Source organism: Epargyreus clarus, unplaced genomic scaffold (assembly GCF_041222505.1).
Source record: "Epargyreus clarus isolate Ecla_fem2 unplaced genomic scaffold, WU_Ecla_fem_2.2 ptg000026l, whole genome shotgun sequence".
Lineage (NCBI taxonomy): Eukaryota > Metazoa > Arthropoda > Insecta > Lepidoptera > Hesperiidae > Epargyreus > Epargyreus clarus.
Genome location: NW_027332233.1, coordinates 17644543 through 17716631, shown reverse-complemented (window position 1 = coordinate 17716631; position 72089 = coordinate 17644543). Strand labels below are relative to the sequence as shown.

The 72089-nt window shown below is 34.8% G+C and overlaps 2 protein-coding genes and 1 long non-coding RNA gene across 3 annotated transcripts; 2 read left to right on the top strand and 1 right to left on the bottom strand.

Annotated features, from left to right (window-relative positions):
• The first annotated feature begins 8049 nt into the window (after nt 1-8049).
• On the top strand, nt 8050-9665 carry LOC140752962 (uncharacterized). The gene is made up of 3 exons (XR_012103528.1): nt 8050-8295; nt 8554-8707; nt 9498-9665. It is a non-coding gene; the product is annotated as an uncharacterized LOC140752962 (long non-coding RNA).
• Nucleotides 9666-45251: 35586 nt separating this feature from the next.
• LOC140753093 (uncharacterized) lies at nt 45252-46590 on the bottom strand. Its single transcript, XM_073087470.1, has 2 exons — nt 45414-46590; nt 45252-45259 (listed from the first exon to the last, which is right to left on the bottom strand). Exons 1-2 carry the CDS (start codon nt 46588-46590, stop codon nt 45252-45254), a joined length of 1185 nt encoding a protein of 394 aa, XP_072943571.1.
• A 4007-nt stretch (nt 46591-50597) lies between these two features.
• UGT48C1 (UDP-glycosyltransferase UGT48C1) lies at nt 50598-71233 on the top strand. The gene is made up of 7 exons (XM_073087469.1): nt 50598-50776; nt 52339-52539; nt 52899-53121; nt 53448-53667; nt 54248-54467; nt 54871-55078; nt 71123-71233. Exons 1-7 carry the CDS (start codon nt 50598-50600, stop codon nt 71231-71233), a joined length of 1362 nt encoding a protein of 453 aa, XP_072943570.1.
• The last annotated feature ends 856 nt before the right edge of the window (nt 71234-72089 follow it).

Sequence of the window (72089 nt, the reverse complement as noted above, 5' to 3'; positions counted from 1 at the left end):
TTTCAGATTCAGCATTATGATAACTTTCTGCTGCGATCTACTATTTACCTTATTAACTATTCTTCTTGAGTCTACTTTTCTAGATTTGTAGATTTCTTGATAGTGTAGCGATAAATTGTACAAAATTGTTAATCTCAATTTTCAATGCAATATTAATGTATTTTATTGAGAATATGTATTTACTGAGGAACGAATGTACCTATTCGGAATCTAAAACTCGCTAATGTCTTGCTCGGCTCGGAATTGAATCAAAGACCCTTACGAAGATCAACGCGGGTAAGTATTATTCATTTTACTGACTAAATACCTAGTTCTCTATAATTTATGATCTGTACCTCGCTGCTCGATTTCCCTGAGCCATCGATCGTGAGTATTTCGGCTTCAACACTACAGCCTACACGTATTTACGCCTTTAAATATTTATATCACGCTACCCGACATTTATAATTAGGCACGTGTTCCTTTATACTTATCAACTGTACAGAGGACATGGCTTACAAATGCTCGAACATTTCCAATGTATGTTAATTGGAAATTATTAATATGCTATTAAACATCTTAGCAATGTTGTCTTAGTTAGAAATATTTTAGTAACTCTGAGTATGACATTTTCCGCTGAAAACTAAGTTTAGTTTTCTTCTAATCTCTTATTCAAACTTGTGGATATGGAACCTTTTTTCGTTTCTGTACGAAAAAAGGTTACGAAAAAAGGTATCCGTAATAACAGCGAGCCCAAAAATGATCTTGTTGTTTCATATGCACAAGCACGTATAGAAGAGGCTGCGGTGAGTCAATTCACGGGTGGGACACGGGTGTAAATTCGCGCTACGGGAAAATGGCCTAAAGTTGGTTAAACTCTTAGCGGTCCCACGGTGGCAGCAACACCGTGACACCTATTCCTGCATTAACAGTGTAATCTGCAGACTTCAAATACATATACATATATAAGACGTTTCCATTGAATGATCATTAGAACACTGTTATTTATAAGACATTCAAGGCGTATGGATATTATGATATTTTGTAAAAATCCCTATAAAATGAAAATCATGATAATTTGCTAATGAGCTCATAAATATTTCATACAAAATCAAACCTTACTTGTACGAGAATGAAGCGACAAAAATAAACAAAGAATTTCCGATTCATGAATGTGTATTTAAATGAGGTATACTGGAAAGGAGCTTTTCTTCCTATGGGAGGTATCTGAATGTGTAATGTTTTCAACTGATTGCCTCTCAATGAAACGAACCGGAAGCCCTTATATATGCTTCCTGCTCGCGTGTAACCCGCGGGTATAGGGCTGTCTAATAACCCCTTATCTTGTTATCATTGATATTTTCTCCCAAATTGATTGAAATTCCTCGCACATTAACAAAGTTTTTCTGTTAAAACAGAAAAATACGCTAAGTATTTTATTAAAACAACGCCTAAACTACGAAATTACTTGATGCGAAAGTCATAAATTCACTTTTTTGTCACTACCAAAGTAATTCTGAAAACAATGCTTTCAATTAATTATTATTCAACTCGTGTTAATCCTTACTTCCTTACTTATATTATAAATCCGAAAGTAACTCTGTCTGTCTGTCTGTCTGTCTGATTGTTTCTTCTTCACGCCTAAACCACTGAACGGATTTTAATGAAATTTTGTACAAAGATAAAGAAGGGCATAGGATAGTTTAAATCCCGGAAATCCCACGGGAACTAGGGATGGCGATCTAAGATTGATTAATCGGAGTATCGATCTTTTGGACCAAAAAAATCGATTATTTTAATCGATATTAGTAAGGATTGAATCGTAAACTATGCATTTGATCAAGTGATGATCTTTAGCAAAATTGTTGTCCATGAGCCCACGAAGGTTCTAGAGTTGGTACGACCAATTTTCGCCAGATGGCGCCACTGTCGTTCCAATGAAGGTACTTTCAGTTTTATGTATGTTAGTATGTCATATTATTTTCTTTTTAACGCGAGCGAAGCCGCGGGCAAAAACTAGTTTTAAATAATCTCCTTAAAAGATGAGACTTTTGAAGGCTAAAATGTCCTGTTATAAAGAACCAGTAGTAAAGTGTTTAATGGCAACCCTTCAAGTGCAAATCCGCTTCCTTCCTGTTCACAAAGTCAAAAGTACATATTTATTCAACAATGTTTGAAATAGATTGTGGGCGTAGCGTACATTTTCATCAGTAAAGATATTACAGTTCGTCCACTCGACGTTATCTATATAAGCCGTACTGATTTGTGTATTCAAATCAGTAGGATCATTAGGACAACATGATCGTCGACATATAAAAAATAACCCTTAACTTAACGTGTGTCATGAACATACACAAAGAATACACAAACAACTAGCACCAGATCAAAAACTTAAATTCATAATTTTGATATCTCAATGGTCGGGGGTTGAATAAGTAACTCACTGCGTGTTAGACATGGTTGCCACGCAGGTGCTTCGAACTGAAAACAATAAGTATCTATCTGTAACCTAGACACCTACGACAATGAATACGGTACGACAAAATTTTAGTTCTGCTATTTTCAATTCCATTTCAGTGCATATCCCAGTTTATTTGAGCAACGGTGATAGCCTAATAAATGGCCTAAACCCCGCACCTTCATTACATAAATCAAATCCATCACGCAATATTTATGGAACTAACCCTTGTCTAGTCATCACTCACAATATCGCTCCAAGAGATTGTTCTACGCAAGCCTCATAAATCAGGCAAATTATTTCCATTAGCTACAATGAAGCTTAGAATATATTTGTCTTTGAACGTAATTAATTTCAAATTTCTTTAGGTGGTAGAACTTACTGTGGTTTGACTCCGACGGCAACGTCGCTACACCTATGTATTTCTGCCTAATAACAGCAGTATCCAGCGCTGGTGTTCCGGTTTGAAATGAGTAGTAAGGTCTATTAATATTTTCAATAATTACTTTACAAGGAAAAGTTAAAGGATATTTGACGTATTACTATTTTTTGAATAATTACGTTATTTGAATAATTATGTTATTTAGCAATATCAAAAAACTAACCAATATCTTGTAATTTATTTACGTATTCCGCGCATCATTTAATTATAACGCGCTGTCAGGATTTATCTGAATACTAAAGAATGACTACATATAGATTATGTATTTATATGACGAAATGATAGATATCATTCCTGTTATAGTCCGCGTAAAACTGCTAGTCCGCTCTAAATATAGAAATGAATCGCGTCATAGCAAATTGTATGACTACACCTGCTTGCAATAACTTCAGAGTGGACTAGCAGATTGGCGCGAACTATACACGTCTTATCTGTAAGCTCTAATGATCGTTTAAAATGTAACGTACTCATACTTGTTACTTCTCTATCATAAAAAATAGTTGGAAATGTGATTACTAGTATAATTTACTGTATAAACAACCACTAGTCTCCCAGCATAAGTGCATACATGCATGCAGCATGCTAAGTGCCCTCAGTGCATGTGCTACTTCCGGCATGGGTTGCACTTGCGAGTTATTGATAAATGCAAACACCATCGTATATGCCAATAGCATGGTAATGGCCAGAGAGTTATTATGGAACAGAAATGCCTAATTGTGCGTATTTTTAGGATGGTACAATATTTAACAGTAAAGCCCGTCGTGGTTCGACGATGGCGACGCACCATCCATGGAGACACAAAACATAAAGCGCCATTTTGTCAATTTAGACATTTAATGTTACGTTACTGGCACTATAGTTCTGATACAATCCGCTAGGGGCGCCGATTGGAATTTGTATGGGCAAATACGTAAAGAAATATAAAAACAGTCATATTTGTCAAAACGTAAAAACTCATGGTGAGGGTACAGTGGTCGTAGAGGATCTCATAAGAATTTCAATGGACGGCAGTGACTTAGTGGGGTATTTAAATTTTATGAAAAAACAAAACATTACGGATTGATGGTGATCATGTTGTTATATTTTATTTCCGGTTAAACAATCATGATCAATGGTCCCTAGTAACATGATTAAGAAAAACCTTTTGAGTGAAATTTAAATGGTTTTGTAGATTTCATCAATCAGTTCTAGTTCTTATGTGTCATGTGGTAATAACACATTAAAATGCATTCGCTTCAGTATATTTAAATGATGCACCCAGTATAATACAAATGGCTCTTATATCGATACTTTGTATGGATCAGATGCGGTGTGCAAAGCTTTTTGCTTGTAAATAATCGCCTATCATGTATAATGAATGAAATAATGTCGCTCTTAAATGCTAATATACATTAATTATACAGTAAACAAACTGCTTTACATTTATGGTTTTTTATCTAATAATACTATTTTACATACTTCTTTAATAAGTACCTTTTACTAACGGGTAATCGACGTAGGTCTTTAGTAATAGTCAATTAACTTATTTTGACTACCAGAGTGTGAAACTTGATCATTTAGATAATATTGACAAATTTCCATCTTATGCCGACAAAGACTGGTAAAATTGATGATTTCTATATATTATCATTTATCATTCATTAGATAAAGTATATAATGAAATAATAGAATATGATACGTGTAGTTGTCGCACTAATTTACAGAATTTATGACCTTAAAGAAATATTAAAGATTTCTTATTAAAAAACGCCCTCAAAGGTCTCTCGAGTTATCAGTTACTTTTTTGAGATGGCAGTAATTTTGTGAGTACCGTGGGAACGCCACTTCTAATTTATCGGGTCTACCACAAAAAGTGTCATTAGTTATATGTAATAGCTTTTTTGTTTCGGCTTGTAAATGTAATAATACGTGAGTGTGTATTATTTACAAGAATAAAAAAAAACAATAAAAAAACGAAGCTTTTAATTTATGTTAATAATTGTATTTATTTCCTTAACAAATTTAACATTAATTAAGGGAATAAATTCATACGTATGCGTTACTCTGGTGCTGTAATGTGGTACACTGGAATTTGGCTTAACACACTCCGTGCTTCTAGATATCCCTCCGTGCTTATAGGCGAATTTAAGGGTGCAAAAAATAGCATAAGTACACACGGATAGCCAAATACTGAAACTTATATAATAATGTGTTGTCCATAAAACTGTATGCGTTTTTAGCATTACAGCGCCCCTAGCTGACTGTATTGGAACTGATTGGAACGGGTAAATACTAAAACAGTATTTTTTTTAAAAACATAAATTATTTTACTACACAGGATACTGTACAGAGTGTCGCGTTGTCATGGCAACACTGCGACCTTGTGTACAAAGCTCCATTAAATGAACGGATATCAAGTTTCCTATCCTATCCGTATTTAAGAGGACGATATATTTAGATATTGTCTAGTTAGTCTAGACGTAGTGACGTAATTGATAATATTATGAACTACAAATACTGATTGTGTCAGTCAATTACTTCCCTTATAATAGGCAAGAGATGTCATAGACGTGACTCAGACCCTTTATTAGATAAGACAATATATTACACAAATTCCCTACGTCTAAAACTATTTCATTATTTTATTAATTACGACATTTGCTGCAACTGTTTTTATATCTTACTGCTACTTATCAATCTCTTCCTGCAGGTGAGAGAGAACTGGAGCATCACACCACTGGAGCACCACACTGCTCCAACGGGGATGCGTAGAGGGTTATTTTTTGTACTTGAAATATACTTACGTCCGTTATCAATATTCAATCTATCCAAATTTTGCCTACGAATGATCGACAACTGACAACATCATACATTGTTAAATTCTGATGTGGTAGGTAAGAAATGGATAGATTGATTATTAATAACAGAAGATAACATAATCATTTATACATTCACGCGATTAGCGGAAACTGTTCCCGTATTATTCGCAGGTGTGTGGCAGCACGGGTTGCAATAAAGACCCGTTGTAGCAGCCTTGTAGCGTAATAATGTAGTGTTTGAGATGATGGTCGGCTTGCGATGCCCAGGGCTATCATTATGGTGCCCGTAAGAGTAACATCCGTATACCGTGACTGGTAACTGTATCGTAGAAATGCAACAATTCCTAATGCTAGCTCCTTATACGAGTAGGTATTAGTCATATTACAATGTTAGATTACATTGAAGAGCACATAAAACTAAAAAATAGATTGACATGTTTGCATGCCAGGCTAATAAGCATAATTGAGGTTTCTATTATAATAGAAAGTTATAACTTGGAATTCATTCAGAAATAAGGCAGACAAACACTTATATGTATTAATTATTTATGAAAACAATATATCAAAAAACTATTAAATTTATGCAATAAACATTGTAACTTATACGAACTTTATGATAAAATACTGCCATTTAAAATGTCAGTATTCATTATTAAGTTATAAATATTCCCTTCCGAAAACAATAACAGCTTATTTTAGCACTGACAGTTGGGCCCTTGATAAGGTTATGTATCGAGTCATAAATAATAATTATCTGTGGACATGTCGCTGACAGCCCTGCAAGAACCGGATGCGCAGTTGAAAGGGCAAGCTGCCGATAAGATGGTACTCCGCGGGTGAACGACCGGCTCGCACCTCGTTACATCTCTCATTACAGCTTCCTTATGTGATTGCATCTTCGACTTAAGAAGATAACGTGTTTTTATAATGTAAAAGAAAACGAGCATACGGTCGTGTGAGTGGGCTACTACCAATGAATATCTGTAATCAACCCGAGATAAGATTAGATCCCTACCTGAGATAAGTTGTAATGCCTCGGATAAGTAAGTGTATTGTAGCTTAGACAAACGCCGTTTTCGGAAATTTAGCTACAAGAATCAAATTGGCAAGATACTTTATATGTCTGCATACGAATTATAATAACAAAACTTGTTTAAAATTATCATTTTTATTTAAATATTGACTAAGTTATGCTTGTCAGTGATGTTAGAAGGTAGAAAAGAATGTGGCAATGTTGTGTCCCGAGTACTCTTACACAAGTTCGCTCCAGCAATATCATTATTATTTTCTATTCATCTCAGTTCTCAGCTGATGGAGCCACGTTCATAATGACGTGAGCTATTTTAGGAAGAAATATTGCCCCATATATTTTTTGTTATAAAAGGTTAGGGCTATTTATAGAGTTCCGCCTAAATTAATATTCGTTTAAGGAATAACTTCTTTAAGTACAAAACAAATGTGACGAAAGTTATGTGTTATTTTTTTTATTTTATGAAAAGTTGTACTGAAGGTGGTAGGACTCTTTATGGTTCGGCTCCGACAGCACCAATACCACACCTATTTCTGCCTCATAACAACAGTGTTAAGGAATCTTATCCTATCTGGGGTTGATTACAGATGTTCACGGGCGGCAGTAGCCACTTACCATTAAGTGGACTGCGTGCTCATCTACTACTCCTATATTATATAAAAAAAAATATAAATTTACATATGTTTCCTACGACAAATCAGCCGTGTCATGCGTGAGATATTGTGCTCCAAATTTTGAACAAGTCTCCCTTTAATTTGTTAGAAGTTTGACCTACAAACTCTTAATTACTCGTGTTAGTGGGTCACGGTGGAGATGGGAGTCTCACTGAAAATTATTTTAGCCGTCATGGAAAACTTTTTACGTTATACAGAGGAAATTGAGTTATTAAATATGTACAGTTCTTTTTAAGTTTCTTAACGCTTAAATATAATTAAAACAGATGATACTCTTCTTCTCATTAATAGTGATTTAAACATTATTTTGAACTATTTATTTCTAGCTTGATGACATAAATATAATTATGTACCTGTAAAGTTATTATCTGACCTGTACCCTTAGTATGAGTTTTCACGTTTTTACAAAAATGACTGTTTTTGTTTTTGTATACGTATTTTTCATATATTTCGAATCAGGTCTGATACAATCCGCTAGTAGCGCTGATTGGAAATATATGGGAAATACGTATACAAATACCAAAACAGTCATTTTTGTAAAAACGTAAAATATCATACACCCTTAGTATGAGTTTTTACGTTCAAACCAGGAAAAACATAGACAAAGTAAGAAAAAATGTTGAATCATAATACGACGTTATTAAGACGCTATGTCGTTGCATGTACGATGACAAATACTTGACAAAAAATGCCATCATGTATAATTACAGTTGTGATACAAATGTAATTCGCATAAAAAGTTCACCTTCGCAACATTATTTAAATGTACGATGGTGCTCAAACACACATAAGCACGATGCGTTTTAGTTCAATTATCCACAAGGTTATGTCTACGTTTTGTTTTGATCTCAGGAGTAAACAACATTTTCAGGGACTGACAACTTGGGAGTTTAGTATGAAAAGGACTTATGCATGTAATTTTGTTAAATTTATTTTTTACCTGACTGAAGAGAGTAATGTTATTCAAGCGTATGTATAACATATGTAATGTTTGTCTCATTCTTTAGTACGCTGTACACATCAAATGGATTGACTGATTTTAATACATGAGGTGTCGTTGGATTCGCCTTAATTGAAGTGATATAAGTTATACTTAAAGCAGTTGGATCTTTTGTTTATATAATAATTTTCTAGTTTAATTATATGACTGAACTATACTCACTTACTTACAGTTCTTTCAAGTGCAGTTCACAACTAATGATTACCGCCCGTAAGCACATGTGACACGGTGTAACTAAGTCCATTTGCGCAACGAAGCAACATAGGTTTTAGTTGAAACCGATCACAGATACAATGCCACTCCCGAGGACTAGGACAGACTCATATGTAAGTCTGTCAGCGTCTACAGTTTTTAATTAACAGCAATGGAGAGCTATTGAAATCTCCCCGGCACGTCGCGGAACTATTCTATTTTTAAGGCGTGCACAGGAATTTAATCGCAGGATCGAGGCGGATATTGCTGGAGCGCCCCATGAGATGGATTATTTTGTCAAAGGAATATGACGCTCAAAGGAATGCTCCCGTCATTTCTTTGTCAGGATATAAAGCGTGGATGCTTATTCTTAAATTATTATACAAATGCGCTTGTTTATGTTGAGCAATTATTTATGGAATCGTGTGTACCAAATTGCCGTATACCTAACTTTGAGGCTCCTTTTGTTACATAAATGTATGAGTATACGATGGCATTAAATATTTTCGTATTTACGAGTTTGAGTATTATTATTAAATAAACAAAAAAATATAAAAACACAGACATATTTTTTATTATTTGTATTTAGGCAAATTCGTATTATCCAAATTATTGTTTGGTTTCAACGATGCTAGCTGTGAACACAAGTCTTAATGACGAATCAATTTAACTCTTGTTATACAAATGACTGTATTGTTTATGATTTCAGTGAAGTTCATCAAAGCTGTAAATATTTGCGTTACAAATTAGACAGGAAACGTAAAGCTTTGTTTGCCAATAACATCGATAATAATAAGACGTTGAAAGTCTGGAGAGAGACGTTGCTTCATAAACATGAATTACTCATTATGTACTAACTACGTAGGTATCAGGCATGCTATGGAGCCTCGTTATTGTAACCGAATCTTTTTTTTTGTTTACGAGGGGGAAGCCTTCAAAATATACCGACGACGTGGTAGCGACGCCGGGTTATGTGGGATGTTTACCGCACTAAAACACCCCCGGTAGCCGTCTTCAACGCTTGTTGGAGAACTCCGGATCCAACGGATTACAACCGGAGTATCGTAACCGAACCTATGGGACATCCGAAATAAAAATACAACCGAAAGCGAATATTCTATAATCAATTAAAAAATAAAATTTTGACACTATTATGAATAGTTTATGCCCAGCGAAGTCATTTTAGTACAGTAACTAGCTAGTAATAGCCACTTTTTTGATAAATCGTTATATGTAGCTCAAAATTTTAAATCAATTCAATTCTAAAAAATCAAGAATGTAGTATTTAATATGAGTTATCAAAATGAAAAATGAAAACAATAATACTTTATAAATCATTTTCATGTTCATTTAATCACAATTTGTGTAAATCTTGACAAAACAGCAACGTAAGTAGGTGACGGTCAAAACCAACGTTATTCTGTTTGATACAATAACTGACAAAGAAATATTTGTAGATATATTTATTACTCGGCCGTGAGTGAGCACGATACTTAAAAACAAAAACAATACTTTAAAAATAAATCTTTTAAATCGGGGCAAATAAATATGTAACTAAATAAATAAATTTGTACAATTGTATAATTAGAAATTAAACGAACTTACCTAAGTGAAGTTCCATTTCAATTGTACGAACTGCATAGTCTCGAAATGATAATGTTGACATGTAGTACACCGCCAGTCGCTAGCCTTGTGTCACGTATATTCAGAGCTAAAAACCTCGAATTCAAATAATTTAAAACAATATCCAACCTACTTATAGCGCCCCCTACCGGTAAATGTCATTAAGTTTAGAGATCCTGGGGTCAAGATGTAAGTTCATTAGCTCGATTATTTTACAACATAGATGATATTATGGGTAATACTTATCGTATATAAGTATGGGTGGGTGGGTTATAATATCATTTCGAGACTATGCAGTTCGTACAATTGAAATGGAACTTCACTTAGGTAAGTTCGTTTAATTTCTAATTGTACTTCACTGCATAGTCTCTTCAATGATAATGTTGACATGTAGATGTTTAGAGATTTGTAAAATAACGAGCGTATTAAACAAAATACAAAAACATTTAAATCCTACCATTTTTAAAATTCCTAATTTAATATATCTATTTAAATATTAATTACAGTTATCAAGTATACGTTTGATGTAACGTCTCTACTACAAAATTGAACTTAGATCTGATCCATTCAGCTATCCTTCTAAGAGGGTCTTAACTGACACTCATATGTTTAGACGTCAGCGTAGCAGCGTGGTAATGCGTGCTCTCTAATGGTATGTATTGTAAAAAATGATATATCAATGCCATCATCTTCCGTGGTTGATAAAATCTAGAAACTGTCGTCTGGAAGGTCACTGTATTATGAGATTACATAAAAGACATAAACTTATTCTTGCAACTCTCAAGTGTTACTAGGCCTATCTAGGTAATTTTATTAAGGATGTGCTGGACAAATACTATGATTACTATGAAATAATGGTAATACTAGATTGTTTGAACACTGGTTATAGTAAGGTTTAAATTCATGTGGCAATTTAATATACAATATCTTCCGACAAGCAATTTGGTTAATATACAATAATATTATTATTATGTTTATGTATACTTTTTAGAAGTCTTGACTCAGATGTAGGCGAATCGGTAGTAATAATGGCATTCACGGGCTTACACCAAGTGAACGTCATAATATATACGATATCTATTGTTTTTATATATTACTTATATATTATTATTGTTTTTTTTTTCCTTTTACTATATGAGTAATTACAATAACCAAAAAAAGTAAATAGTATTTTTTCTTCATCTCCATTAAATAATATATAATATTTTACACTTAACTCGCTAAAAATATTTATACATTAGATGTAACTATCCCAAGTAATAGCATACATATATATATATATATATATATATATATATAATATATATATAATATATATATCATATATATATATCAAAATGAAAAGAATATTGTAACCAGTCTACAGATAGATCTAGTTATTTACACTATTTAGGCCAAAATATTATAAGCACCAGCATCATGTTTTCATTATTGCGTCTAACATTGATTTCCAGAGCAACAAAATCTTGAGATTCGTGTATAGAAAAGAAACGCTCCTCGAGGAAGCGAGTAACATACAGGGTAAAGCGTTGACGAAAAACAAATGGATTTAGAACTTTTTTTTTTTTTTTTTTTTTTAAATTCATATGAGACCCAAAATGCAACCCTTCCAAAATGAAAGGTTTATTTATTTATTATTATTATTATTTTTTTTTAATACTATTTTTTAGGACTGTCTGGACCAGTCTGGTACTACCACAAACTCCCCAACCGTTCAGAGATAATCTTTAACAACAATTATTTTATTAGAAATAAAATGAATATTTCCATTTAAATAGTATAACCTTAGTCATGACATGTAAGTCATACTTCTTGTAGGTTTCCTAGTAAATAAATCTATTTAAAAACCTTCAAAGTGTTAATTCGCAATGTATAATCTTGATTTAGTGATAGCAAATTCATTCTGAAATTATTGAATGTATTAGGGAAATAAAAACATTTTTTGGGTATTCAATAAATCCAATATGTGCCTTGATATTACGGTTAAATGTGGGTATTAAACACCATGCTGTTTCTATATGAAATAACTGTGGAGTTGCCTACACGTATTAGGGTTTCACCGTGTTGAAGATGATTATTGAAAAAATATCTTTAAGCACAAGTAACGCTGCATTTAACTTTAAATAGTTGATCAGATTTGTTATTTAAATCAAATAACAAAAATACCGAGAATAATGACCATATGTTACATAACTGATTGTGTCCCAATAATAAAAATAATATGACAACTACCACCTGTAATTATATCTATCTGTAAGAGGGATAGTATTTTGATAAACATTATTAAAATTGTTATATATATAAACATATCTTTGCATTTATTATAATTTTTATTTTTTAATATTATTGTTATATATATTTTTTTTTATTTTTTTTCTTTTTATTTCACCCTTGTGTTGATTTTTAATCTTTTATCTAATGGTAAAGCAATTTGATTTTTTATTTATTTATTGCTTGTATAATACAATGAACAACCTTAACAGTTGTATTATTTCCAATTATCGAACCATCTTTTAAGTAACCAATAAATCCTAAAGAATGATATAGCTTATTATGTCTATGATCCTAATTACTAAGTGTCGTTATTGTTCCTTGTCCATTATTATGACATTTCAAATAGGAACTATGTTATATAAATATATAACTGACACAATGTCCCTAGATCTTAATCAGTTATGTATGGTCTTGTATCTTTTAAAAGGTTAGTAAAAACATAAATATAGTGTTCTGCTCAAACCAAAGGAAAGAACTTGAAATGCATAGAATTTCCATTTAAAAATAGACACACTGTTTAAGGTAATCATGAATTAGTATCCAAATATGCATTCTTGAAAACAATAGTAAGTAGTGAGTGGAATGCCAGGCTTTATTTAAAGCTCAAGATTAAGACCAAGATATTCAATATAAACCAACATCACCATCATCAGGTGTTGGTAAAGTAAAAATATTGTAAAAAATTGGTTAAGAGTAAACAATATGTTACCACTGATGTGAGAAGTCTTTCTACACACATACCGAGTATATTTTGAAAAAAATCCTTAAGAATAATGAGTTTAAGTGTTTATACAAATAGACTCTTAAAGCTAACCACTTGCAAAGCTTGGGTCAATAGTTATTTGTTACAACTGGTCTTTAAAATTATAATTATAATCGACCACATTATTAACCACTCACCTTAAAATCTGTTGTGATTGAAGATTTATTCCAAAGGAAACTTCGATCAAGCCTTTCTGTGACACAGGTATTTGTGCATGAGGCTTGTTGTTAGTCAGATAATGACCCTATTTGGTATGAGTATCTCAAACCTTTGGATGAAGTTTATCATAGGATGAAGTGTAAATATCTTCGTTATACTTGTTATTATAAAATATTGTACTATATATATATGAATTGAACAATCATTGTTTCTTAAACCATTTTGCCGATCATTTGTTCCAGTACTTGTACTATGAAATTTCTTCTTATTATTTATTATACATAATAAATGACCAGCACCAGTAATAAGATAATTGATAGCAAATTATCTTTATAAAGGCAAATAATTTAAAATTATTAAGAAACAATCATGTCAAATGCTCGAGAGCAGTAAGCATTCGACTGATGTGGCATGGCTTTTGACTTTTTACAGCTACAATAGTAACTGCGACTTGTGCAACTTTTAAAGTCTAATCATGTGTTATCCATCCCACAGTTTCCTAGAGGTTCCTAGAGGTCCAGTTCTTCTTTTAAACTATTTTTTCCTTTAGTCTATCTATCACCATCTAGATAGATAGATAGTTCCTTTAGTAAATTACTCTTTAATATGCTGATCTACCTAGATACCAAATTCTTATGAATGCTTCAACCAAATTTAGGTTCTTGTAGAGTATTACAAAAGGATATAAATTGTCATCTCTATATCCTGTATCATGTACATTATTAATCTGAATGATTCTTCAATAAAATGTTCATTCATTAAAATCATTGCACCCACTCGATGGTAATAGTTGTGTCTATCTACTGATTATTAGTATTTTGTTATATGGGTTATTTACCCAATGTGAAGGACATAATACCCTATTAGAATGGGTGAATATCCGTTGTATCCGTCTACTTATTAGTAGTATCTTGTTATAGTTGTTATATAGGTAAATATCCAATATGTAAGGGTCCCTTATTTGAACGGATGAATATCCATTAGGTATATTCTACTCAATAGTAGATTATTTTATGTGAGTAAATACTCAATATAAACAGGTTAGTACCCATGAACGGGGCTAAATAGCACCCTATTTCTTGTAATGTAGGTAAATATCCAATATGTAAGGGTCATGACCTTATTTGAACGGGTGAATACCCATTAGGTATATTCTACTCAATAGTAGATTCTTTTATGTGAGTAAATACTCAGTATAAACGGGTTAGTACCCATGCACGGAGCTAAATAGCACCCTATTTCTATGTTCATAGCTTTATATAAGCGAGATTTATATAAGGATTTAAATAAGCGAGATCACCTAAATAGGTGACAAGCTTAGTTAATGAACATAAGACGTCAAATTCCTTGCTACAGAACAATATGGTAATCTAAAAATCCTTTGCTTGGAAAAATATATATGTAAAAATTTACCTTGTCATTCCTCATTAATATATAAGATTATCATCTTATCTTTAATAAATGAAAATAATACATTTTCAATTTGCGACGGCATTCGTAATGGCCGCCTAGTACAAGTCTTCAGAATAATTTCGTCAAAATTCTTTATTTTCCATTGTATCTTTTCTGCACAATATATCACACCTACATCTTTTATAAATTATTAATTGAAATACTTGTTATAAATTAACAATTTTTACTATAAATTACTTATTTTATTTCTTATTTTGAAAAATCATAAATGTACACAGGCTGCACGAAAAACGATAATGACATTTACCGGTAGGGGGCGCTATAAGTAGGTTGGATATTGTTTTAAATTATTTGAATTCGAGGTTTTTAGCTCTGAATATACGTGACACAAGGCTGGCGACTGGCGGTGTACTACATGTCAACATTATCATTGAAGAGACTATGCAGTGAAGTACAATGAATTATACTCTAAAACGATACTCACATGAAAATGGTTCTGGATTCGATTTCGGATAGACAGACAGATATCAAATGAGTATCGAGTGAATATTTTTTATTCAATCGATATTGTGAGTATACAGAATATACACTCAATAAAATACATATACAACCAAGGAAAAAGGGTCAACCCTTTCAAAGTAAGATAGACACGGACGGACAAGCAGATCCGTCTGCCAAAATAATGGACTCAAATTCTGTCCAGTCTATAAGTAACCCTTAAAAGATCCACAGCACGTATATCGTTCTGTCTTATGCTCAATTTTATTTTTACCCACAAACAAAATATCACAATGAATTTGTGTGTATCACGCAACAGGCATATGAATCCTTCATCCCGTCGGGTTTATTAAGGCTGTCGTCGATCATGTTCCTTTGTCCCTCCCGAGACAAATATACCTACTTACCGAAGGATGGACACAATTTACGTTTTTCCTCATTATCACACCTATATATGTATATTCTTATATTAAAAGCTTAGTTTACCTATTTATCACGTTAACAGGTTTTTTTACTCTCATTTTCTGCTTATATGATATCTTGGGTTAGGACTTCTTTCACTAATATATATAATAATATGAGCACTAACAAGTGTAGAAATTACTGCTACGGTATTATAAATGTTAATTTTAATTTGCATAGGAAAATATGACTAACAAATTAGTTTAATTTACTACCGGATTAAATCATGACTTCAAGTTAAAGATTCTGGAACAGACAGGAAGCTTATCTGTCCCTCTGTTACTTACTTAGTAGTAAATAAATCAAAATAAGCAAAATAAAAATATAAGGAAAAAGCTGAAAGAATCATAACAAATTAGTTGTAACGATAAATGAATAAGTCAAAAGTTTCTGCAATGTTTTACGTCGGCCTGTCAGGTAGGCCATCGCAAGGCCAGGTAGGCCGTTTGATATCCAGTTTATTGGACAAAAAATATCTCGACGTGGACCGGACACGATTTATCGAGATGTACCCATTTGACATGCTGCATCTATTTTACGCTTGGACGACGAGACACTAATTTATTGTACTTATATAATTCGCGTGTGGTTATCAAATTATATTCTGTTCGACCACATAACTCCCAATTTATTATTCTCTGAAATAAAAGTTCCACGTATTTGTTACAAACTTTCGCTTGCGGCACCGCCTGTGTATTTTTAGTTCACATGTTTCATTTTGACATTATTTTTCTTATAAAATTAAAGTAAAATGTGACCATGTAACTTTCCTTATTTTAACACTTTTTCATTATTTAAGCTATGCTTGTCAGTGATGTTAGAAGGTAGAAAAGAATGTGGCAATGTTGTCTCCCGAGTACTCTTACACAAGTTCGCTCCAGCAATATCATTATTATTTTCTATTTATCTCAGTTCTCAGCTTATGGAGCCACGTTCATAATGACGTGAGCTATTTTAGGAAGAAATATTGCCCCAAATATTTTTTGTAATAAAGGATTAGGGCTATTTATAGAGTTCTTTAAGTACAATACAAATGTGACGAAAGTTATGTGTTATTTTTTCAATGTTATGAAAAGTTGTACTGAAGGTGGTAGGACTCTTTATGGTTCGGCTCCGACAGCACCGATACCACACCTATTTCTGCCTCATAACAACAGTGATAAGGAATCTTATCCTATCTGGGGTTGATTACAAATGTTCACGGGCGGCAGTAGCCATTTACCATTAGGTGGACTGCGTGCTCATCTACTACTCCTATATTATATAAAAAAATATAAATTTACATATGTTTCCTACGACAAATCAGCCGTGTCATGCGTGAGATATTGTGCTCCAAATTTTGAACAAGTCTCCCTTTAATTTGTTAGAAGTTTGACCTACAAACTCTTAATTACTCGTGTTAGTGGGTCACGGTGGAGATGGGAGTCTCACTGAAAATTATTTTAGCCGTCATGGAAAACTTTTTACGTTATACAGAGGAAATTGAGTTATTAAATATGTACAGTTCTTTTTAAGTTTCTTAACGCTTAAATATAATTAAAACAGATGATACTCTTCTTCTCATTAATAGTGATTTAAACATTATTTTGAACTATTTATTTCTAGCTTGATGACATAAATATAATTATGTACCTGTAAAGTTATTATCTGACCTGTACCCTTAGTATGAGTTTTCACGTTTTTACAAAAATGACTGTTTTTGTTTTTGTATACGTATTTTTCATATATTTCGAATCAGGTCTGATACAATCCGCTAGTAGCGCTGATTGGAAATATATGGGAAATACGTATACAAATACCAAAACAGTCATTTTTGTAAAAACGTAAAAGCTCATACACCCTTAGTATGAGTTTTTACGTTCAAACCAGGAAAAACATAGACAAAGTAAGAAAAAATGTTGAATCATAATACGACGTTATTAAGACGCTATGTCGTTGCATGTACGATGACAAATACTTGACAAAAAATGCCATCATGTATAATTACAGTTGTGATACAAATGTAATTCGCATAAAAAGTTCACCTTCGCAACATTATTTAAATGTACGATGGTGCTCAAACACACATAAGCACGATGCGTTTTAGTTCAATTATCCACAAGGTTATGTCTACGTTTTGTTTTGATCTCAGGAGTAAACAACATTTTCAGGGACTGACAACTTGGGAGTTTAGTATGAAAAGGACTTATGCATGTAATTTTGTTAAATTTATTTTTTACCTGACTGAAGAGAGTAATGTTATTCAAGCGTATGTATAACATATGTAATGTTTGTCTCATTCTTTAGTACGCTGTACACATCAAATGGATTGACTGATTTTAATACATGAGGTGTCGTTGGATTCGCCTTAATTGAAGTGATATAAGTTATACTTAAAGCAGTTGGATCTTTTGTTTATATAATAATTTTCTAGTTTAATTATATGACTGAACTATACTCACTTACTTACAGTTCTTTCAAGTGCAGTTCACAACTAATGATTACCGCCCGTAAGCACATGTGACACGGTGTAACTAAGTCCATTTGCGCAACGAAGCAACATAGGTTTTAGTTGAAACCGATCACAGATACAATGCCACTCCCGAGGACTAGGACAGACTCATATGTAAGTCTGTCAGCGTCTACAGTTTTTAATTAACAGCAATGGAGAGCTATTGAAATCTCCCCGGCACGTCGCGGAACTATTCTATTTTTAAGGCGTGCACAGGAATTTAATCGCAGGATCGAGGCGGATATTGCTGGAGCGCCCCATGAGATGGATTATTTTGTCAAAGGAATATGACGCTCAAAGGAATGCTCCCGTCATTTCTTTGTCAGGATATAAAGCGTGGATGCTTATTCTTAAATTATTATACAAATGCGCTTGTTTATGTTGAGCAATTATTTATGGAATCGTGTGTACCAAATTGCCGTATACCTAACTTTGAGGCTCCTTTTGTTACATAAATGTATGAGTATAAGATGGCATTAAATATTTTCGAATTTACGAGTTTGAGTATTATTATTAAATAAACAAAAAAATATAAAAACACAGACATATTTTTTATTATTTGTATTTAGGCAAATTCGTATTATCCAAATTATTGTTTGGTTTCAACGATGCTAGCTGTGAACACAAGTCTTAATGACGAATCAATTTAACTCTTGTTATACAAATGACTGTATTGTTTATGATTTCAGTGAAGTTCATCAAAGCTGTAAATATTTGCGTTACAAATTAGACAGGAAACGTAAAGCTTTGTTTGCCAATAACATCGATAATAATAAGACGTTGAAAGTCTGGAGAGAGACGTTGCTTCATAAACATGAATTACTCATTATGTACTAACTACGTAGGTATCAGGCATGCTATGGAGCCAAATATGCATTCTTGAAAACAATAGTAAGTAGTGAGTGGAATGCCAGGCTTTATTTAAAGCTCAAGATTAAGACCAAGATATTCAATATAAACCAACATCACCATCATCAGGTGTTGGTAAAGTAAAAATATTGTAAAAAATTGGTTAAGAGTAAACAATATGTTACCACTGATGTGAGAAGTCTTTCTACACACATACCGAGTATATTTTGAAAAAAATCCTTAAGAATAATGAGTTTAAGTGTTTATACAAATAGACTCTTAAAGCTAACCACTTGCAAAGCTTGGGTCAATAGTTATTTGTTACAACTGGTCTTTAAAATTATAATTATAATCGACCACATTATTAACCACTCACCTTAAAATCTGTTGTGATTGAAGATTTATTCCAAAGGAAACTTCGATCAAGCCTTTCTGTGACACAGGTATTTGTGCATGAGGCTTGTTGTTAGTCAGATAATGACCCTATTTGGTATGAGTATCTCAAACCTTTGGATGAAGTTTATCATAGGATGAAGTGTAAATATCTTCGTTATACTTGTTATTATAAAATATTGTACTATATATATATGAATTGAACAATCATTGTTTCTTAAACCATTTTGCCGATCATTTGTTCCAGTACTTGTACTATGAAATTTCTTCTTATTATTTATTATACATAATAAATGACCAGCACCAGTAATAAGATAATTGATAGCAAATTATCTTTATAAAGGCAAATAATTTAAAATTATTAAGAAACAATCATGTCAAATGCTCGAGAGCAGTAAGCATTCGACTGATGTGGCATGGCTTTTGACTTTTTACAGCTACAATAGTAACTGCGACTTGTGCAACTTTTAAAGTCTAATCATGTGTTATCCATCCCACAGTTTCCTAGAGGTTCCTAGAGGTCCAGTTCTTCTTTTAAACTATTTTTTCCTTTAGTCTATCTATCACCATCTAGATAGATAGATAGTTCCTTTAGTAAATTACTCTTTAATATGCTGATCTACCTAGATACCAAATTCTTATGAATGCTTCAACCAAATTTAGGTTCTTGTAGAGTATTACAAAAGGATATAAATTGTCATCTCTATATCCTGTATCATGTACATTATTAATCTGAATGATTCTTCAATAAAATGTTCATTCATTAAAATCATTGCACCCACTCGATGGTAATAGTTGTGTCTATCTACTGATTATTAGTATTTTGTTATATGGGTTATTTACCCAATGTGAAGGACATAATACCCTATTAGAATGGGTGAATATCCGTTGTATCCGTCTACTTATTAGTAGTATCTTGTTATAGTTGTTATATAGGTAAATATCCAATATGTAAGGGTCCCTTATTTGAACGGATGAATATCCATTAGGTATATTCTACTCAATAGTAGATTATTTTATGTGAGTAAATACTCAATATAAACAGGTTAGTACCCATGAACGGGGCTAAATAGCACCCTATTTCTTGTAATGTAGGTAAATATCCAATATGTAAGGGTCATGACCTTATTTGAACGGGTGAATACCCATTAGGTATATTCTACTCAATAGTAGATTCTTTTATGTGAGTAAATACTCAGTATAAACGGGTTAGTACCCATGCACGGGGCTAAATAGCACCCTATTTCTATGTTCATAGCTTTATATAAGCGAGATTTATATAAGGATTTAAATAAGCGAGATCACCTAAATAGGTGACAAGCTTAGTTAATGAACATAAGACGTCAAATTCCTTGCTACAGAACAATATGGTAATCTAAAAATCCTTTGCTTGGAAAAATATATATGTAAAAATTTACCTTGTCATTCCTCATTAATATATAAGATTATCATCTTATCTTTAATAAATGAAAATAATACATTTTCAATTTGCGACGGCATTCGTAATGGCCGCCTAGTACAAGTCTTCAGAATAATTTCGTCAAAATTCTTTATTTTCCATTGTATCTTTTCTGCACAATATATCACACCTACATCTTTTATAAATTATTAATTGAAATACTTGTTATAAATTAACAATTTTTACTATAAATTACTTATTTTATTTCTTATTTTGAAAAATCATAAATGTACACAGGCTGCACGAAAAACGATAATGACATTTACCGGTAGGGGGCGCTATAAGTAGGTTGGATATTGTTTTACATTATTTGAATTCGAGGTTTTTAGCTCTGAATATACGTGACACAAGGCTGGCGACTGGCGGTGTACTACATGTCAACATTATCATTGAAGAGACTATGCAGTGAAGTACAATGAATTATACTCTAAAACGATACTCACATGAAAATGGTTCTGGATTCGATTTCGGATAGACAGACAGATATCAAATGAGTATCGAGTGAATATTTTTTATTCAATCGATATTGTGAGTATACAGAATATACACTCAATAAAATACATATACAACCAAGGAAAAAGGGTCAACCCTTTCAAAGTAAGATAGACACGGACGGACAAGCAGATCCGTCTGCCAAAATAATGGACTCAAATTCTGTCCAGTCTATAAGTAACCCTTAAAAGATCCACAGCACGTATATCGTTCTGTCTTATGCTCAATTTTATTTTTACCCACAAACAAAATATCACAATGAATTTGTGTGTATCACGCAACAGGCATATGAATCCTTCATCCCGTCGGGTTTATTAAGGCTGTCGTCGATCATGTTCCTTTGTCCCTCCCGAGACAAATATACCTACTTACCGAAGGATGGACACAATTTACGTTTTTCCTCATTATCACACCTATATATGTATATTCTTATATTAAAAGCTTAGTTTACCTATTTATCACGTTAACAGGTTTTTTTACTCTCATTTTCTGCTTATATGATATCTTGGGTTAGGACTTCTTTCACTAATATATATAATAATATGAGCACTAACAAGTGTAGAAATTACTGCTACGGTATTATAAATGTTAATTTTAATTTGCATAGGAAAATATGACTAACAAATTAGTTTAATTTACTACCGGATTAAATCATGACTTCAAGTTAAAGATTCTGGAACAGACAGGAAGCTTATCTGTCCCTCTGTTACTTACTTAGTAGTAAATAAATCAAAATAAGCAAAATAAAAATATAAGGAAAAAGCTGAAAGAATCATAACAAATTAGTTGTAACGATAAATGAATAAGTCAAAAGTTTCTGCAATGTTTTACGTCGGCCTGTCAGGTAGGCCATCGCAAGGCCAGGTAGGCCGTTTGATATCCAGTTTATTGGACAAAAAATATCTCGACGTGGACCGGACACGATTTATCGAGATGTACCCATTTGACATGCTGCATCTATTTTACGCTTGGACGACGAGACACTAATTTATTGTACTTATATAATTCGCGTGTGGTTATCAAATTATATTCTGTTCGACCACATAACTCCCAATTTATTATTCTCTGAAATAAAAGTTCCACGTATTTGTTACAAACTTTCGCTTGCGGCACCGCCTGTGTATTTTTAGTTCACATGTTTCATTTTGACATTATTTTTCTTATAAAATTAAAGTAAAATGTGACCATGTAACTTTCCTTATTTTAACACTTTTTCATTATTTAACAACTTTAAATTTTACCAACCATTTTAAAGCTCCGAAAATGAGGAATACTAAAAAAACACTGATAGACATGCCAATATTATGTAGTATATGTATGTTGTATGTATAATAATTTCGCGAGTGGTCATCAAATTATATTTCTATTTTATCCACATAACGCTAAATTTATTTTATACTTCCAGCGATATAACTTCATGTTATTTATGATATCTATATCTCACATTATGGCTTTTCAGTTTCAAACAAATTTTATGTAATAATACGTAATTTGCGACAGAATTTATGATTTCAAAAAATATATTTCGCGCTTATAAATATATTTGCGGGCTGTGAAGATAAACTGCATTACAATAAAATGTTTTCTTTAACAAATACTATTGCATAAACATTTAGCTTTTGCACAGGCGTGGCGGCCTATTTGGGTGTCCCGGGCAGTACGTTTTTGCGACCGTCAAAATCGTACAAATTATATTTCTTCATACATGAGGGACATTTCCTTAGCTAACTTATTTCTACAGTTTCCTTCGGCCTGAACGACTCGAAGACACTCTGAGTAACTTTGGCCAATAACTATGGCTACGCCAGTAGTAATAGTAGTAGTTGAGAAAGTGTCAAGTAAGATATCTTTTTTTATGATTTTTATGATTACTGTTATTGTGTTAAACGAACCTACAAACAACTTATAGAGATACAGATTTTATTTCTAAATACCTTTCATTTTTCGAAGTAATACATGCACTTATTTTTACCATTCTTAAACGGTGAACTATTAGATAATCGATATATTACAATTTGGGTGCATCTTGTAGAAATAAGGATAAATGACAGAGATCATCGTTCACAGTTTATTCCTTCAACGTGAAACAAACTATTGGCTCTATATACGATAAATTTGTGTGAAAAATAAAAGGCGAATGAAAAGTCCATTTAAATTTTGATCCTCGGGATAAATCCTTGATTTAATGTTCATCGCATTTCAACTATTAATCGTATTAAAAGCTTTACAAAATATCCATCAAAGGGCTGACATACATCATTGCGATGAGATGCCGCAATGCAGAGACTAGTCATTATAAAACGAAAAGATCCGTCCGAAAATAATTAACTGAAAAAAGGGAGAATATAGCCATGCCATGTCACTTAATTTGACCGAATCCAAAGACACATGTTATTACGAATATGTTGTTACGAATTTGGAATGCAGTGGGTGACAAAGAATTATATACATGGGTACATACTTCGATAATAATAATCTCCGCATTTGGGGAAAAATAATTGGGAGTGTCTAAAGATTTTTTTTTATATAATATAGGAGTAGCAGACGAGCATGCAATCCACCTGATGGTAAGTGGCTACTACTGCCCATGAACATCTGTAATTAACTCCAGATAAGATTAAATATACCTACGTGAGGTCAGTCACAGATGCGCCGTTACCCTTGAGGACTAAGCTGGAAGGCCTCGGAAAAGTATATCTCCCTTGCCACACCCTTCAAAACGGAAGACAGCAGCGCCTAACACTGCTGTTATTGTGATTGTATGCAAAAACAAGAAATGTAAATGTCACGACTGTAGTTATACAGTTATATCTTGACTTCATTAAATATGTATTATTCCTGTCTAGTATAAACCGTTATGTCATAAAAACTTACTCCTTATTCCTGCTTATCCCGTGGCCGGTGCGGTTTGCGAGGAAATCACCACCTTATCGGATCCCGGTAATGATGGAGTTAATGGGCTCCGTTATGCCCCACACTTATAACTACATAGTTCCATTCCCTTCAAACAAATTCTAACTCTGTTAGAGAGCAATGGAGATTCTATTTGATTCCGAGTATTTCAAGTTCTCTATGTTTCAAAATAAGCAACTTAAGTCTAAGATGTTTGATATACGGTTCATCTTAGAATGTGTTAGTTACTAAGACTAGGTTTTACGTACAGATGCTGTGGGAATGAGTTTATCAACTGCTTCAACCACCTGTGGAAGTTGCTGAACCTTGTAGACTTTAGTATAAACAGTATAGGGTTGAAAATGTCTCCTTTGTAGTTAGAATTGTGGTCGGATAACGGATCAGTTATTACCGTGTGTAAGACATTTTCTTTAAACGTTTCGGATTTCGCTAATGATTTTGTTATTTATTGCTTAACTTTCAAAGGTTTTTTTCCTAAAACACTAATTTAATAAATTATAAGTAAGAGTTGTTATAGTTATTGATATTTTGTTGTTGGTATCGTCACTGATCGGTTATTTTAGCAGCCGTCGAATAATCCGGCTTGTCAATTAAATAATCGGTAGTCACCAACACATTACTATCCTACTGCTGGGCAAAGGTCTCTTAAAGTAAGAGGGATGTGATAATCCACTGGCCAAGTTTAAATTGTTAGAAAGAATAGCTCAATTAGGTCCGAATTGGAACACTTTTTGTATCAAGATCTGTCTGTAGATGCCTTTATGACTAAGAATACTTATAATTCCTGACGAAAGCAATTATAAAAGTAAAGCAAAGCAAAGCAATTATAAAATATGGGAAGTTAAAACCAAGAAAATACAATAATGTCAAAACCTATAATGTTGCTATATTGCTTAGTTTAAGCTAGGCTATGCAATGTTTATCGCATGTATGTATCGTCGTGTTTTGACACTTAATGCATAACACACCTATCCTAGTATCTAAAGTTCTTAATTATCGCCACATCCTTACAGTGCGTGGGCGGGCGCAGTTTCATCGCTTCCCAGAGAGCGCGAACACTTCTCATGGAACCGTAATGAGATTCTATTTTAAGCATACTTAAACGGCGAATGAATGAGATTCGAGTACAATACACGGGCTTCAAGACTTAATTTTATACGCTTATGACTAAATTTAGCATTTATTTTTTAAGAATTTTCTTTTTTAATAAGTTCGTATAGAAACGTGTGTCTATTTTAATGGATAACACTGACGCTCGTTAAAAACTACCAAAAATTACATTTATATTAAAATCACTTTGTGAAAAGAACCATAACAACGTCTTTTTAAAAACCTTGTTATATAGATAAGTACAGATATCTCACCGCCTTGTAATTGAAGGAAGCCATTAAATGGCTTAAACGGCTGTCAATTCCATCAGCCGTTTAATGGCTGTCATGGTGTAATTTACGCGGAACAATGCCGACATGCGCAGTCAAGTCGTGCAAAAACACTAAATCGAAGAAAAAGTGCGGTGAAATATCGTTTCATTCGTAAATGATGTAAAAACTACATTTTTTATATTTTTTAAACACGGAAATAGATGATAGTGACAGTTTCAATTGTCAAAACTGGTTACATTTTCTTGTTAGGAGTGATTAATCTTTACTAATCTATGCCTTGTAAAAAGAAAATCTAGTCTAGTAGAAATGGTCAGCGAATTACCCTCTTTATTAGTTAAGTTAATACATCGGTTTCCGCTTGACATTTCACCTTGTCACAGTTAATTAAGAATATCCGTAGTCAATAATACGTTGAAAGAGTTAATAATGTCATGCTAAATATAGAATAACTTTATTGTGCGTGGGGCGCTTTCGGAAATAGTTCATTATATATTTATGTCATTATATGTTTATTGTATTGTTTATGCTCGTTTGTTGCCAGCCGCATGAATGATTTATTTGCCGCGGTAAGGAGGTTGTAGTTTTTATATTAATGTAATAAAATTACGATCCTATAAGTTGAACTAAGGTTATACTTTGTCAATAAAATGAATAATTCTTAACATTATTATCAGTATTAATATGTTAAATATTGATAAAAAATATCATTAAAAATGTACCCTTTGGTAGTTTCGATAACCTGGAGATATTATGATGGCCATTGGCCCCCGTGCCCCACGCACAGAAAAGTTTGTCGGACTACGAGTATATGTATATCGCTGAACTATTTGTATTACATTCCACTTTACACCCCACATAAAAGCTCTAATAGCGCCACACAATAACGGCTTCTCATCTGTGCGTGCCAGCTGTGACACTTTAATTTCCTGCATAAATAAATGGATAAGGTTAATGGCGAATTGTTTTCCATCTGTGATCGACTTCAGATAGAACCTGGGGGCCTACCACCATCTTTTAAAAACCGTCATAGTTCAGGAAAGTTTTATTTCCTCCTTAAAACAGTAAAATATTCCGTCATACACAGTAGAACAAACTTAAAGCCTTATTAATGTTTCGCTTATCCATTGTATAAAACCAACTGAAATTGTCATATAAAGTCATATAAATAATATGAATTTGCTTAAAAAGTTAAATTTCCTGCAAAAAAGTAAAAGTATGATTAAAATAATATTGTGTTAAGAGATGGTAGTAACACAATATTATTTTGTGTTACTACCATGTTCTATATTGAGTTGGTCACGCATGCCCAATGGACCACTCACCATCAGGTGGACTATATGCTTGCTTCCTACTTCAATCTCACAAAAATACAGAAATTGATAATTAACATGTATGAGAAATAGCGCAATATTCATCTTCTCACGATTGAAATTATTAAAATACATATCAAAAACAGGTGTTGGAGCTGATGATCCCTAGAATCATTAATCACTGTAACGTTCAGCTCAATCAACTTCTAGGTTTTCTTAAACGTAATTAAGATTTTTTTTAAATAATCGATTGTTTTTGTGTAATAATCGAATTTTAAAATAGAAATAATCGTTTTTTAATACATCGATTATTTTTTTATAACTCAATTATTTTAAATGATCGGTCTGTAGAATCTCAGATCAAATTTCGTAACGACTTTTTATTGCCATTAAATTACCGATTTTGAAATCAGTTTCAAAAATCGATCATTATTCACTATTTATACAATAATCGTCTTTTTCTAATCCATTAATTTTGAAGAAAGAAAATCGATTATTAATTAAACGAGTTATCTGTCGTTCTCACATCCCTAACGTAATTACCAGGAAACGCCCTTAATCACTTCATAAATAACACTAATGGTCTAAGCTAAATTTGTACGATCTACTTTACTATTCATCTGGAAATCTGGAGTAACTGGATCAGGAATATAACTCGATTGAATTTCGGCTCGATTTTTGATTATAAGTAGTAAAGGAGACTTCGATAATTACTTTTATATAATATATAGACTGTTCAATCTACCGGTAATGAGATAGGAATCTTACCTAAGATCAGCTACAGATTAAACGTTATCCTTGTGGAATAAATCATGGTGCCTTTGTATTTAAGTGTGAGATTTCTTAATAACGGACTATTTCGAAACGCATATTAGTATTTTTATCCAAAATATAAAACTCATGATGCTTATTTTTTCTTTAATTTTGTTGGTCTGTCGTAGGATGTTGACGTGACGACGAAACCTTAACTAAGTTACCTTAACGTCATTACCTTATTAAAAAGAACCAGGTGTGGCGGTTGTGTCTCCGAAGTTGAACCCCAAAGTCGAACACCTTCAACATGCTATAACTTCTACCGATGTATAAACTTCCTGAAGTTGCGTTTGAAGACATATCGATGAATAATACCCACTGTATCGGTGTATCAAGATCGCCAGATGGTGAGCTTGCGGCGGAACCAAACGATGTTTCTGTAAACATTCGTGATGTTTTCTATTCAGTATGACGGAGGCCTGTTTTGGCAAACTACAATAAATAAAATATGTAAGTGAACGAAACAGGAAGCTTCTGGATTGTATTTTGGGAAACCGTTTAAGATGTTGTTTTAAATTACAATTGTTATCGGGAATTTGTGTTAGATTTTCGAAAACTAGAGAATTATTACAAAAACAGAGAACCAAACGGCTTGAAGTATTGAAGTATGTCGCTCACGCAATTTAGATGAATACAACGATCCCACCTATGTTAAAATCCGTCACGACGATTGTGCAGCAAAGCGTGCCCAAGTACAGACATACATAAGCTCAAAAAGGAATATTAAGAGTATTCTTCCTTATTATTATTTATTTCTCATACTTAGAAAATTTATGATTTTAGACTAAAATTATCGCGGAATTAAGACATTTTATTATGTAACGGGTACTCACGATATGCGTTTCTTAGCATGCATTATTTTATGCATTAGAAAATTAGTATTTAGTTCATAGTTCACAATTATCTTTGCAGTCTATCTATCGCATTGACTAAGCGCGTATTGATTAACAACATAACTTTCAGTAGATATTGACTCGCCAACACCAATATTGAGAATTCTTACAAATGTAAAACTTTCCCTCACGATGTTTTTCGCTTTTGGAACCGAGCCCTAATTACTTTCTCATTACCTAAGCATTATTTCGAAAACTCTAGATTAATGTCTAAGTTTGGAACCTGGAATTAATGTATGTATAATTAATGATCAAAATATGTAATTAGAAAGTCGTGTTTCAAGTTAAAACACATTGGCAGCTTTCACATTTAATATTAATGTCACTCGAATATTACTTAAACTAAATATAGCTTAAGTATTTAATTTATAAGTTTTCTCATTAAATAATCACTTAAACGACGAGAACCCCTTAAATTTAATAATTCATCCAACGGGGTTTGTTACAAAGTACGTCAAATTCCATAAATAAAAATTGGTTTGAGTTTATGTAAGATAAACACGATTTTGGGGAAATCGGGAAGTCCTTGAAAGTTTATGTTTTACTTTAAGGAGTTAGAGAGTTAGTAAATAAACAGTTTTTTTTTATAAGAAGCTTATCTTTTCCAAAATTAGTATTGGTCTGCAACTCGGTCTAGTCTACAACTTATAAATGTTAGTTCCTGTAACACACTAGAGTGTCTGAATAGTATTTTAATGGGTATTTGTGATAGATGGTATACCCAATTTCTGACAGGTGTTTCAACGTCATATTCATATGATTGAGCTTAGAGATAAGAAACTTGGTCTCTCAATTGGGTGATGTGAAAGTTCACAGTGCATCTATGATTTTTTAAGTTACGTGCGTATTAAAAATTAACTATCACTTGTTTAACGGCGAAGAAAAACATCATAAAGAAAACTGCCCATTTGAAAGCTCAAAAATGTATGTGTGTCATATCAATCCGCTCATATGATTAGAAAATGGAAGTTATTTAGATATCAGTCACAGACATCTGAAATGTTAAAAGTTTATGATATGAAGTTATTTCTATCTACCACAAAATTTCCACGATGACCTAAAATTACGGATTACGGATTCACAAGTAAAGATAAAGTTATCGCGAGTTTACCGATGAAACTGAATAAACAAGTCGTAAACGACGCTAAATATTTTATTTTTCCAATTAAACTCTGCAAATATTTGGCGAATGTTTGCGTGTAATGACTCCGTGCGCCACGTGTTCGGGCACGGGGCGGAGTAAATTGTTTTTGAAGTTTATCGGCTTTTCGCGAAAATTACTTCCATTGAAATAACACACGCTGACGGATTAATATTTTTACAATGATGACCTATTTATAATTCTAAATAAAGAATAGCCTGATCTCCCCTGTGGGCCAGTTGAAACATTTATACCGAGAAAATAGAGATAATGGGGAAAAGAAAGGCGATGTCATCAACAATATGACAAGAATCCCCCGGAGATGTTAAAGGCTTGTGTTTTTCATTGTTCGCGAGTGTGTCGAGGAATATTAGAATTATTTTACTTTTATCCGTCTACGTCCCGTAGGTATACACAAGATCACAAGCGAAATTTCATCTATCGAGATTTGAGTTTAAGTGATCTAATCAATCCGATATTGAAATTGTTTTTCAAGAATACAGAAAATCAGAAAAGCGTAGACGATGCCACCGATAATATTAAGATAATAGAAAGTAAAAAAAGAAAATTAATGAAAATGAAGATATTTTTAAATATACGCCCGAAGTTTTAACTTTGTATGAATAAAACTTACCGTTTTCCTCTTTATTTATTACATGGAACAAGGAAAGTCTCATTAGTCTTAAGTCATTAGCTACTAACAAAGTCAAATTATTATACCAAGTAAGTACAGTAAAACAACATAAAGCCAACAGATAGAAGATGGATGAATTTTGACTATTTATAGCAGAAATAATTCCATTTCAATATTATTCTAGCTCAGAACAATTTATTGTTGAGAGTAGGTTCTGAGCAAAAGTCAGTTGGTAATAAAATTGTGTTTCTAGCGATTCTATTGTAATCCAATTTTCTGTATGGCATTTTCATTCATGGCAATATGTTTTGCTCCTACGCGGTAATAAAAATCGCCTACAACATAAAAGTCAGGAATAAATACGCTGTCTACATTGATTTATTTTGCTTTTTGTATTAGGTACTTATGTTTTATCGTTATATGTATGCATGAGTGTTTTTATATAGACATTTTATAGATAAAGCAAACGAGCGTAAAGTCCACCTGATGGACCATGGTTTTTTTATAATATAAGAGTTGCAGACGAGCACGCAGTCCACCTGATGGTAAGTGGCTACTGCCGCCCATGTACATCTGTAATCAACCCCAGATAGGAGTAGATATTCCTACCTGAGGTCGGCCACAGATGCGCCGCTACCCCTGAAGACTAAGCTGGAACGCCTCGGAAAAGTCTTTCTCCCTTACCACACCCTTCAAACCGGAACACAGCAGCGCCTAACACTGCTGTTATTAGGTAGAAATTAAGGAGCTCGACGGAGCAACGCGCTAAGAGGACTCTGGTTGCCTTCCTTTGGAGATCTCGGAGTCCTCTACGCAGCGCCGAAGACGGCCACCAGGGCGGTTTTAGTGCGGTAAGAATCCCACATAACCTCGTGTCACTCCCACGGCATAGGGTACCTTTTGGTACACAGTAAAGGTAACATAAAGATTTCCCTAATAAACAAAAAAAGTAAAGGATACAACGCATTTCAACTTTGTCCTCAAGGGTAACAACCCTTCTGTAGTCGATCTCGGTGGTGTCTCCTGAGTTGAACTACAAAGGATTCTGCCTACTTTAAGCCTCATAATACTGAGTGATAACGCTTCATAGTACGTGTCTTTTTCCTTATTTTAATAAAAAAAAAACAGAACAGATCGCCTTCCGCTATGAGGCAGAAGTAGGTCAAATCTTCAAGCTAACGGCTGAATATCAATCGAAACCCGACTATGAATGAATATGTAAATGAAGATTTTAATATTTCACTAAAAAAAATCAATATTCAGCATTGTAGACAATTTGTTTAATATTCGTTTGTGGACATAAGAATCCTTTGACATAAAACCGAGACAGAATAAAATTAAACAAGTTTTCTTCATTCCTTCGTCTACTACTCGTATTACTGTCCCATTGTTGAGTCCCACTGTCCCGGGTTTAAGGCGAGAGTTCATGCTGGCCTAATGCACGTTGAAAGACTTCATATTCACACACCTTTCAGAACATTTTTTCAAAGAATTCTCAGGCGTGTATGTTTTTTAGTAATACACACATAACTTAGAAGTCAGAGGCGCGTGTCCGAAATTCGAACCTCTGAAATTCTGCTTAAGAGATCAAGTTTCAAACCACTACTTACAAGTAGTACATTTTAATCATTATTATCTTCAAAATGTCGTACACAATAACGTTCGTATCCGGGTACTTTGAATGAATGCACATAAACTACATTGCAGAAATATGCGTCTGCCCCATGACAAGTGGCTTGCAGGAAGAAATCACAGTTTAAAATGCATGCAGCGATCTCATTCATATGCAGAAAATGGCGTGGCTTTCCGCGATTTGTGGTGGCGCTTGACTGGAGCATGCTGGGAATATATTGCTTTATATTATGGCCTTACATTGAAATAGAACTTGGAAACGGTAGCGAACGTAAGAAAATTGGAGTGTTAAGGTTTCGTACTTTTAGTTATATAATTATCTGATAAGAATCGTGATAATATGGTAATTCGGGTATGTGGTATCTACTGGGTATGTGGGAGTTTGAATCCTACAGTGAGAAATGAAAAAAGTATTGTGGTCATCATTGCATTCAAATATAAGTTTAAAACTTAAATTAAAACTGAATTTTTAAGGGAAATGGCGCTTTATCCTTACGTGACGATCTCTACCATCTCTACCATTCGATTCCGGCAGCCGCATAATGGATCTTCGATCCAGAAACATTGTTGTTTGACTGTCGTGTATTCCTATTTCTGTAGTTTCAAAGTTTGATTGATAGAACAGTTAAATTTCATCTGGCGACCGTCTGGTGCACGGTAACAGTGAGGTCATGTTATGGAAATTTTGGTGGAAGCTGCAAGTTTCACATCCACATGTGCTGCCGGTTAATAAAATATCGGATTTATCGCCATTTTATGCCTCAATTCGCAATAACATGTTTATTTTGGGTTTAATTGGCTCATTGCGGAATCGAATGCTCTTGACCACTTTATGGATTATTTACGTGTACATTATATATGTGGTTTATTTCACCAATTTATATTTAGTTTTATCTCCGCTTCCTAATGGCTACTGATGTGGATTGCTTGAAATTTACATGATGTGATTTTCCGGGAATCAATTTTTAGGCAATAAAGTCTAGTAAATCTTACGTACGGATGGAAATTTTCTGTCTGTCGCCGCCCGCCCTTGATCCAATCCTTATGTTTAACGTTAATTCTATTTCTTTGAACTTACTAGCAATAAGTAAGTAGTAATTATTATTATAAACACTTTTAATTTCTTACTTCTGGGTAACAAATAAGCATGCAGTCCACCTGAGGCTATGCATACCTGATATCTATGAGAATGGCCACAGATGCAATACTACCCCTAACGATGAAACTTGAAAGCCTTGGATAAGTATGTATCAAACTTAAACCTAAAATATACTGTGGAAATTCAGATAACGGAATGGAATAAATATGGGTGTCCTTACTTTCCATAAATTCCAATACTGTAATTACGTTCTAAATTTTTTTATTCCGTTTCTTCGACATTTAGCATCTAGAATTTGGCATCTAAGTTACGAGCAAGCAGATTTGGTACTTGAGTAGTAGCACAATGCAACCCTTCTGTTTGGTATTGGTTGATCCGATCACGTCTTGACACAACCTAGAATAGAAGCCTTATCCTATTAAGCTTGAATCACAGTCTCAAATGAAAGTTATCTGAGAAGAATACGAAAAAGCTTGTTATTTATAATGTGTGTTTTATAAAGCTCATCAATGCCTACCATTCCAAAAAAGATAATAGCTTTACTAGCAAACAGATAAAAAATCAACGGGTTGCACTCCGGGAGTGCCGGCAGAAGTGAAAACTTTCGAAACCTAAACCTGAATAATAAAATATAATAAATACAAAATAAAACTGACACCCATTAACATATTTTTTTTGCTGACACCGGATGACATCTTGACTTTTGCAGATTGCTTTGCCGTCTTACGAATTTTCGATCAGGCCGCGTGTCCTGACGCGAGTTTAACATTTTTTTCTCATCAAAAAAAGTACACGACGCCGCTAAAAAAGTTTTTACTACAAATATTCCTAGCTGTTTTGTCTAAATTAATGACGATAAATTATATTGCGTTATTTAAGCATCTTACGCGTTAACTTTAACCGCAATTGCGCACTGATTTGCTATTTTAGAGCGCTAAAACGTGTTAAATATAATAATCGTGTAATCAGTAGTGTTGCCAAACGAGAAATGTAGCGTCGCATCAATCAGAGTAGATCAGAGGAAACTGAGTGCTCTTTACGAGTTATTTGGGCCGCCGTTAGATACATTATAATGTCAACCAATTAGCTTAATACGCACTTTCTACGTATATTATAATGTGGAAGTAGCATACGAGCATGGCGTCCTCCTGATGGTAAGTGGCTAATGCCACCGAAGGACATCTGTAATCAACCCCAGATAGGATTAGATATTTCTACCTGAGGTCGGCCACAGATGCGGTGCTACCTCTAAGAACTAATCTGGAACGCCTCGGAAAAGTATGTTTCCTTTACCACACCCTTTACCAAATTTGACAGCAATCGCGCGCTCATTTGCTATTTTAGAGCGCTAAAACGTGTTCAATATAATAATCGCGTACTCAGAAGTGTTGCCAAACGAGAAATGTAGCGTCGCATCAATCAGAGTAGATCAGAGGAAACTGAGTGCTCTTTACGAGTTATTTGGGCCGCCATTAGATACATTTTAATGTCAACCAATTAATTGCGTTAATATGTACTTACCTACTACATATAAATTCAAATGTGTAGATGACTTGAAATACTTAAAATAAAGTATTTTTTGGATGGTTATGATGATGGACTACATTTTATCGTTAGTTCGATATACTTGTGGGAGGGCCATTTTGTAATTTTATCTTGATCTAAAAACTTTAAAGAAATGAAATGTTATTTCCTAATATAGTGGTATTAAGGTATGACGTAATATAGTGGTATACACTGTTTTACAGTTTTCTAACTTATTTTATATTTTTATAAAACTATAATCTACCTGAAAATAGAACAGAAGCTCTGAAGAATTCCTAGAATTGGTACTATCTATTTCCGGTACGCCCTGAGGATCAAACTGAAACGCAAAACGCTAACTGTAACCTGAATCCTGCAAACCTGTAGGATCGAATTAAAAACAATAAGTATGATGACACTGATGGTAGGTCAATCCATCAAGTTAAGATTCTTACCTAAGGTCACCCCCTTCTCGTTAGCACTAAGTCGGAAAGCCTTGGATAAATTATTTTACGACACCTGGGAAACTATAACACATCAGTCCTTAACACTGATGTTATAAAGCAGAATTATTTATATGGCTATGGCAGTATGTATGGTTCGGTGGTGCCTCCGTCGAACCACAAAGGGTTCTACCACCTTCCTTAACTCTTGTCTTTCACCTATTACTTTCTTATAATCACAAAAAAGAGTAAAAGAGAAAATAAATTTCCCCTTATTCCTCTTATAAAGTGTTTTCTAGAACCCTGTACAGATTTAAGTCAAAAAATAGAATCCTAGCATGAATGTTTAAACGCTTAACTACTTTACGTGAACTTTGCGTTTGACGTTGAAATCTGGGCTTTTCCACTCTCCACTGCCTTTTTGTACTTAGAGCCTTTATACGGCAGAGCTTTTAAAAGATTACCGCTAATATTATACTCGTAGCTGGATGGTTGCTACTTAGAACTATATTGTTCTATTTTCTGATATCGGATTTCACTTTACGCAATATATGGATACCTTTATAATCCTAAAATGTATGTAGGACTGCAGTCTCCATAGGAGTTATATAAAATACACAAGAATACAATTATAAGGATACCGTCTTTTGCTATTTGTATAAAAAACTCTAAAAAAGCAATCTATCATTGATGTGTTCTGATTTAATTTAAAAGCATATAAAATGTTTTACTTATATTGTAGGTACTTATACCAAAGTAGGCAGCAGTATTGTTACCAAGTTCAAGTAGAAGTCTTTGTTTGATTTCGTGACTAGTGATTGTCTATTTTGGCATTAGCTCCATAACATTAAAAGGGATCTAATTGTATATATCGATGTTGTATACTTCTCTTATATATCCCGATTTTACTGAAGTGCTGTAGCTATCAGCCAGAACTGTATTAAATAATTAATTTACTAAGTTTACAGCTTAATTTATTTGTTATATCTAATACTTAATAATAAAGTAATAGCTAAAAATAAATTTACATATTACGTAACAGATACAATTTCTAAATTCTCGTATGTGTGTACGTGTATTTGAGTATGGTTTCATGTGTATGTGAGTGCGTTTAACTCTACTTCAATAAATATATTTTCACCTAGAGAAGCGAGGTGCCAAATATGATAATCGTTTAACCCATTTCGCGGCCCGGAAATTAGTTACCCCTGGAGTTTAGAAGGTGAAGGATGCTTACCGCTTGCGGCTACTGATTTTCAACAACAACTTTGCCAAAATATTATGATGGGTTTACCGACGGGTATTAATAGAGCCGGGTAAATTGAGGGTATAAAGAGAAACAAAAGTTAAATTGAGAGTAAAGAAAACAAGTTTGAAAACAATACTTTACTATTTAATATAAATAAATATTAAAACAGGTGTACCTCAGGGCTCCATCCTAGGTCCGTTTCTATTTTTAGTTTTATCTTCTAGATTTATCTGAGGTTCGAATTTATTTGTAATAACGACTTTAAATTCGGAAGCCTTGACACGTGGAACTTGGCGAACTTATATACTTTTCCTGTAATCTTATATTCTACCCATGTTCTTACAAATAAATATATTTGAGTTTGAGTTGTTTTGTTTGCTGATAACACTTCATTGGTGTTTACAGTAAAACGACAATCACAGGATACGAACGTCTTTAATGAAACTCTTTGCTTGATTCAGAACTGGTTTAATGCAAATAACCTAAATTCTAATAAAACTAAATGTATTTAATTTATGCTACCAAATGTAAGGAGTAGGAGAATGGTGCGACTGCAATTTGTCAATGAAACTGTTTTCTTGGGGTTTCTTCCATTGATCGTTTCTTCCGTTGATTCTAAACTCCAGTGGGGTCCCCCCATCTCTGCTTTGTCCAGCAGACTTAGTACTGCAGCTTTTGCAGTCAGAAGAATTAGACAGACACACAGACATTCCCACTACCAGGCTTGTCTATTTCAGTTACTTTCAGAGCATTATTTCTTATGGCATTCTACTGCGGGGTAGTGCTGCTGACATATACTCTATATTTACTATTCAAACAAGAGCAATAAGGTCAAAATACAGTCTGCGGCGTGGTGAGTCCCTGAGAGAACTATTTCCCACTATTAATATATTGAAAATATTATGTATGTAAGAAAACACATTGATATGTTTGAAAAAAATAGTAACCACCATAACTTTAATACTAGAAATAGAAATAAATTCCTAAACACATTTTATGTAATGTGGCTAGATCGTTCATGGGTAACTGTATTCGCTACTACAATAAAATACCCGACCACATTTTGAATCTCACAGAAAAAAGTTCAAACATGTCGTTAAACAAACGCTATGTAAAAAATCATACCATAAACTAAATAATTATTTGACTGACAAAACGGTGTGGTCTGATGTACCAGGTTAAATTTGACATTGTAAAAACATTTTTTTAAAGATGTGTGTATGGAGTTTCTTACGCCGCTTCTCCTCCACAACGAAACACCTTGTGAAGTGGTGATAGTTGTATTGTCATTCAAAAAGTGCTCTGTAAAGAATCTATTATGATAAAAATATGATTTGGTTTGATTTAAAGAAATATCTACCTAAAGATATCCACTTATAGAAATATTCAAGCTACAAGAATAACCAAAAGGGCATGGTATAATAGTTTTTTTGTTACTAACTATTAATAAATATTCTGAGATTATCTGAATGTGATTTTTATAAAATGCATTCTATAAATAGCCTTATAACAAAATTACAAGTCTTCCAAGATAAACAACCCTCTAAAAACATGTTGTTGAGCCATCGAAAATTAAATTTGATATAAACGATTTCCTGTTTGAACCTCACTGTTTACCCTCACAAATAAGGCTGCGCACACATCACAGACACTTAGATTTGAAATCGTCATTTTTAAAATGAAAACTTTTATAGCGACGTTGTGCACTTTTTCTGTTGGGCAAAAAATGTTAAACTCGCGTCAGGATACGTGGCCTGATCGAAAATTCGTAAGATGGCAAAACAAACTGCAAAAGTTAAGATGTCATCAGGTGTCACCGTAGAAAAAATATGTCAATGGGTGTCAGTTTCGTTTTTTACTTATTATATTTTGTAATTCAGGTTAGGTTTCAAAAGTTTTTATTTTACTACAATCCGTTGATATTTTTTTTGCAAAACTGTAAGCATCGAAAAAATATCTTTTAATAACGACGATAGCAGACTTCCTGCTTATACTTTTAACTTCTCTATCACATCGGTCATTAGTGTTTTGGTGACGCATGTTTTACCGACTGCATTTATGTGAATCGCGTTTATCGCGGTCAGCATCAATAATTGGCTGTGATCGGCGTTCAAAGGGTTCTGAAAAGCAGCAAAATCGTACCCTTGTTGGGAACTTTAGGAGGAGAACACGACGGTGGTTAACAACAGCGCCGCTGGGATCCAATATGATTATAGAAAATTGGCGAGTAACCTGCACATACTCGAGGGGAGAGTAATACTAGTTTCTCGTAAGGTAATTGACGAGCGTCTGATAACAAATTTTCACTTAAATTTCTGCATGCTAGACAGATTTATTCATCTATCGAACAGTTTTGTGCTGATTTTACGATGTAAGCCGACATATTTACACATGAGTTGATCATCAGGAGTGGCAACACGTCTGTAGGCTTCAGGTGAAACCTCTGTTCTCTTCTTATGAAGTTGGTTACACATATCTATAGCAGGTAGGTAGCGGTAGCAGTGATTAATTATCATCACGGCAAAATGAAAAGCAGTAATAACATAAATTGTTCCAACTTTCTTATTTCTGCCTAATAACAGCAGTGTTAGGCGCTGCTGCGGTTTGAAGGGTGTGGTAAGGGAGACAGACTTTTCCGAGGCGTTCCAGCTTAATCCTCAGGGGTAGCGGCGCATCTGTGGCCGACCTCAGGTAAGAATATCTAAACCTATCTGGGGTTGATTACAGATGTCCATGAGCGGCAGTAGCCATTTACAATCAGGTGGTACTGTATGCTCGTCTGCTACTCCAATATTATAAAAAAAAACTTAGTCCTTAAGGGAAGTGAAACATCTGTTCCTTGTATTTTGTATCATCAGCATCATGTATCTTATATCCTTGTATCATCTGTAGGATTAATAATTTATATAGAGAATGTAAGGTATATGAAATATTTGATATTACGTTCGTTAATAAGTGACAATTTACAAAGTAATTTTAGACGGCTGATTTAAACTTACAACTAGCTTTACAGCCGTTTGATTACTAGATAGGCAGCCATTAGTAAGTTTAAAAGTTTTAATTGGTCTTGAAATCTATTCGGCGCAAGCTACAGAGTGATATTTTGGAAAACGGAATAGGGTTATAATTTTGGAAATTGAATATCATTATAAAGTCTTTGCGGTACTGCTAGTCTTCTTGAGGAATTATGAATTTGAAACATTTATGAAATTAAAGTTGTATGAGATTTAAACTCCAGACTCTCAACATGGAAACTAAAAGTCATACCACTGCCGTTCCTTATTTAATTTCTCATCCTAATCTGAAACGGGATATTAAAATTGAAAAGTCATTCGAAAGCATGAAATCCCTATCTTGTAGGTATCGATTCAACGGAATCCAAGGTCTACCAATTATTAGTGTTGTGTAGTTCGTTCTCGAACTACATCAGAAGAGCGCTCGCACAGACGAGCTACGCGAACTAGATCCCCGATTCCCCGCTCCATAGTTCGTTATCTCCTAACTGAAGTAGTGAAAAAATGGCGGTAACCGAACTAATGTTGTAACTAATTAGTTCACCTGTTCTTAAGTTTTCCCTACTTTTCGATACGCAGCTGGGAGCAGATGAACTAAAAGAGCGAACTAGTTCGTTTAGGAGCCGCGAACTAGATTGAGCGATCCCAGTTACGAACTACGAGTATTACGCCCAAGACTACCAATTGTTGTTTAAACATAACAATCGGAACACACTTTTTCGAATTAAATACAGATTAGATTTAATTCGTAAATTGTCACTTATTACTAGTACTGCCATCGTTGGTAAAATACCATTAAGGTAGATACTGTTAAAATTACCCGTCACAAACCTTTCTGAAGTTTATACGTAAAAGCTTTCAATACTTCACGAACAACGCCTACACAGTTCCAACACTCGCTGTCAAACTTACAGAACAAAGAAACAATTTGAAACTACTATTAAATTTAACTTCGACGGTAATAGTTACATGGTATTTTAATTAGTTTCTCACATCGATATAACTTTCAACGTTTTGGTTTCTAATTCACCCATCATCATTGATTTTCATTTTCTATAATATATGTTTTTCATATTCTTCCTCCTTCGTTCAATTTCATGAATGCAATAAAATTGTATATAAAAGAATAAAAAGGATATTAAATGATAATACATTGAAGATTAAAAAATAAATCTATGTATATGTATATACAAATCAATTTCTGTTCGTTAGTCTCGCTAAAACTCGAGTATCGCTGGACTGCTTTGGCCAATTTTGGTTTTAAAATATAAGTGGAAGTCCAGGGAAGGTTTAAAAGTTGAGTAAATATGAAATATATTTCATATATAGGTTCTAGGGCGGTACGAAGTTTGCCGGGTCAACAAGTAACAAATAAATTCATGATGTCTCTACGGAGTTTTCGGTTCAAATCTAGGAAAATCTGTAAATTTTCAAGTCCTTATATTTCAGACATTAGTGTGTCTAGGACTTTTCCTTAGGGAGCTGTTACCCAAAACTTTTGGAAGGTTCATTTACAAATTTGAAACTTTCGTGTTTCTAGAATGTGAGATGTCTGCGGTAAATTGGTAAATCCTTAATGAAGTTTTAGTTGACGATCGACATACCACTATATTGCACCATTTATTCTTCTTAAAATGTTGGTGTACCTACGCCCAGTTGCGTGGTCATATGTGCTTGCCTAGCATAGCATTTAAAGAATTACACATAAACTTCAATTTATAAATATATTCTGAGATTTGAACTGAACAGGGTATACTGATATACTCAAACTTAAGAAATTTATCTTTTGCTCTGCTCTACAAAGATATGATTTCGTAAAAGTCACGAAATGAGTTTTATATTGGGTGAAGCGACGAGGCAGAGTTAGTCAATAGTATAAGGAACCAATAACTTTATTTGTGAGCAAAACATCTCGAAAATTAATCATAGTTCATTACAAAAAAGAAAAATGTTTGGCGCGACCTCCATGAAAAGGTCTTTCAGTCGCTATACCAGAATCTGAATGAATATCAATCCACTTTCTCGAAGGCACTTGTTGATAAATGTACCGTATTTATTGAATGTATACTTGTATGTATGCATTATATTGCGGTCCTGTGTATTGAGGTCAATGTCGGGCTTAATAAATGGCTTAATTAAGGAGCCCCGTAATACACTGGAGGTTTCACGGCCTCTGTTTCTGGAAAACAATGACAGTCCTTCTATTTATCATGTATGTATAATGTATATATACTAAGTAAGTAAATGCATTAGCTTTACAGTATATCATTAAACTCCAAGCAGCCTACTCCTAAATCTAGGTGTCTGGAGGTCCCCTTACATAGGGGGATTTAACAATAACTTTCTGGGCATATAGATGATTGCAGTGAATGGAAGATGTTTCTGTCCATTCCTTGGAAAATAAAAGAGAAGCGCTATTTAGAGTCCGACAGTACGGAATACACTAAACTTAATTATAATTTACTCACTAACATCCTACCAATAAGATTTTTTGTTATGAGAGACCTATTCTAACAAAAGTTAACTAAACTAAACTTCTAACTAAAGCATAACCCCTAAACTTCTGTCCAAGGTTTCAGCCCTATCTAAAGTTAGCTTGACCCCGAAACCCTCCGGTTGAGTTTGTCAGTGTGTTTGGCAAACACTAAAACTTTAGTAAACAACATAAGCACGGGTGTTGTATATTGAACAAACGCACACCTACATAAGTTTGGGTACTTCATTGTATATTAGTGTATAGAGCAGGAATATCAGATACTTGTTTTCGTCTTATATATGCCGTGATTGATGAAATTACATACACTTGTATGGAAGTTTCGAGGCACAGTACCATATCGCGATCCTGTATCAATTAACATGAAGTAAAGAAATACCATCTGCGCAGAAACGAGAAACACAATGTAAATAAAACGATATAGATTCATTTCAATAAAAAATGTCTAAAGCATTGGTATTTCGCCGGCCGAATCCATCTAAAGACTAAAATAAAGAAACAGCTAATTGAGTTATCACGTAGGATTGCAGCAGTGATAGCCTAGACATTAAGAAACTCGGCCTCTCGATCGATGGTTTCGAGGTTCAAATCCCAGGCACACACCTCCAATTTTTCAAAATGACGTGCGTGTCAAAGGTATGTGAAGTTCACCAATACGGACTTGGTCGGCGCGGTGGACTATGGCCAAATACTTCTCATTCTGAGACCCGTGCCCAGCAGTGGGACAGTAATGGGTTGATGATGATGTAGGATTTTAAGTTAATTTGGTTAACATTGGAAAGTGGTAGAGCCAGGGTTCCACCGGAGGATACCTCTACCACACCTATTTTAAGAATGAAGAAAATTGAGTTTCGGTAGAAGCCTTTTCTGAGAAGAAGTTCCGGTGTATGACGACTACTCTTAGTCCTCAAGTGTGGCAACGAATCAATGATAGGCTTTAACTAGAATCTATTGTATATGGAGTTGAATACAGATGACTATGGACAGCATCTTGGTACCATGGAGTACCATGTATACCATACATATTATAGCAATGGTAACATCTTGATGATTAGATGGCCTACTTGCTCGATTCCTTCTCATCTTATAAAAGTAAACATCGTTCGTAGGTATACATAGTTACGAAACATAAATTCTTTGTTCACTTTCAACGTCGATAAAGATTCAAATGAAAACCTAAAGCGCCGTGATGAAAGTAAATTGCAGATTTTTTCTAAGAAATGTATATTTTACCTGGAAATTAATCACGCTACCAAAAACTCGTCTAAAACATCGTGGGCGCCTCGTGATTAATTAAATATCTAGGCTTTCTTTTGAAACAAATATTTGGGATAAGGGAGGTATCGTACAAGCGACTGAAAGCTAATAGTCGTGCCACAGCCTGAGCTGGTGACCGTCGCTGATTGTCGCTGTCATTGTCGCTGACTGTCGGTAGCAGTCTCTCACGACAAGTGGCGACAGTGGGTGACAGCTGCCGGTACCACAGTCACCAACGCTATATCACGACCATCGGTGGTAATAGTCAAAGGCCGCCGGCGACTGATGCCAACTGACGCTGCACGTCGTAAGCGACTGTCGCACGAGCTTGACGACGTTCACCGAAGAAAGCTGTCGCTCATGTATTAGAGCCCTAAGGTATTATGACCTAACAAGGCGCTCGTTTAAATAAAAATACTTGCCGGTTTAATCTAAAAATAGCTGTTATTTCTAATAAATATCTCTTCGTAACACTTCGTTCTTGTGTAAACACTGAAATAATAACCGGTAGAGATATGATAGAGTTACGTATATATAGTCGTCATAAATTATGAAAAAAACTTTCCTACTGCTGCGTAGAAGGTAAGTACCCGGTTTGTTTTCAGTCCCATACACATGAAAAACCATAAACATCTTACAAATATGTATATAATATTCATAAAATACAAATATAAGTAAATAAAATAATGTCAAATGTAATGTAAACAACATAATGTATATGCGGTCTTCTTCTTTCTTTTTCGTCGTTTCTTCATTTCTGAAGGTCGTGCTCGTTCTGGTAAGCCTCTGTGGATGATCTGACGAGCTGCTTCCATGCTACCCTGTCTTCCGCTTGTCTGAGAGCAGTTGTAACTGGAAGTCTCATTATTTCTTTTATAGAATCCGACCATCGGCTAGGTGATCGGCCTCTAGGTCTTCTTCCATCTACCTTGCCCACCACAACCAGCTTTTCAAGGTTGTCTTGCTGTCTTCGTGCTATGTGGCCAAAGTAGGTCAGAATGCGTTGGTAGCATAGCGTGGATAACCTGGTTTTAATTTTAAGCTGTTGGAGAATCGACTTGTTGGTTCTTTTAGCCGTCCACGGTATTCGTAACATTCTCCTCCAGCACCACATTTCGAAGGCATCGATCTTCCTTCTGTCTATAGCTCGGATCGTCCAGGACTCAGATGCGTATAAGAACACCGAGAAGACCAAAGTCCGTACAATTCTTATTTTGGTGGCATTGGACACATTTCTGCTCCTCCAGATCTTTGTGAGCTTACTCATTGCATCTTTGGCCATTTGAGTTCGTCGGCGTATCTCCTTTTCACATCCTCCCTGGTTGCTGATCATGGATCCAAGGTAGACAAACTCCTTTACCGTCTGCAGGTTTGATAAAAGGCCAGTCTGTGAAAGCTGCCCAGCTCTATCGACGAACATGACTTTGGTCTTCGCCCTGTTAATCGACAGCCCCACCAGCTTGCTCTCGATCTCCACTTTCCGAAACAAATCGGCCATCTCATCCTCTGATGCCGCAAATAGTGCGGTGTCATCTGCATATCTCAGGTTGCTGATCTTTTTGCCACCAATTGTGATGCCTCCATCCCAGCCATCCAATGCTCTTCTCATGATGTACTCTCCGTAGATGTTAAAAAGGAGAGGAGATAGAATACATCCCTGGCGCACTCCTTTTTCTGGTTTCAGGGGTCCCGAGATCACATCATTAATCCTGATCATCGATTCACCATCTTCGTACAGGCTTGCGATCAATGCTGTCAGATGTGTGGGAACTCCCATTTCCTGCAGGATGCGCCATAGGCAGTCCCATCGTACACAATCAAAAGCCTTTGTGTAATCAATGAAACAGATAAGCATCGGCACGTTGAACTCTCGACTCTTCTCTATCATCTGTCGCACATTCACTATTTGCTCTCTTGTGCCGCGACCTTTGACAAAGCCAGCTTGTTCACATGGTATTTGCCATTGCAGATAAGATTGCAGTCGCCCATTGATTACATGAAGCATTACCTTGCTGGCGTGAGATATGAGAGCCACTGTTCGGTAATTTGCACACGATTTTGTAGATCCCTTCTTATGTATCGGAACTAATACGGACTGTTTCCAATCCGTTGGCCATTTGCCTGTACGCCACACTTGGTTACACAAATCTACCAGAAGTTTCTCACCTATATCACCGAGGCATTTTAGCTCTTCAGCGAATATTGTGTCGACGCCGGCTGATTTGTTGTTCCTAAGTTTCCTTAAAGCATTTTGTACCTCGGATTTCAATATATCAGGTTCCAAGTGGTTCTGCTCGATCAATATATTTGCGCGTTCCCAGCTCCTGTTGTCAGCGTATAAACCTTCGCAGTAAGATCTCCACCTCTCAGTAACCAGATCTATCTCCGATATAAGGTTCCCATCTGCGTCATCAATGGTCCAGGTTTTTGGCCTTACGTCCCGGATGATATTTTTCACTTTTAAAAACAAGTCCCTTGTGTGCAGGTGTTGTGCGTGATTCTCAATATCCTGACAGATGGAGTTCAGGTATTGATTATAGTCTCTTCGACACAAGCGTTGTATTCGAGCTGAAAGCAGTTTGTAATCTTCGTGTACGGCGTCAGTGTTGCCTGCAAGTAGTGCCTTTCTTTCTTTTATGGCCTTCCATGTTTCTTCTGTGATCCATGCATTCCTCGGTGTGTCCGAGTTTACAGTCCGTATTTCGTTTCGTGCTGAGAGAATTAGGTCTTTGACTGCTGTCCAGTTCGTGTCTATGTTATCGTTAAGATTCAGAGAAATCTCAGCTATCTTTCTCTCAAAGCACTCTCTAAAACTAGGCAGGTCTCTTGGGTTCGGCCTTCTCTGAGGCCTTATAATTGTTCTGTGACACCGTTTCAGTTTTACAATCATTTCTGCCATCAAGAGTTTGTGGTCACTTCCGCAATCAGCTCCCGGGTATGTTTTGGTGTTGCGAATACAGGATCTCCATCGCTTATCAATTGCAATGTAGTCGATTTGGTTTCTACATCGGTCACCGGGCATTATCCAAGTATATAGCCTCCTTGGGTGGTTTTCGAAGCATGTATTCATGATCGTGAGGGAGTTCTCAGTGCAGAATTGAAGCCACATCTCACCTCTGTCATTTCTCTCTCCTAAACCAAATTTTCCCACTACATCTCTTAAGTGGTCATCGAAACTTGTAGACCCAACCTTAGCATTTAAGTCACCCATCAGCACCGTTATTTCTCTCTTAGGAAAGCTTTTAAGTGTATCTTCGAGGTTTTGGTAGAACACGTCAATTTCATTTTCTGTCGATGCGGCTGTTGGTGCATATACTACTATTAGGTTCATGCGACATGGCATATGCGGTCTTATTAGTATGAAAATGAAATAATGGTATGTGATAAGATCAATGCATATCTTAAATAAGAAACCCTTTAGATTTATCCCTATGAGCACTTTAAAAAAAGTCTGTAAAATTTTCGCCTACTGTTACATTTTTCGTTTGACTCTAAAATAAAATATTAGGTTCAAATTCGATAACCAATTTACCCCGTCGGCAAAGCAGTCGATAATCGACAAAATGGCGTCCTCAATAATCGTTTTACACACATTTAATACAATAAAGTCCGTGTTGAGTAAGCTATAAAAACAATTTGAGACAAACATTAATAATTGTAATCGCTTTGTTTGTACGCAACCCATATTTAGTAAACAAAATGTTTGTTCAAACAATATGGCGCGCGGAGATAGGCTAATTCACGTTTGTTCCTTTATAACGGTTTAATTACTGCCATGGACATCAGAAGCAGTAGAGGCTCTGTTGTTTTGTTTTGTAACTCTTGTATAATTACTTACCTTCTACGAATTGCTGTAGCAATAACTATGTAATCATTTCATACAAATATAAGATGTCCATAATTTCAAAATAAGTTCGTTATATATGTACTGATTTCATCTTTAGATGTCCAAACGTAACTTAAATTTGTTCCTATCAGTCTTCTCAGACTACTCTAGAAACAGTTAAATAGTAATTAGTTTAAAGAATTTCGAGGAGGATTAGTTTTTATGGTGCTCTACTAAATTTTACAGATGTCGTGGGCGTGTTACCATTAAAAAATTACAGTAAAAATTAACATTACATTTTATAAGATAAACTTGTAGTGCATGCGGCTTCAACTGCGTTTTAGAAAATAACATGACATACATATAACGGAAAATTTGTACCGTCATTGGATTCGATTGCACAACAACTTTGCTAAAGATCATCACACGATCAAATGCAAAGTTCACGATTCAATAAAGGACATACAGATGCGCAATTTTATATATATATATATATATAATTAGATAATTCATAATTATGTGCTTAGCTACAACGCGTCTGTATTTCAGTTTCTCAGCGAACGACGAGAAATATGAAAAATTAATGTATAGTTTCATGATACACTTTGTACGATACGCCGGCCTTGGCCTCCGGGTGATGTTGGCCTTTACAGCATAATCTCGAATATTTCGTGACTGAAATTTGGATTACGTGAAACAAATATAGTACAAATTATTTTTACTTAGCAAGCAGAATTATAATCTAAACATGATTACAACATGACCCTGGATTAGTGCACAAACACAGATTCGAACCTAAGATTAAATTTATTTAAAATCACATTTTAATAGCTTTAACAAGCTTAAAACTTTCAGCACTCTACGTTTTAAATGAGAAAAAAACCAATTTGCTAAAATTCAAATATATTCAGATCCCTTTGATCCATTTCTTTATTTTCTGTTGTTCGGTTTCATTATAAATTTGAATTTAATTAATATTTATTTTTCGATCATATAAAATGTTGGACGTCAATTTATATTTAAATTTAAATGTGTTTATGTACCCATATTGGTTATTGCATACAAACATTTTGTTAAACATAAGAAGTTAATTACAGATGTCTATAGATTGATCCAAAATAATGTCCCAAAATATGTCTTGTCCGTAAAGACCCTTTTACTATCAGGTGAACTCCATGCTATGTTAGTACTTCAGACATGTAAAGAAAAAAATCCATCAACACTATAGCGTTGGTGTCTCTGATGTCAATTCTTAAAGTAGAGTTCAAAAACGAACAATTTAATCATTTCATCGATCGAGTTAAGCATTACTTATACCTATATTGTCCCATTCAAGCAGGAATTTACATGAATTTACATTAACTGTGAGTGTAGAAAGCGTTTAATTGATGAATCCCAAGGAGAATGTCTAGAATCGTCGTAATTAAAATCAATTTACCGGGTCACCAGGTGATTTATGATCAGTTGGAATTAATTACGAGAATTAGGTGATTTCCGACATGTCAATCTAAGGCTTTGTGTAAATTTCAGTACAGATGTCACAGCCTTATTACATGTCATCTATCTCCAACTGGCAATATCTCAATATCTACGACATTACAAGGAAATGTGATACTCGTATACAATAATTAAATATTGTAATCTAAAATTTACTAGAGATGTTACGTACCTACTGTCACTGTTCCGCAGGTAGTAGAACCCTTTGTGGTTCGACTCTGGGGGCACCACATCCACATCTATTTCTGCTTCATAACAGCAGTGTAAGCGCTGCTGTGTTCTGGTTTGAAGGGTGTGGTAAGGGAGACATACTTTTCCGACGCTTTCCAAAGCTGGAAACTACTACTACTACTAACCAGTCCTCAGGGGTAGCGGCGCATCTGTGGACGACCTCAAGTAGGAATATCTAATCCTATCTTTAGATTACAGATGTCCATTGGCGGCAATAGGCACTTACAATCAGGTGGATTGCAAACTCGTCTACTACTCCTACATAAAAAACAACTATAGTAACGATTCTATAAAAAAATAAGAAATGTGTTCTTCTGGTCTAATAATAAATAGTAATTGTTTGATTAACATTGAAATCAGAATAAACATAATTCGATCCTATTGTTTTAAATTTGGTCTTGGTAATTTGGTAATTAGTAACAATGTTTCTATTTCGTTGTAGTACCTTATCTCTAAACGAACATTAAGGTTTCTTAAACTATGTTAATATGTAGTCAACAATTACTACTTTCCATTCAGTTATCACTCTGCTATCGCTAGGTTTAGGTAATAAAACCGTAGAGTATATTAGTTGCTATATTTTCATTATTATTACTTTTAATATGTCTGCCTGCGTTCAATGTGTTAAGACATAGGTACAACATTGTAGTGACAATGTTGTATGATAAGAGAGACACATGATCGATATATCTGATAACACGAGAGTTTTGATGTTCAGACGAGGTTTATGTTTATCTCGAGAACATGTGAATCTGTGTAAATCGTTGGTTAAAATATGAAGAATTTATATTTACTGTTGGTATGCTGGTTAGGGGTGTGTGCAGGTGGCAAGGTGTTGTTAGTGTTCCCCATTCCTGGCAAGAGTCATGGCATTTTGGGGGAATCGGTGGCAAAGATACTCTTGGACGCTGGTCATGAGGTAACAATTAAGTATTTTCTTAGGCATTTTCATAAGTTACAGAAATTAAAGATGAGGAATCCATCTGTTTTTATATATTTGATAATATAGAAGTCGTAACGAGGATACAAATCACTTGATGGTAAATGGCGACTGCCGTCCATGGAAATCAGTAATCGACCCCAGATAAGTTTAGAGTTGGGCCACATATGGCTACCTCTAAGTGAAATGCCTTAAGAAGCATGTCTCCATTACCATAACCTGCAAACCACATTAGTAGATACTTAACACTCTTATTACAAAGCAGAATAATCTATGACGGTAGTGTCACCGGAATCAAAATTATCACAAGCATCTCCTAATTTTTTTGTAAAAACTGCCAAGTAGAAGTATTGTTCTGAAGTCGTCCACAGATACGTTATTGTCTCCATTCGTACGTGTTTTAAACGAAATCACATAAATGTCGATATATTAATTTAACGTTAACATCTCCAGGTAACGTACGTATCACCGTTTCCACCGGAGGCAGGTGCACCAAGATTGAAGTACGTGAACATCAGCTCCGTGGTCGCTGTGCTGTCAGGTACTGTTGTAATCACTTAGCAGTGAAAGAATAGTGGATAAATCTTAACCTCTCAATCGGGAATCTGAGATTCAAACTCCATCTTCTGATTTTTTGAAATTAATTTGCGTAAAGTAAATATTGTGAATATATGGAGACCTGAGAGTTTTTTAATAATAAAGATCTTAAAATGTATGTGAAACCTACCAATTCGCACTTGGTCAGTGCGGTAGACTGTGGCTTAAATCCCTCTCGTAGAAAAACAACCCAGCAGTGGGATAGTAATGGATTGACGACGACAATATCTCAATTGACCTTTTCTATTCAGGTCGAAAAATGCCAAATATCGCGGAGCTTTCCCGAAATCCGTACCCGATGCATCACATGCTGCACATGGGTCCGATGTTTGCGCAGAAGACGTTAGAACATCCAGAGATGCAGGAGTTGCTCCACGACTCCGAGGTGACCTTCGACCTTGTACTGGTCGAGTGGTTCTTCTCTGGGTTGCTTGCACCGTGAGTATGTTGCTCGTATAAGTCGTAATTTCGCAAAATATTATGTAAAAAAAGTAAATTTATTAAGTAAATGTCGCCACATTTACTTAATTTAAATTAAGTAAATGTGGCGACTTCCCACTATTCGTCTGAATCACGCTATTGAAGTTTTCTAAACATCTAACATAATAATATATACAAGCTCCGAACGGAGACTATTGGAACACGGCCGCTCCCCGGGTATGATCACCTAGCCCGGAGGGGGATCTTCCTTTGCTAAATAAGAAACTTAACAAAATCACGGAAAAAGCACAATATAGAAAAGTCTAAATACTTGTTATATCATTAAGTACCGGTATAAAAAAATCGGAAAATTGGGAATGGGTATAGAATGTGTAGAAATTTAATTTCTAGTATGACAAATAGCAATCAATCAGGACACCTGGTTCTTGGATGGATTTGCAAGCATAGTTCTAAAAGGGGTGAAGGTGATTATGACCGATACAAATATTTGTCAATATCTATAAACATACTATTGTTAGATACATTATGACTACAATCAATAAAATAAAAAAGTTAAGATGTAAAACAATGATTGGCGTAATACATTTCAGCGCCCGATCTGTTGAACACATCAAAAACGAATCCGGCAAAAAGTTCTTACATCATCACTGCTACCCAAATTCTCATGTGCAAACATTTCTCCTGTCGACAGATGTTTCTGCATAAAATTCCAATCTGAATTTTTTTTGAATGTAATGATTTAAAATTTCCTCCATTATTACGAAACGGCTGGAATTCTTGTCCGTCATCGTTTCCATCTAAGAGCGTTTGTCCACCGCCGCCGTCACCGGACCATCACTAAGAACGAGATGACGGCGCCAAAGTAGCGGTATAGTCCGCGCCAAACCTCTAGTCCGCTCTGAAGTTGTTGCGCGCAGGTTTGCTCATTTGCTCCCTAACGTAAGGGCACACTAACGCAGCTATGTAACCGTGGACGAGAGCAGGTAGTGGGCGGGTGCCGGGCGCCGCACTGTCTTCGTCCCGCTAATATCTGCAATTTGATATTCGGAGTGGACTAGCAGTTTGGCGCGGACTATATATACGTTACTATAGCCCCGTGTCCACCGCACGTCAGTCATGTCATATTAAAGTCGGTCCGAAATAATCTCGTTCTCGGTGACAGTCCGGTGACGGCGGAGGTGGACAAACGCCCGTATACGTTTCGCGGACGGACGGCCGCCCACGTGCGTCGGCGAGACCTGTCTGTTCGGGCTTGCAGACATTTCCCCGTCATGAATCATCTGAATTACGCTGAATGCTCAATTTAGATCGTTTTATCTATCTTTTCTAATAAACTTGTCCAATCAGCTGTTTGCGGAAAACGAAATTCGTTTTTCTCCAACGGGTTTTTCTGAAAGTCTGGACAAATCCACTTACGTCATTACGTCACTTTAACACAGACATAGCAAACGAGCTTGCAGACTTCCATGGACATCTGCAGTAAACCCTAGATTAGACTACTGAATGATAATGAACTAATGATAATACATAATATGATAAGATTAACATAACAAATTCAGGTTGGCTGAAGTCTACAACTGCCCACTGATCTGGTACCGGTCAGGCGAAATGTGCTGGCAGTCACTGCGAATGATGCACGAGGCTAGCAGTCCTACTTACAGCACAGACCTGCACGTCACGGAAACTCCGACACCACCCTTCTCGGCAAAAGACCGGCTCTACCAGAGCTGGTTGCAGCTCTACATGACTAGCTATATGTAGTGGGTATACAATTTACTTTACCTCCCAATTGTTGTTTGGGGACTAGAATTAATACGAAAATAGTGGAAATAAGCAATATTGGTAAGAAATAATTTTTCAATTTATTCGACCGATCGGTCTTAATAAGTCACTGAAATTACCCATTCAAATGTTAAAAGAATGAATGAACTTTTATTCTCTTTCATATTTATGTTCCACTTTCGCTTGAATTAAAGCATTATTGACCGCCTAAACACGCAATTTTATTTGATTTCCGATTTCTCGTGAACGAATTGCTTTACTGATAATCTAAATACGAATCTTTTGTTTAATGTGGTTTAATATTTGCATGTCTAATTTGTGTACATTTTATTTCTAGTTTAATAAGAAACAGGGTGGAAATACCAGCATATGAGGCGTTGTACCGAGAACCAATGAGGATAAGAGGAAAATTTTTGGCGGATTTTGATTATCTTGTTTACAATGCTTCGTTGATGTTTTCCAATTCCCACCCACTGCTCAGTCAAAAACTCCCGTTACCATTAAATGTGAAATATGTTGGTGGTCACCACTTGGAACCAACAACGCCGCCACTTCCTCAAGTAAGATTTTTGCACTAGATATAAAAATAACGAGTAGATAGGTAAAGGTAGGTATCCAATGCCTTGACTGTAAATTTTACTTTGTAATTGTTTTATACATTTTTGATCGAGTACTAAAAGTGGTTTTGGAAATTCAGCGTAAGCAAAAACAATTTTGTGATTTTTTTTATTTCTTGTTAGTTTTGTACTCAGATCAAAATGTACATACGAGTATGTGAAGATTTTTTACAATAGTATAGTAGCACGGTACAAAGCAATGTAGCACGGTTACTTAAAATACATAAAATTACAAAATATCTTTCGATCTACTATTTTATTTTTTAAAGGACTTGAAGAAAATCATGGACGTTTCTAAGAATGGCGTGATCTTCTTCAGCATGGGATCAGTGTTGAAAGGCGAGGACCTGCCGGACCACATGCGAAGGTCCCTCATTCAATATTTTGCACAGCTCAAACAGACGATCATATGGAAATTTGAGAGTCAAATTGATAATTTACCCAAAAATGTCCATGTTGTAGAGTGGGCGCCCCAGCAGAGTATTTTGAGTAAGATATTTGATTATTCATGAAGCTTTTTTTTGTTGCATGGTGCTTATTTGAAACATTTTTCTATTGTTTTCCATAAAATACAAAAAGTCCGTTATAACAACAATAAGTCTTAGTCCTGGTTGCATAGTTGGATAGTATAATATTCATCATACTTTTTAAGGTTTCCTGAAGTAAGTCAGAGTCACTACTAAGGAAGGACGAATGCCTAATTTAAATAAATACGTTACTTTTTGGCTTAGTTAATTGCAAAAACGATTATTTAAAAAAATGTAATAATCGTGAATATTTAAGGTTCTAAATATCCACGACGAATGTGCAATAACTCCTAACTCAAAAACGCTACTTTACATAAGAAGAAACGCTACTTTAAAAAGACATAGAACGTATTGGCCACACTTTAATATTTTACTCAATTATGAACCTAAGGACCCAGGTCCTTAGGTTCAAAATTGAACACCAGTGTCTTAAGGACGACCTGTGATACGTCATTTTGCATACGTTCGTAAATTATTGAGATACGAGTTATTGCCAACTCGTCGTCGATATATATTATGGATCACACATTTTTGTTTCTCAGATCATCCAAATACCATTCTTTTCATCACTCACGGTGGGATGCTCTCTATCTTGGAGGCCACGCACTTCGGGGTTCCTCTCATCGGAATACCAATCTTCGCGGACCAGTTCAGTAACGTAGACTTCGCTGTAGCCAGGGGAAACGCCATAAGGGTAGACTTCTCAGAAGAATTTCCACGGAAACTTAAAGATGCGATTGATAATGTTTTGGAGAGTGACAGGTGAATTAGTAATACATAATCCTCGTAATATTTTACGTCGAATAAGGCATGTACCTCTATTATAGATGACGTTTTTTTTAATATTTTAAAAATTCGGATATTAGCCGAACCTACATTATATTATAAAACCGTATGTAAATTTGTTTTTTTTTGCTCTACTGTCACACCTTAACATGACATTTATTTTAGAGTCATCGAAAACCTTTGATTGCGAGCGAACCCCGTAAAAGCTAAAAAGTTTATGTAACAGTCCAAATAATAAAATCATAATCTAATAATTATTATTACTGCCATATTATATATCCAACTAATATTTAACGTAATATGCCAGTGGCGGTACCGACATTTAGACACCTTAAAAATGTGACTAAATTTGTAATATCGTAAAAAATATTTTTTTCAGCTATCTCAAAAACGCGAAAGCCAATTCATTTATATTCCGTCATAGACTCGCTTCGCCCCAGACGGAGTTAAATCATTGGATCCAGTTGGTCATACAGACGAAGGGAGCTGTCCACCTCCGGTCTCCAGCGCTGCAGATCTCCACTCTTGATCGGTTATACTTGGATGCAGCCTTTCTTTTTATTCTTATGCTGTGGTTCCTCACGAAGGTAGTAAAGCTTGTAAAGATCCATCTTAGCTCAGGTGATGATTTGGAGAAGAAGAATGCTTGATAAGAATAATAACTTATTGTTTATTTATAAAAGCGATATAATAAATCAATTTCCTTAATTCTTTATATTTTTTCGAAGCCCTATTTAACTGTATGAGTATTTTTAATTACGAAAACACTTGTCTACGAAGTGTGACCTCGAACCGTTAATGACAAAATGTTTTATATAAAAAAGAAATAATGTTTTAGCTGCAAACTTAACATCCATCTATTAACTTACTAACAAACCATTGACGAAACTAGAACTAATATATTACTACGTTAGTATAAGAATATTCCTTAGAACCAAATTAAACTGGCGCCTATACCTACACTATGATATTTTTTTTACAAAAGTTTAATATTAAATGAAGATCTCCAAGGAAATAAATTTGCACTACAAGTTGACAAATGACAAAAGCGTTGAGGTATGAAATAGCAACAGTTATTCGTGCAAAAACTTGACATACATAAAATGGGGTCAAGATTTCCGTTACTTTTCGGCAAACTTATAATTATTTTGCCCGTTATTCAATTACGGGTAACAGTATCACGAACCTGCAATCTGCTCAAGAACTGAGTACATGAAGTTATTAATAAGGATTTATGTTCGGATTTACACGATTTTATAAGATTTATTGACATTGTGGCGTAAGTGTAAATTGAGTAGCAACTATAAAAATTTTGAGACGCAGCTGCTATCATTTGCCTATTTACAACTTTTTTTGCTGTGTAACATTGATGCTGTGTAACGTGTACGTATTGTGGGTGTTAAGCGAAATTAATGCAGTAATACATCTTTTAAATACATATACTTCTAGAAGGTCCTTAGACGCTACATCACAATTACTTCTTTCATTCCGTGATTTACCATAATTCATGTTCTATGACGACCAGTGTAACCCCGTCCCGGATTGATCCCCGGACAGACAAATATCTAAATAATGAATTTAGATATCTTGTACAGGACCTGGGTGTTTGTCTGTCTTGATATGGCCCTTCGTTATTGAATGTCGTTACAGGGTTTCTATATTTATTTTGTGTGTCATGTGAAGTTTCACTACCACGAGCGAAGATGAATTCCGGCAGCCCAAGGTCCAATCGATAGGAACCATCATTAACTGGACTCATTGCTTCCCAATCGGATTCCAATCTAAATTAATCCGCGGCGACGCTGGCCAGAGACTCATTCTACTAACAAACTTAAGGCAAGAAATTGTTCAGAATATTTGAAAACCGAAGCTTCAACAACAATACAGGAATTCTTTTATAGAATTAATGAAATAAATCGCATGAATTACTTATATATTAGGGAAGTCACCTTAGACTTCTAAAATGACTAAGCATAAATATAATCAGAATCAGAATAAAGCTGGTGAAATTGCTTAATTAACAATTTTAAAGAGTATTTAAAACATGTGTAACCCAATTTCAAGGTAGACGTAAATTTTCATTTGTACCGTGGAATGTACTTAAGTTTCTCAAAATGTACTAAGAACTGGAAAGGTTCATTATATTTGAAGAGTGTGGAGAATATAAGCAAAGTTTGTAATATATTAAATGACTTGGCTTTCGGAGTAATGGACTAGGAAGTTTGAAAACTATGCCAATAACAGTCATACTGCTTTTCATTTTGACTTTTATTACTTGAAAACTTGTGAGCACAGACCTGTTTTATATATAGATCTGTGCTTGTGAGTCTTAGCGAACATTTTAGAAGGTTTTAAAGTAAGTTTTAGTGTTTACGGTTACCCATAGACACATTTAATTGTCTATATCTAGAACATAAATGCTACTTACAGCCTTTAACATAAGTTTTCTGAGAACTACGTCGGAAAGCGTCATTATATAATGACCAGAAAAGTGATAGAACCAATATAGTTTAACGAAAGAGGTTCCACCACCTATTTCTAGTATGAAGCAGTTTTTGCGTTTCGAAGTGTGTGTCGGCTGAATTACTTTTGACGTGATAATCATAGTCTTCAGCAGAGATAACACATCTGTGATTAACTTCAGATGGAACCTCTGTTTCATATGAAATCAGTTATATATCTATGGATTACATTTGCAATCTGAGAAACTCAAACTATAAATGAACAGGAGTCTAAAACAAAAATTATATCGTCACAAGATATTAAGTAGACTAAGATAAAGATCACCAGTTGATTTATGTTAGTATTTTGATTCTATTTGAGATCGCTTCCCAATAAACGAGTCCCAGCCAACACAAACTTGAACCTAACGCAAGGCCGTCTCGCGGACTCGTAACTGTCATCAGTAACGGAGATAGATCACCCATTCTCGATCTGGCATTCATAATTATTTCAACAGACAAGAAATAGACATTCGTTTTGAGTTTCTGCTGGCGGTTATATTATGTATTCTGAATATTATTAAGATTTCAAAATATTTGTTTATCAAGTTATACATATAAAATACTCTAACATATAAACTACTATTTATCATTAGTGAAAATAATGATTCTGTTAAAATATTATATATATATAGCTTAGTCCTCTTCTTCTCAGGGTTAGTACCGTATCTGTGACCAAATTCAGGTAGGACCTAGTCTTATCTGGAGTTGATTACAGATGTCCATGGGCGCCATAAGATACCATCAGATAAAAAACGCCGATACCTGTGAAATTTATATTCTTATGGACAATGAGGAAACCGCAACCACAGCCACAACTATCTATATAAAACGTTAATTGTATTGATGGAATGAAGTACATGCGTTACATGAGGTCGTGATTGTGTGGAACATTTCTAACTGGTTTTAATGTTCTTTTTCGTGACTAAGATTGTAAAATGTCGATACGAAGATTGTTAGAAGTCGATGCCTTCTCGATACCTAATATGCGGTATTCAGATTTAAAGCACCAGTTATATAGGTACCTACTGTCGTACCAATATTGTCGTGAGTATTTACAATATCGGATAGATCAAATCCAACATTAATACTCGATACTGAGTTCGAGAATATTCGATATCACAGAAACATAGATTAGTAAAGTTTGACTCTAGTAAAGAGACTCCTTACAAGAAAAGGTAAGTGACAGTGACAATTTCAGTTTTGACAATTGAAATTGTCACGGTCATGTATTTTCGTGTTGGAAAATAAATTAAAAAATGTAGTTATTAGAGCATTTACGAATGAAATGATATTTCTCCGTACTTTTTCTTCAATTTCGTGTTTTTGCACCAGCTTGTCAGCCGTTTAAGCCATTTTATCGCTTTCTTCAATTTCAAAGCGGTGAGATATCTATACTTATATGCTTAGAAACCAATATTTTGAGCCGTATCACGAAAAGATACAAACCAAAGAGTTCTGCGTAGCAGAAGTCCTAAATCAAGTCTAGGTAAAAAATATAGTGGTATTTTCACTCATCTCAACATAGTGTTATTTACGATTTTTTGTCATGATGCCAAGCCAAACCAAATAAGGTAACCAAGTAAGGTATGGTAATAGTTAATAAACCAAATAAGGTAAGTAATGATAAAACCAAAAACGAAAACATGTGGTACCAGACGAGTGAGGTTGTTTTACACAATTCCAGCTCGTTTATTTTTAAAGTCGATAATTATATTTGTAACGGATGCTGCCCACGCGAGATGCGTTTAACCTTCATCTCGTAATTATTGGTTGCGGCTATCAGCTGTACTCGGAAGCCCGGCGCTAGGCCATACGACATAAATAAACTAGGCTCGGTGATAGATACAATGGGTAATTAAAAGATATTCAATGTCATTACAACGCTGCATTTAAAATTTTACTGTTAGACATGTTATACTTGAAAATTTACAATTATTTCAATTTATGAATATCCAAAATAAATAAAGTATCGAAAAACGGCGTATTGGGTACGGATTTCTTCACACATTCGGGAGTAGTCTGGATTGATAAGGATTGAGTTAATAATTAATCCATTCATTGTGTTACTTACCTGAGATCGACAATCGCAAGCATCATAAGTATTATAAAAATTTAATTCGTATTGAGATACATTGAGTATTCATAACAAAACAAAGTTATTAACGAAATCATCAACCAATAACTTTTCTTATAAAAATGTTCAGACCATTATTTTTTAATTTAAGTAGAAATGTGTACAATAACGCGAATAATTTAAAAACTCGTGGATTATCTCGAGATGAAAACAAACAAGAAACTTTTAATATCGAAACTCCCATAAAGCAATATGGAACAATGTTGAACGATAGCTGTTTGCCGATAGATTGCAATAAACAAGCCAATATTGAAGTGATCTTGGAGTCTTATAAAAGTAAAGATTAAGACCGTCTTAAAAGATTTATCTATTGTTAGTAAAACAGATTACAAACTACTAATTATTAGCATATAACCTGACTGCTTAAAAATAATTGACTAAAAAGCAAAGTAACGGAGTATGTCACTACCACAATTTTGAGTCTAAATTGATTTTGACATAATAGCATAAATGGCTCAGCTCCCATTATGTATATAACATATATACATAATACATACATAATTAAATTGTCTCATAGCAAAGTATAATTAATTGTTTCTTAAAAACAATATTTCTCTGTATCCCTGAGGAATGATTTAGATTATTTCACATAAAGATAAGTATGGAGAGGACTCTATACTTAAACTCCATACGAATTATTATTGAGGACAATATACAACCTTATCATATTATATATTATGTATTATCAATAATATTTTTTTATGAATAATGTAATGTAAATTTAAAATATATAGATGATAGCGTCCCACCAAAGATAGGATGGTTTTGACAAGGGCACGAATAAAGACCCTTAACACGGATAAGTTTAAACTTTGTTAGAGGACTGTATGGCTTAAAAGAGACCCTTTACCCTTAGCCTTGCCAATGTCTCAAGGTCACTAATTATGAACTACACTGTGGTCATTACTTTTCTCAAGCGGACAGCGGAGAATGATTTAGTTTTGTTCAAAGAAAAGTAAATATTTATTGCAATTTATATTGGGAATTAGTTCATGAACATAACATTATACTTGTAATAATCTTACTCTAAATAATTTGAAAAATGTAAGAAAGATTCCTTACTCATTTCGGTTTTAGTTAGCGGGATATACAGGCCATTAATACTTGCAACTCACTAAAACATAAGTTTACTTTTCGTAGATCTTTTATGTGCTACTTCATGGATATCTCTTAAGTATTGGGTAGACTTGAAGCAACTTCATCCTATTTCGATACAAAGTGGTTGATGGGTTCCTTACCAACCACTACTGGATGTTTTTTTATCAGTTATAAGATTTTCAATAAACTTTACCGACAATTTACCAATGATAATAAGTTTAATAGGTCGCTTACTGTTTGCTTCAAAGAATGAAAATTTAATTAAAATTTAGCCTCTAGCGGTCACCCATCCATCGCCCGCACGCTCTTGTATATTGTGAATCTGTTATCGTACGAACTATAGCAGGAATACTATTATTGTATTCCAAACTTATTGAACGTGACTTTATCTAATGTATACAATAATAAAGAGTCCGGATAATACCGGTGGAATCCAGTAAATACGGAAACTAGTGCAAAAAGTGAATAACCGAAGTCAATCCCAACGCGCCTCGATCAAGGCGAGTCAATTCAAAACGAGTTATACTTTTGCTCGCAGCGAATTATGCAATCCTGTCTATTTCAGAATACACGTGTCACCGGAAATTGAACCGGGGTGAACTACAATTTTAATAAGGGTCGTGGAAATATTTTTCCAAGGTCCTATTTCTTGTAGTGTTCAGTGTCATCAAAATTTTAACACGTTGAATAATTATAATGAAAGTACAAAAAAATGCAGGTTCTGTTAAGCAATATGTTTGTATAAGGTACAAGTTTCATAAAGTACTCTACGTAGAGTTTACGCGTGTTTTATGTTTTATTTGAGACCTTTTTTAATAAATAAGTCTGTTAAATATTTTTTCTTAATAAGACTTTGCTTCGCTAACAATGTAGCAATTTCAAGTATGATGATACATACATACTTCAGTTAAAATATCTCCAATCATTCGTAATAATCCCAGTGTGTAAGGTTGATTGTTATTTAATTAAAAGAAATTAAAGAAAAGTATTTTTCCTCGTTCAACCAACAACAAAACAAACTAAAATGTTCTACATTTTTGATATGATATAGAAATAAATCTCAAAGTCGTTAATCCACATGTTCTTTTTTCTACAACAAATACTTTCCGAAAATAGCGTTAAATAATTTCCAATATAGTGTTACGAATGTTAGTTAAGTGTAGAGCACTTACCGACCAATCGGAGAGGAAGAGATTCCCACAACGGAGCAGTCGTAGGTATTCAGCGCCTGGAGCAAGGCTTGAGCTGCAAGCGGACAAATTATATAGGTACAGTTACATCTACTTCTGGTAATACTATCTAAGGTATATGTACATAGGTCGCTGAACCGCCTGCGCTTTGATTCCGGAGGCGCCACCGCCACACATATTTTGATTTAATTACAACAGTGTTGAGCGCTGGTATGTTTCGCTTTGAAGGGAGACGTACTTATTCAAGGCGTTCCAATTTAGTCCTTAGTATGAGGACCTCCTTAATATGAGTTTTTACGTTTTTACAAAAACGACTGTTGTGGTATTTGTTTACGTGTTTCCCATATATTTCCAATCAGTTACAGTCCGCTAGGGGTGCTGATTGGAAATGTATGGGCAAATATGTAAACAAATACAAAAAGTTTGGAAAATCCAAAAGTGCACGACTCATAATGCTCATTTAATTATGAAATAAAAAAAAAAAAAAAAACTCAAGTCGTTCAAAATTAATTGCCGAAAAAACAGCTGTAGTAGGAAAAAGGTACTGCACAAGCGCCCCTGGTGGAATAAATGTACATAATATCTATAGATATACAGTCTTGTAGTTTTCGTTTTTTATTAATTGCAATTAAACGACACTGAATTAATTAATCATTCGCATTCAGTGACCTACAATCGTCGATTAGAATTTAAAAAAAAAAAATTAACTCAAATGATGGATTTTTTCACAAGTTACAGTGTTTTCAGGTTTCACACATGACGGACAGGAAAATTTTTTGACCTATTTTGGTGTTTTTTTTCCAATTCTATTGCAGTAAATCAATTTTAAAAAAGTATGGAATTAATCTTCATTAAATTATCTCGACAATAGTATGCAAAATATCTTGATTCCGTGAACTATCAAGGCTATAATAATAAAAATAGCCGCCAAAATGAAGCGAAAAAAATTTTTCGATCGTAAAGCACTCTCTGATGCTTCGCATCATGAGTCGTGCAAAACAGTCTTTTTTCTAAATACGTAATACCTCATACTACTGTTAATAATATCTGAACCAGTAACTTACTGGTAATAATATCTGAATTATATGAAACTAGGTAGTAGAATCCTCTGTGCTTTGTCTCCGAAGGTGCTGCCTCCACACTTACATATATTGACCTGATAAAAAAAAGTGTTAAGCGCTGCTACGTTCCGCTGTGAAGGGAAAGGGTGTGGTAAGGGAGACGTAATTATGCTCGGCGATCCAACTTAGTCCTCAGGGGTAGCTAGGCATCTGTGGCCAACTTCAGGTGGGAATCTAGTCGTATGTGGGATTGATTACAGATATCCTTGGACGGCAGTAGCCACTCACCATAAGGTGAGTGACTACTTCAAAAGTATAAAAAACGTAATACTGGTATAATAATTCATTATAATGTTTTACTTTTTATTTCATAACAGGTTAAAACCACGTTTCGTAATATAAACACCATTACTTCATATTTTAGTCCAAATAAACATACGCCAGCCTCGTAAAGAATCTAATTTAATCGACTTTGAGGATTCTGGAATAATGGAATGTTCTTATGTATTTCCATTGTATAATACAAGAGATGATGAAGGTATGGTGGATTTGGCTCTAACACAGTTCTGTGAACGTCTTTACATAATTCTATTTGGCAATCTGATTGAATCCGTATTGAGGCGATCATGCTCGTCTCAATCAAACGTCTTTGGTGACTACGTGGTAATTCATCATTGATAAAAGCTTTGCGTTTGCGTCAAAACGATTCCTCGAATACCTAAATTAGCTGTTTGTTTAGTTGAAATACTAGGAACGTAATTGAAAGGAAAATATTATCAAATCGAGATATTACGTCACAGATTTTATGCTTTGCAAGATTCTGTGAAATAAATAAGAATATGTTCAAAATAGGTTACGTTAGGTACCCTAACCATATCTATTAATCTGTTATCATAATGGTACTTGTGGCCCACAATTTTACCTGTATTACATAACTATCAGCAGAAAGTTCAGCAGAAGTATCAGCAGATAACTATCTGCTGATACTTCTGCTGAACTCAGCCAACAAAAGCAAACTTAATTGATTTTTTAATCTGACATGTACCTACTTATTTCCAGAGATTAGCGCATTCAAAAATACAAACAAGTGACTAGTATTATTATTTCATTTATATGTTTCCGAATGTTATCTTTAACGTATTATGTTATGCGTAAAATAATGTCCATACTTCATCCATAGAACGCAAACAAACCTAAAGTATATCTACTGAATAAAGTTTCTTAAAATATATTTACTTAATAAGTATTCCACGTCATATTACCGTACCGGATTAAAAATAAGACGCAATGACTAATAATTCCCAAAATTCTACTTACTAAAACTATTGACTATTAGTCACGAGCAATTGCAGTGGAAAAGCGGCAATAACACTTCGCAGTATTTACGAGTAAGTATTTAGGTAATGATCGCAAGAAAATAAACGATCTATACCAACCACACGAACCGTGCGTTCTAAACAACACGGTGATTGTATCCAGAGATCAAATCTATATGTCTTCGAAGAAATTCTTGGCAAATTAACAACTCTTTCGTATTATTTATTTAGTAACTCAGCTTATACTAGTATGTCCCGCTGACATCGGACAAGCTTAAGAAAATATAACGAAACAGTAATACAGATTTTTAAAATTAAAATCATGTTTATGTTTTATGTCTTACATCGTTATAAACTACACAGGGTTAATAAATAGTACTAATTAGGCTTATTAGTAACTCAGGATATAAATACGGAGTATATAGCTTCTCGCTACCAGGTCGCTACCTACCATTACATTTTTATAAGTGATGTTTTACATAAACAAACATAACAATGTAAAAGACAATTAGGAGAATTTTAGTATTTCTAATAAAATATTATATTACAATTTACTTTGGGTTATTTATTTATTCAGACTTTGTTAAACTGTTTAAAACAATACAAATATAGTTACTCCTTTAAAAGCCCTTATTCCAGTAATTTAATAGCTATTAAATTTACTAAATACTATTATTGCTTATTTAGGATAGAGTTTATTCCACTTAAAACTCAAAAACAATAGTTATTTATATAGCGGTCCAATAAATAAATATAATATTATTTTAATTCTTTTATAATATAGGAGTAGCAAACGAGCATGTAGTCCACCTGATGGTAAGTGGCTACTGCCGCCCATGGATATCTGTAATACACCCTAGATAGGATTAGATATTCCTACCTGAGGTCGGCCAACAGATGCGCTGCTACCCCTGAGGACTATGCTGGAACGCCTCGGAAAAGTCTGTCTCCCTTACCACGCCCTTCAAACCGGAACACAGCAGCGCCGAACACTGCTGTTATTAGTTAGAAATAGGTGTGGCGATGGTGGTGCCGGAGTCGAACCACAAAGGGTTCTACCACCTTCAAATCCTTATTTATTTCGTTTATAGGTAAATTGTCACAAATTAAAACTATTATGCTTAATCAATCACTGTTAAGAGGACTTCGATCTAGGACTAAACTAGGTCATAGGAGAGTAGTGTCGTGCTAGTTAGCGAATGAACAACTGTCACTTTTACTTCCGCCCTATTGATAGCCTCGTGAACTACATTCAGCTGATTGTGAATGAACTGTCCTTCACGGCCCATCGCTCTCCGATCAACGATGCAATACCGTTGCTAAATGTATCACTACAAACATAAGTAATATCTATAGTACCAGGGTGACCGAGCTTTGCTCAGTGTTATAGTAATAAAACAAAAATAACGATTATTCACTATAATATAAAAATTAATCGCTAAATCTGTTGCTAAGAGCAAATCTCGAGAACAGCTGAACCGATTTCGCAAATTCTTAGGATGGTTCTTACAGAGAGAAACAAATAAAAAAATGCCTGAGAAAGTCTAAAAACAACACTTTTTCTATATTCCCATACAAAAGATTCGTAATAATACTTAAAAGTTAATTTGAACTTTAATACCATACCATAAAGTTTAATTGTTAATGGAGGGGTGCCGTGAAGGCAAAACAATTGACAGACCCGTGAAGCGGGACATTCGACTAATAATGGTGCAGGGTTGAATCGAGCTGTTTTTTGTTACAATATGTCAATTGATTACAAATAATGCAGACGGTTTTCCAACCCGTGAACATGTCACGTAAGAAACATGCGAAAACCATGGATTTTCTAGATTTAAGCCGCAAGCATTCAAGGGTTGGCCTTGTGACTTGTTAATCGTCATGGCGAACGAATTGGAAATTGAAGACGTTCAAATTTAAACGGTAACTTCCCAAACCCCCATATGACCCAAAAATGCCCAGTATGGGGAGAGCATTAGTTTCTCGAAGACGATAATAAGTTTTTTTTTATAATATAAGAGTAGCAGACGAGTAGCAGTCCATCTGGTGGTGACTAGTGCCGCCCATGAACATCTGAAATCAACCTCAGATATGGTTAGATGCCTACCTGAGGTCGCCCACAAATGCGCCGCTACCCCTGAGTACTAAGCTGGAATGCCTCAAATAAGTATTAGCAGCAGCAGCTGCGTTTAACACTACCGTTATTAGGCAGAAATAGGTGCGGTGAAGCCGCCGAAATCAAACCACAGTGAATTCTACCACCTTCAAATTATAAAAACTTCGATCTCAGCTTCACACGATTTTACAAATGAGTTATAAATTACGAATAGACTTTACAACATGAATTTCATTCATTCAATTATGAATGGTGCGTCCTTCACGCCACATTGATCCATGGTTATCTTTCCTCTATTTTTACAAAAATAAACATCTGCGGAATTCGAGCAGCGATTACTGTTGTAAAATGTTCAATTACGTGTAAATGTGTCGAAATGTCTATCACTTGTTTCAGCGGAAGGTTGCACGGTACCAATTTAGAAATTGTGTACTATAAGCTAATTTTGGTCTACCACATGTGGTTTTATTCCGCAATTTTACTAATTTACATTGAACAAGATTTTTATATTATAGAAATATTAAATTACCTTAAAGTCCACCGGGTGAATAGCTAGTGTCGCTCAAGGATACATATAGATAACCCCAGAGAGGAATAGGGTCTGAATTACGATCAGCCACATATAACGCCGCGTCCTAGTGTCTCGCCGTTACCAAACCCTTCCTTCAAAGCAAAAGGCAGAAATAGGTGTGTTATTATTTGGTAGTAATAGCTCTCCAGATTTCGTATCAACAGTTAAAACAACAGATTTTAAATACACAAATAGCCGCTGAATAAAAATGACTATGAAATTCTAAATAAGAATTACTCAGAGAGTTATTTTTAAGTGTCAAGAAACTACTGCAGCTTCACAAGTTGTTACGTTCATGGAAAAGAAACAGCGCAAACAAATTATATTCGATGAAGCTTATTTTATTTTATATTCAGTGATAGCCTTGTGGTTAACCTCGAACTCAAAATTAGAAGGGTCGAGGCACCTCTGACTTTTCAAAGTTGTGTGCGTATTAGAAAGTAAATATCACATGTTATAACAGTGAAAGAAAACATGGCGAGGAAACCATGATGATATCTTAAAAGATAAAATTCTCGAAAGTGAAGTCCACCAATATGTACTCGGTCAGCGCACTGAAATGAAATGAAACGAAACGAAACGAAACGAAACGAAACGAAACGAAACGAAACGAAACGAAACGAAACGAAACGAAACGAAACGAAACGAAACGAAACGAAACGAAACGAAACGAAACGAAACGAAACGAAACGAAACGAAACGAAACGAAACGAAACGAAACGAAACGAAACGAAACGAAACGAAACGAAACGAAACGAAACGAAACGAAACGAAACGAAACGAAACGAAACGAAACGAAACGAAACGAAACGAAACGAAACGAAACGAAACGAAACGAAACGAAACGAAACGAAACGAAACGAAACGAAACGAAACGAAACGAAACGAAACGAAACGAAACGAAACGAAACGAAACGAAACGAAACGAAACGAAACGAAACGAAACGAAACGAAACGAAACGAAACGAAACGAAACGAAACGAAACGAAACGAAACGAAACGAAACGAAACGAAACGAAACGAAACGAAACGAAACGAAACGAAACGAAACGAAACGAAACGAAACGAAACGAAACGAAACGAAACGAAACGAAACGAAACGAAACGAAACGAAACGAAACGAAACGAAACGAAACGAAACGAAACGAAACGAAACGAAACGAAACGAAACGAAACGAAACGAAACGAAACGAAACGAAACGAAACGAAACGAAACGAAACGAAACGAAACGAAACGAAACGAAACGAAACGAAACGAAACGAAACGAAACGAAACGAAACGAAACGAAACGAAACGAAACGAAACGAAACGAAACGAAACGAAACGAAACGAAACGAAACGAAACGAAACGAAACGAAACGAAACGAAACGAAACGAAACGAAACGAAACGAAACGAAACGAAACGAAACGAAACGAAACGAAACGAAACGAAACGAAATGAAATGACGTGACGGAGCAGTCAACATGCCTGTCTGACGCGCAGAGGGTCCCAGGTTCGATCCCCGGCCAGACAGTTTTCTAAATGATGAATTTAGGTTTCTGTTGCACCCACGATACAGAGGATCCTAGTGTGGGGCTGTGAGTGTAGAAAGCGTAAGTCAAGCATGTGTGTTAGAGGAGATGGTGTACACTTTGCTGGTGCAACTAATAAATAAATAAATAAATAAATAAAAGAAATGAAAAGAAAATAAAAGAAAAGAAAGCTTATTATTCACGCTTTTCAATACTATTTATAAGCATAAAATTATGAGACTCTTATTAGTATTAATAAGGAATACTGGTATTTAGGCGGATTCAATCCCGAAAGAGGCATAGATTACACGCCGATATTTATGGCCCTCGCTGGAAAGTTTTCACAGAGTTTATACGAAACAAAACTCGTACCATTAACGCACTTGTCAGAGACGAGAGTGAATACTTGTTTTGTAACCATCTTTACAACACCTCCTTAACGACCGACTACCATACTGGGTAAATGAAGGAATTTCTTTATTCTGAGTCTGGAAGTTGTGTGAGCCCTTTAATGTCGCTATATGCACGCTTACGTCGCTAATAATGTTGTCGTGTATTTTATGCAAACATGTATATTTTTAGTATTGATGGCAGTACTCAAATGCTTTATGTAATGCATATTGTTAACTTGTGGTTTATACTTACATTAACTAGATAGTTAAAGTTAAAGTTAAAGATAGTTAAAGTTTACTATATCTATGTACCTATTTACTGAGTGCTCCAGTACTATGGAGGATGACCACTTGGTCACATTAGAAAGGAGAGTCGCGAAGTTAATAGGAGAGCAGTAATACAAGACTTGATAGGTGAATTATAATGAAGCGACATATTTTAAGTGGGATGCACAGCCACGCAAAGCAATACGAGTAATAAAAACATTAACAATATAAGTGTAGTGGTACCCCGATATTAATTTTTAGGTAACATGGTCTAGGTAAAGCATAGAAGTACCTTTTTTTCTTTTTTTTTTCTTCTCGAGGGGGAAACCTTTAAAAGGTACCCGACGACGTGGGAGCGACGCTGGGTTATGTGGGACTTTTACCGCACTAAAACCCCCACAGTGGCCGTCCTCAACACTTGTTGGAGAACTCCGGGATCTCCAACGGAACACAACCGGAGCCCTCCAAGCGCGATGCCCAACGGGCTCTACCCGGGAGCAGCTTTCGCTCCTCCCACACCACGTAGTGTTTACGACGGTATGCGACCACACATACCGCCGTCCTTCCCGGGGTCGCTTGCTGGGCGGTTCGAGCTCCCACTCTTGCCGCCCGCAACCCCGGAAGCCCCCTTTTAGTAGCCTCCTACGACAGGCAGGAGATACCGTAGCCCTATTCTAGTCCCGGAACTACAGGGGCAAGCATAGAAGTACCTATTAAACTCTACATAAAGTTCTATTTTGGTGAACTTTGGCAGAATTATTTCAAATAAAAATAAAGAAATCACGAGATTTGTAATCCACTTTACGAATCCCTAGGGATCGGAGGTGGGATTTCATAAATGTTTTTCTTTGTATCATAAATTTCAAATTAAGCGAGAACATGAATATAGCTAGAAAAGGTGCGAGAACCAACTAAATTATACTATTGTGTTACGTTATTAATGATATTTATATATAAAAAGACCATCTTATATATAAAATTCTCGTGTCACAATGTTAGTTACCGTACTCCTCCGAAACGGTTTTGCCGATTTTCACCAAATTTTATATGACTATTCAGTAGGTCTGAGAATTGGCTACTATTACTTTTCATACCTAAGTGTAAGGGTTGTTCACCCTTAACATTTTTTTATTTACATGGCAACACAACGTTTGCTGGGTCAGCTAGTAATTAATATGTATATTATTAATACTCAGTGACAATCTGTGCCTACTAGAAAATATGAAATTAGTCTGTGAGAGAAAAAAAAGTTGCGTAGGTTGATTTATTAATAATAATAGACGATAGCGGAAAAGATGAGCAATAATCCTAGTGTCCGTTATTAATAATCTATCCATCTAATTTTGCAAAACATTGGATAGATCGCTTATTAATAACGAGTAGAATGCTCACAGCATTGCATATTTTTTTAACTCTGACTTACTAGTCCTCATTACTCGCATTTTATCTTCGTTCCACAAACATTTCCCCACAAAATACTTCAACGAGCAGTAGTTCCATCAATAAAATCGACAGTAACGGCTGCGCGGGAGTGCCGTAAATCAGCTCTGAGGCAAATGTGTTGTTGCAGTGGGCGGGTAATGAGCTCGAAATGTTGTTTATCATTCGTCTCTAAGGTTAATGTAGCTATGACGTTAATTATCATCGTGGTGATTTAACTACTATTATCCCATAATTGGGCACGTTTGGTCGCATGAAAGAGAAATGTTTCTATTCAAAACCATCGCTTAAGCCAGAAGTAGTATGAGTTAATGTAAATCATATAGCTTTAATACTTGAATGGAGCTGAAAGAATAAATAAATTCGTGTATGTATCTTACGAGTATGTTTAATCTTTTTTGTTGAGCAGAAGTTGCAACTAGTATACAACTTATGGTAAGTGGCGACTGATGCCCATGGCCGTCTGTTATCATTCTCAAAGGATCAGAAACCTACCTGAAGTTGGCCATAGATACTACTCCTAAGAACTAAGTTGAATAAACTTGTGTGTAGAGACATCTGCCCTGTCGCGTAATAGAGGTACCGGTAGATGGACACAGTGGTTATTGTGTAGAAATCAGTATCACGGTGGTAGATACCTCCGGAGTAATTATCTACGAAAGTTACCCACAAAAATACTTGTTATTCATCCAGTAAGTTAGAGCATTGAGCACTCTTCAAAATGGGGTCCTATAAAACAGGACTACTTATGTTTATGTCGCCATAAAAATGTTCAGTTTCCATGGCATTACCTACAATAAAAAAGAGTTAGTCGGAAATAAACAAGCAATTTATCTGCGCTTCTTAGAAACAGAGCTAACTAATTATGTTAGCGCGGAGAGCGCGCCCGAGGGAAATCTAATACTAACAACCGTACAGGATAATAAGAATACATTGTTGCATGTTTTCTGTCGAATTATTACTCAAATTTTATTCTAAATTGATTATTATTGAACTCTTTTCGAACATCAACTGCGGTTTTTTTTCAGGGCGGGATCATAGTGCGAACCACGGTCTTGGGCGAGAGGTTGAAACCCAATACAGAGCAGAGCGCGCTGCGCTCCGCATTCCACGCAGGGCATACCCCCAGCACGAGCTAGGCCGCGCTGGGCCGTCTCGTCGAAGCAATCTTGGCAATTAACGTCAACAGTCTACCAATGCTTCGAAACAAAACACTTGTTTTGCTATGGAGCTGACGCGGCTCAATAGAAAATTATTCTTATCTATAATATGTCGAACTATATTACTATTTATATATATCTTAAGATTAGATGAATATCTGTAAATATGGGATATCAAATCGTCAGATACATTAAACGTGACATTTTAATTAAAACACTCATAAAAAGTAAGTATCCTTGTACGAATGAGGATATGATGACATGATGAAATGTCAAATTCAAAAGAACAGCATCCGTGTCGCCGCATGTTCGGGTGTTGAGATACGAGTATGTAAGAAATTCTTACATTACATTTATATAATTAACGTCCTAGCGTCGAGGTTCATTATTTTTAAGCCGACTAAAAAAAAGGACGTTCTCAATTTGTAGGAATCTTTTTATTAAAACACTACTTAATTTCATTGCCTTACACATCTCGAGATATGCGGAAATATATTAGTGCTTTATGCAATGTTTTAGTGTTTTTATTAAAATTTAATAAGTTAAATAAATTTAACTTAACGTATGTCATATGAGTACTATTTCCACGTCCGTTCCGGACTTCCCATAAATAACAGTTAAATCGAAGTTGTTTGGAAAATATCAGCTCAAATTATATGCATTATGATATTTTACAATTCTAAAAGCATTTCTTAACAAGAACTCTGGCTGACCGCTTTACTCACGCGTGTATACATAACATGCACGTTTCGTCCGTTTGTACAAGAGTATGTTTGTGTAGGGCTCCTTAAACATCCAGTTGAGGAATATTGGAGAGCTATCAATATTACTAGAC

Coding starts and splice junctions, on each gene's coding strand:
- LOC140753093 (XM_073087470.1), bottom strand. CDS start 46,590: ATGCCATGTCGCATGAACCTAATAGTAGTATATGCACCAACAGCCGCA.
- UGT48C1 (XM_073087469.1), top strand. CDS start 50,598: ATGCCAAATATCGCGGAGCTTTCCCGAAATCCGTACCCGATGCATCAC. Junction 52,540..52,898: donor TACATGACTAGCTATATGTA/GTGGGTATACAA, acceptor TTTTATTTCTAG/TTTAATAAGAAACAGGGTGG. Junction 53,122..53,447: donor CAACGCCGCCACTTCCTCAA/GTAAGATTTTTG, acceptor TATTTTTTAAAG/GACTTGAAGAAAATCATGGA.